This window comes from Oryctolagus cuniculus, chromosome 19, assembly GCF_964237555.1.
Source record: "Oryctolagus cuniculus chromosome 19, mOryCun1.1, whole genome shotgun sequence".
NCBI lineage: Eukaryota > Metazoa > Chordata > Mammalia > Lagomorpha > Leporidae > Oryctolagus > Oryctolagus cuniculus.
In genome coordinates this window covers 36109611-36170558 of record NC_091450.1, presented here as the reverse complement: position 1 = coordinate 36170558, position 60948 = coordinate 36109611, and the positions used below count along the sequence as shown (strand labels likewise).

General features: G+C 65.9%; 1 protein-coding gene across 7 annotated transcripts; it reads left to right on the top strand.

The window, feature by feature from the left end:
- The first annotated feature begins 283 nt into the window (after positions 1–283).
- On the top strand, positions 284–12865 carry PDGFA (platelet derived growth factor subunit A). Of its 7 annotated transcripts, none has more exons than XM_051828068.2 (8): positions 398–523; positions 1799–2057; positions 3030–3126; positions 6307–6417; positions 7610–7797; positions 11243–11369; positions 12139–12248; positions 12389–12865. In XM_051828068.2, exons 2-8 carry the CDS (start codon positions 1866–1868, stop codon positions 12392–12394), a joined length of 831 nt encoding a protein of 276 aa, XP_051684028.1. In that variant the 5' UTR covers positions 398–523; positions 1799–1865; the 3' UTR covers positions 12395–12865. The 7 variants fall into 7 exon arrangements, with proteins under 7 accessions (XP_051684029.1, XP_051684028.1, XP_051684027.1 ...); XM_051828067.2 differs by lacking the exon at positions 398–523 and adding an exon at positions 651–932; XM_051828070.2 differs by lacking the exon at positions 398–523 and adding an exon at positions 665–932 and having other exon boundaries at positions 1799–1928.
- Positions 12866–60948: the final 48083 nt, after the last annotated feature.

Sequence of the window (60948 nt, the reverse complement as noted above, 5' to 3'; positions counted from 1 at the left end):
AGGGTGTCTCCTGGCTCCCCGAGGCCTAGGCCGTCTGCGTTGAGGTCCATGGGGCCCGCGGCATCCCTAGCTCCAGCACCGGGGCGCGCCCGCCCCCTCGCGGGGGACCCTGGCCGGCCTCTGGCAGGCGGGACCCTCCCGCCCCGGCGCGCCCGCCCTCTCGCGGAGCGGGAGCCGTCCAGGCCGCCCCAGCCGCAGCCTTGCGCGCCTCGCCCGCCCGTACCGCACTCGGTGCTGCGCCGTGGCCGGAGGCGGCGCTCTGAGCGCCCGGAGGACCCCGGCGTAGGGAGCTCAGAGCCCAGTGTTCCTCCCTCCCGCGCCCCCCGCCCCTCTGCGTTCCGGGCTCGGGGCGCGGCCCGGCCTCGGGCGAGGGAGCGGGGCGCGGGGGTCCCACGGTGGGATGGGGCCGGCGGGAGCCCCCGGCCCAGACCCGGGCTCCGCCCCACGGCGAAGGCGGGTGGAGGTGCCCGGCTCAGGTGCCGCGGGCTCGGGAGTTCGGGCGGGGGCGCGTGGCGGCCGCCAGGTGAGTGCCCCCGACGCGCCCCCAGGCCCGCCCCAGGCTCCGCCGGAGCCTCCCTCCCCTCCTTTTATGGCGAGGCGAGGCCGGGCCCGGGATCCGCGCGGCCGACAGCGGCCCGAGCGCCGGGCGGGGGCCGGCGGCTCGAAGGCCCTTTTTGGCGCAGCGGCTCTGGCGCCGCCGTCCGCCGCCGCTGGGGCCCGAGACAGGCGAGCCGGCGACGGCGGCGCTCGTGCGGAGGCCTCCTCCCCTCCCCGCGCGGTGCCGCAGGATTGCAGCTGGCACTGGAGGGTGGGCAGCTCCAGGGAGGGGCGCGCGGGAGCCCCGGCGCCTGTGCTCCCGGCTTGGATGGGTTTGGCTGCCCGCGGGAGCGCGGGTGTGCTCACTGCGGCGGCGACCCCCGCGCGCTTCCGAGGTGCGGGTCCCGGGCCCGGAATCCGGGGGAGGCGGGGGGCGGGGGCGGGGGAGGGGCGCGGCGGCGGCGGCGGCGCTGCTATAACCCCCTCCCCGCGGCCGGCCGGCTCCACACGCGCGCCCTGCGGAGCCGAACAACTCCGGCGAGCCGGGCCTGCACGCGCCGCCTGCTCCGGCTCCTCTCCCCGCGGCGGCGGCGCCGGCTCGGCCTGTGCCTGCCTTGAGGCCCGCGCGGGCGGTGGCGGCGGCGGCGGCTGCTGCTGCCAGGCTGCGCGGCCGCGGGCGCTGCCCGGCTCCGGCCGGCGGAGGGCGGAGCGCGGCGCCGGAGCCGAGGGCGCGCCGCGGAGGGGCGCACGCAGGCCGCCGGGCCGCGCCGTGCTGGGCCGCGCTGCGCCCGGCCGGGAGGCGGCGGCGAGAGGAGGCCGGAGGCGAGCGCGGGGCCCGCGGCGGGCGCGCAGGGTCGCGCCGCAGCCCGCAGCCGGGCCCGGCCGGGCGTCCGGACAGGTGATCGCGGCGCGGAGGCGGCTCCAGCCTGGCTCCGGCGTCCCTCCGGGGGCCAAAGCCCGGAAATATGCGGAATTACCGGCCCGGTCGCTCCTAGAGCCGGCGCCGGGGAGCGCGCGCGGCGGCGGCCGGCACCGGGAACGCACCAAGGAAGAGCCCAGCCCCCGCCCTCCGCCCCTTCCGTCCCCACCCCCTACCCGGCGGCCCAGGAGGCTCCCGGCGCGGCGGGCGCGGCGGGCGCGCACTCCCTCTTCCTCCCGCTCCTCGCCGGCGCTGCGCTGGGCGGGCGCGCTCCTCCGGCCCGGCCGCTCGCCGCTCTCCGGCCGCGCTCCTGAGGGATGGTCCTGCGTTTCGCCGCCACAGGAGCCCCGCAGGAGCGCCCGCCCCGCGGCCTCGCCTCCCCGCCTCCCCGCCGGCGCCTCGGGACGCGATGAGGACCTGGGCTTGCCTGCTGCTCCTCGGCTGCGGATACCTCGCCCATGTCCTGGCCGAGGTGGGTGCCGCCCCCGCCCCGTCCCCTGGCCGGAGCTCCCCCGGGGCGCCCCGGCCTCTGCGGAGCGCGCGCGGATGCCTGCTCGGCTGGCGGGGTTCGGTTCTGTTTTCTGCCCTGAGTGTGTGCCTGGTGAGTTTCCAGGACGCTTGCGTCGCGCTGCTCTGGGGGCCCCGGGCGCGGCGGGGTGGCCGAGCCGGGAGAAACTTCGGGGGAGGGGTCTCGGAGCGCAGCGGGCAGTGCGGTAGCGGGGCGTGCGGGGAAGGGGGTGTGTGTGCGCGAAAGCCCGAGCGAGCCTGGGGCGGGGTGGGGGGCGGGGAGGGGACACTGCGGCGGAGCCCCGGCCCGGCCGGGTGGGCAGCGCCCAGCCGCAGCCCCCCTGCTCCAGTTCCTGAGCCCCGCGCGCGCAGAGCCGGCGCAGACCCGCCCGCCAGGGCCTGCTTACAGGTGGCTGCGCGAGGCGAGCTGGGGCCGCGCCAGGCGCCCGCGCCCTCCCGCCGTCGCGTCCCCACCCCCCACCCAAGTCCGCGGGAGCCCTGCCTCGGCGGAGGACTTTTCCGCAGCCCCCCGCCGTGGGAACTCGGGGCTCGGGTAGCCCAGCCCCACCCCGCACCCCCCACCCTCCTGCAGTGACCCCGGACTAGGCTGGAGCGCGGCGTGCAGGCCGAGGGGGGTGGTCTGGGGCCGGCCCGGAGGGCGGCGGGAGACGGATGTTTAACCCTCGCTGTCCCGGGCGGCCTCTCGTGGCCGCCGGGCGGGTGGGGGCGCCTGGGTCGGCGCTAGGGCCGCGGCTGGCGGCCGGGGTGGGGCGCGCGCGCGCGGCGGTGTCGGTGACACGGGAACCTGCCCTCGGCGCTCGGCCGGGGTTCCGGGCGAGAAACCCACGCCTCTGGCGAGATCAAAGTGCCCGCGCCGCCGCGACTCTGGCCGGCGACCCGTGACGCATTTCAACTTGGTCTTTCGGGCCGGCGGGTCCACTCCGGAGCAAGGAGCTCTCCCCGCCTGGGTCTCCTGTGACCTGCACCGGGCACGGGGTCGGGCCCGGCGCTCGCGGGGTCTCCTCGGCCAGGCGCCGGGCGCTGACCGCGTGGCCTCTGCCCGCAGGAACCCGGGATCCCCCGCGACGTGCTGGACAGGCTCGCCCGCAGCCAGATCCACAGCATCCGGGACCTGCAGCGGCTCCTGGAGATTGACTCCGTAGGTAAATCGCGCCCCTTCCCTCGTGCGCCCCGCGCCGCCTCCCGCGCTCGGGCCGGGCCGGGCGCCGCGCAGGAGCGCACCGAAAGGTCAGAATCCAAGCCCCGGCCATAAACGCCCAGGCGGATGAGTCAGGAGTTTCTCTCCAATCGCCACTTTCTCTCCCGGCCGCGGCGCGCCGCTTCTCGCCTGCCCGGGGATTGTTTTGCATTTAAGGAAATCGCTGCGTGTGTTGCCGCCAGTTCGGCCGCGCCGAGGGCGCCGGCGCCCTCGCCAGGTGGCGGCCGGGCACGCGAGGCCGGAGGAGCGGCGGGGCCGACCCCGGCCGGTGCGCCCTCCTGGCGTGCGCCCGCGCGGGAGGAGCGAGCCCCTGGCCCGGCCGGCCCTGCGCCGTGGGTGCGAGCCGCTGCGGGGCTGGGTCCTTACACCTGAGCCCACTAGGACAGGCGCGCCAGGGTGCATCTGCCGCCTGGGGGCGGTTTGGGGGGGGGGTCGCCCGCTCAGGGCCTGGGGCGCAGCTTCTTCGTGAGGTGCGGAGATCCGAAGGCCTCGGTTGACCCTTGGCGGACTTGGAGCAGGCCGTGGTCGGCCCCGGTGGACGCGTGAGGTGGGCGTGGCCGCGCTCGCCCCCAGGGCTGCAGGGTCCCTGGCGAGGCGTGCTGAGGCGGGCTGAGGCGGGCTGAGGCGGGCTGGGGCGGGAGGGGGTGGGCTCTGTTGGCCTGGGGGCTCCGGGGAGACCCCGCTGGGGAAGCTTCTCACTGAGTTTTTGTTTTTGAGGCGTAAGATGAGCTTGTCAAAGGGAGTAGCTAAAGGCAGCCCGAGTGGAAGGGTTTCCAGCGAGGCGCGGAGGGGTGGGGAGCTAAGTGGAATCACATGGCCCAGTCATTTGGAAATTTGTACCTAATTATGTGGTGCCGAAGCTTGAACTGTTTTCTCTCCTGCCAAGACCACGGTTCCTGCAGCTTCTCGACCCAGGAAATCCTCTGGCTGATTCTTATCGGCCGGGGTTGGGTTTCACTGGGGGGCAGGGCCCTGGCCGGCCTGGAGCTGCCTTGGAGGGACGGGTCCCCGGTGGCTGTGGGAGGCCGCCGGGGCCCTGGGGAAATGGGCCATCGGCTTTGTGCTGGGAGCTTTCTTATTCCGTGCGCTGCAGCCGCCTCCCTGCCCCCACCCATTAAGGCTTTTTGCATTGCAAGTCTGTGGGCTTTGGCGCCCCGGCATTCCTGACCTGGAGGCTTCTGAGGGTCCGGGCCCTGCCCCTCCTCCTGGTGTCCTGGCTGTGCCTCTGTCTCCCTCCTGTGCACCTGTCAAACATTTCTGGGGCCCTGCAACTTCGGTGGGCGGAGGGGGCCGCACTCCACAGCCCTCCTCACACACAGCCCACCGCGGGCGTCCCCTAGACCCCCTCCCCACCCATGGACCCTGAGAAGCAGAGGGGACAGGAGTGAGCTCCGGGAGGGGGGGAGGTCAGGTGCCCGCCACCTGTTCCCGCCCCACTAGAGGATTGACAGCCTCTGGGCTCTGGACTCCCTGCGGTCCAGGTGGAGTGGGTCTGGTCGGTCAGGGACAGCTCCCTGGCGTGGGTCCCTCTGGGTCTACTGTGCTGCTCCTGGGGCCTCCAGCTGCCTGGGAAGCAGAAGTGCCACCGGAGCTGCCCCTCCCGGCCGACCCCTACCTCACTGGGCTGGGCCTCTGATCTGCAGGTGGCTCCTCCGGGCAGGCCAGGTGGGAGCCCCTTGGCTGATGGGGTTGCTGAACTCCCTGGCTGGGAGGCGGGTTCCCGTGCCGGGGCCCCCGCTGCGTGTGAGGCCCTGGAGTTTGAGGTTGGTCTGTCCCGGGTGGCGTCCGGAGCTCGGGGTCTGGTGGGGTCTGTGGCTCACTGGTGCCTGGCACACAGACCCTGCCTCTGGGGCCATTCAGGCTCCCAGGGGAACTGTGGGCCGTCCTTCCCTGCAATGGCTGCCTCCGAGGCCTTTGGTGGACTCCGCTGGGATCAGTTTTGGGGGGAGATTGACCCCGAGTGTCGGGAGAGCCTGGTCAGCCCCTGCTTTGGGTCCCTGCTCCGTCCTGATGCGGGCCGAGGGTGGGTGACCCATCCTCTTTGACCTCAGCATTCCTGGGGTGGAGCCCGGAGCCCGGGGCGGGGCTGTCCCCCGCTGGCCTCTCCTGCCTGTCTTGTTGCACCTCTTCTGCATGTGTGGGGAGCGGGCAGCCCGGGAAGGATGTCTGGGCTTCTGGGGGTGGCCGCTGGCCCCGGGGTGCACCAGGTGCTGGCTGGCGTGGCGACGGCAAGATGGCCACCACCAAGGCGTGACTCATGAGTGTCACTTTTTTGTGAAAAAGCTGCTTTTTGTGACAGTTGGTTGATGGGAAATTCTTATGGCATGAATAGTTCTGTTCTGATCTTATTTTGGGTCTCAAAAAAAAAAAAATTAGTGGTATTGGAACATTGAGTCATGGGTAGATGTCGGGTTCTGCTCAGCCCTGGTCTTGGCCGTCCACGCCTCCCGTGAGGGTTGTGGTCTTCGTGTTCAGTGTTGTGTACAGTGTGCGTGCAAGGCTGAGCTTCCGCTGGCGCCGCGGTCTCCCAGGTGGACCTCACGGAGGCTCTGGGTGCTGGGCACCCCGGGGGGCCCGAGGCGGGGAGGCCGGCCACCCTCCTGTCCAGTGCGGGGGTGCAGGGCATGTGTCCTGGGGCTGGGGTTCCCCTCTCCGCTGGGGGTCTGGCCGCCTCCTCTGCGGGGGCATTGCGCTCCGGCCTCAGGCCTGCAGCCGCTTAGCGCTCCCCCGTGCACGGGCGGCCACGTGGCCAGGCTCGTTCTCATGGCCTCTGGCCCTCTGGGCAGACTTATTTCAGGAACGAGGAGGGTTGGCCTCGAGCCCGGGCTGGGCTGGCGTTGCCTCCGCTGCCCATCGGGCTGGGATGCTCAGTCCACACGTGCGCTCTGCAGCCCCCGCGCTGCCCCTCTCCAGGCGCTGGGCCCGTTGATCCCAGCACGGGGACCCCAGGGCTCGCTCAAGGACGGCGCGGAGAGGGTGCCTGTGGGCCCATCCGAGCGTCTTCCACGCCTGGAAAGCTCCTGAGTGCCAGGGGGTTCTCCCAGCAACCCCCGGCCCAGGGGTCCCCGGAAGCAGCTCCCTGGACGCTGCTGGACCGGTCGCCAGTTTCTGCTTCTCCCTGTAGGGGCTGAGGACGCTCCGGAGCCGAGCCTGAGAGCCCCCGGCGTCCACACGGCCAGGCATGTGGCCGAGAAGCCGCCAGCGCCCGTGCCCGTGCGGAGGAAGCGTAGCATCGGTGAGTGTGGGGCGGGGCCGGCGCGCCCGCCGGATTCTGTGGCCTGGGGCGCCCTTGGCTCCTCTGACAACAAAGGCCCTGCTCGCCCCTCCCGCCTGCCCGCCCTCTGCAGGGGGGCCGGAGCCGCCACGAATTCCTGAAGTGCCTGATCTTGTCGGGGCCCGTCACGGGAGGCCTGCCTGGTTCACACCGCGGAGCGGGGCTGTCCCGGGGCTACCAGCTGCCAAACTGGGTGCAGCCGCGTGCAGGGCGGGCGGGGGAGCTGCCGGTGGCTCCCCGCACCCCCACTCTGCGCCTGGGCCTCCCTCTGGATGTCCCCCGGGGCCTCCCCGCTGCTCTCTTGCCAGGAGCCGTGCTGGGGCGGGGGTCCTGGCTGCCTGGGCTTGGGTTCCTCCAGGTCTGGGTCTGGGGGGTGCGTGGGGGAGGGGCCTTGGTTCATGTGGTCAGGTTCCGGCCCTGCTGTGCCCCTGCCCTGGGCTCAGCTGCAGGCCCCTCTGCTCCCTGGCTCCGCCCCTTGGCCACCTGGCCAGATCCCACCCGGAGGGCACTCCTTGGGGACCTGGGTGCTGTGGGGGAGGCCGGCAGGGTTTCTTTGCTTGAAGGACTAGTTTTTGGGGCCTGAGACCCCCGAGGCCCTGGTACTTGCTGGGTCTCCCAGGTGGGCCCCCGGAGGTCCTCTCAACCCGCAGATGGGCAGGGGGCAGTCTGGAGGTCTTCCTGCCTTGCCTGAGGGAGCCTCTGGGGGAGGGGCCGTGGCTGAGCCCCCGGCTGCCCCCAGCAGCTCCCTGGGCAGGCAACAGGGCCTCCGTGGTCAGCGTCATGCTGTACATCACTAGGTGCACGCAGGGAGAGGTCTGTCCCCCCAGCCCCACAAGCCCCGATCACGCCCTGTAGTGGACAGAGCCCCTGCGGGCAGCCCTGCGGTCTCTCCCAGCGGGGCCTGGGGACTCGGGGTGTCCATTCTCTGTCCTGTGCCTCAGCCCTGCTCTGATGGGAGCCTGCTGCCCTCACCAGGCTGTGCACCCCAGGGGCCATGCTGGGCCTGCTTCAAGTCTCTGGGCTCCTCCCCCGCCCAGCCCCCCTCCCAGGCTGGGGGGGCTCGGTGCAGGCTCAGAGGTGGCAGGGGCACTGTGGGCCGCGCCTGGGCGGCGGGCGAGTGAGGCCGCCTCACACACACCCCTGCCTCCTGCAGAGGAAGCCATTCCTGCCATCTGCAAGACCAGGACGGTCATTTACGAGATACCTCGGAGTCAGGTGGACCCCACGTCGGCCAACTTCCTGATCTGGCCGCCGTGCGTGGAGGTCAAGCGCTGCACCGGCTGTTGCAACACCAGCAGCGTCAAGTGCCAGCCCTCGCGGGTGCACCACCGCAACGTCAAGGTGAGGTGGCACGGCGTGGGTGGGGCCGGCTGGGGGTGGAGTCTCAGAACCTAAACGCAGCATGCGAGGGGCCTCAGGATGGGGCAGCCGCTCGGCCTGGGGCGAGGTGTCCAGGCTGACAGCCGCGTGGGCTGGGCGCAGTCTGCCACAGAACTTGGTTCTCACTGTAGAGCCGAGTCCTGGGTGGCCGGCGCCCCCGGTGAGGGCCCCACCCTCGTGTGGAGGGGGCCTCTGAGCTCGCAGCCCCTGGTGAAGCCGCCAGGTGGGCTGCCCACGCGCCGAGCCCCTCCCCCACCCTCCGTGTGGTTCAGGGTGCTGTGGTCAGAGACGGGTGGGACCCCTGGCCTGGGCCGCTGGTCTTCACCGCCAGCCTGAGGCCGCTTGCTCCCAAGCCCTCTGAGGCAGGGGACTGCCCGCGGGGATCCTGGGAGGCACATTCACAGCTGGGAGGGTGGCTGCTCCCTGCGTCCCAGGACCGACCCCTTCTGCTGCCCCAGGCTGGGCTCTGGCTTCCGGCCATGTGGCTGTGCCAGGTGGGCCCTGGCCTCGTCTGTGCGGGGGGGGGGGGGCAGGCTCACCCGTGAGCCAAGGCCACTGGCCTCCTGCTGGGCTTCGAGGTCCAGTTTTCAGGACGAGGTGGTGGGGGTCTGAGGTGTCCCCTAGGGCTGGGGCCCGGCTCCCTGGCACTGGGCGGTGGCCCAGGGCTCCACACCAGGCAAGCACCTTAGCCCTGAGCTGGGACTTATCTTGACCCCCAGGGACTTGGTCCTCTGCGTCCTGAGTCAGCAAGTTCCACGTCTGACCGCCCCAGTCTCCAGGGCTCCCCATGCCGGGCACCTGGCCAGGCCTCTCAGGCTTCGCTCCCCACCCCTAGCACCGATCCCACGGTGACCCCAATCCAGCCTCTCGTGGTGTTCGCTGTGGTCTGTCCCCGTGGGACCCGGAGGTGGGTCCCCGTGGCCACAGCCCCTTGGGGCCAGGCACAGGTGCTCTGCGTGCCCTCAGGTAGGCGCTGCCACCCAGGGGCTGTGCTGATGTCTGAGATGGGGCTGGGCCTGGAGTGCTGGCCAGAGGGGGGTGTCCCCTTGGTGGCCTCCAGCTGCGGAGGCCCTCCCCCAGGTCCCCGCACCTGTTTGCCAGCAGGCGGCGATGCCCCTGCCTGACCCCTGTGGGCTGGGCACGGGAGTCCTCTGGGGAGTGGCACCTCTCCGCTCTGTGTGGGTGGAGCTGGGACCATTGCTCCTCTTAAGAAAGTGGAGGGGGGAGGGGGCTCAGGGCCGCAGGCTTGGGGCCCAGGGTGCCGCTCTCTGGCTGGGGGTGGTGTGTGTCCTGGTGTTCCGGTTTCTATTGCCTTTTGATGAGGCTGGGAGGGGTCACCTGATGGGACCTGGGCTGGCCAGCAGTGGCCCCTGTGCCCTGGGAGGCTGGTGGACGTGGTGTGGTTGGTGGCCGGCCTCCTGTGGCGCCCACAACAGCAGGAAGCCCGGCCTTGTCTGGAGAGTCCAGGTGCTGCGACCTCATCGCAGGCCAGGAAGGTCCCCCTGGGGACCGCCGACCGTCCGTTTGTCCGTCCGGGGCTCTCTGGCTGGGAGGCTGCCCTGAGCTCTGCCCTGCACGTCTGTCCCTCGGGGCCAGCAGGGGCTGGGGGTGGGTGCGCTCGGGCTGACTGGGCGTGCGCCGCTGAGGCCAGAGTCCTGTCCAGAGGGAGGGTGGAGTTTACAGGCCTGACCAGGTGGTGTCCACCCTGGCCCACACCCCACCTTGCCCTACCCTGACAGGGCCTGTTGGGCTGGGGTCTGGACGGCCACACCTCGTGCTCACCTGGGCTCAGCCCCCACCCTGTGAGCAGCTGGGCCGCCCATCACTGCCTGGGCTGCTGTGGGGTCTGGGGGGGGGGGTGTCCCGAGATGAGGCAGGAGCCTGCTGTGGGAAGGCCAGCCCGGGGCTGCTGGTCCTGCTGCACATCTGCCTCTCCTGCAGCTGGGGAGGTGGGGCCTGGGCAGGGGTCTCCGCTCCCCCTGGTGTGTGGGTGGCCGGATGCAGGCAGGGTTAGCGGTGGGGGGCCGCCACTGGCGCAGGCCGCCCGAGGGCTGGGAGGGACGGGGAGGTCGGGGCGCAGCGGGCAGCCTGGGTCTGGGGGTCCCCGGCACCAGCCGCCTGTCTTGGGGACCCGGCCTTCCTGGAGCAGATTCTCAGGACTGCTCTTGGGGGAAAAATGCGGCCGCTTCCTGGCCAGACGGCCGCTGGAATCCCACGAGGCCCGGCAGGTGCAGTCGTAAATCGCTGTTTGTTTACCTTTGATAAACGGGGCTGTCTGGAGAGCAGGTTCCCAGACTGGGCGGCCCGAGGGTGCCCCAGCCAAGGGCACCGCGGGTGGCAGTGCCCAGCGGTCCTGGGAGCCCCCTCCCTCTGCCGCCCCCCTCTATGGGCGGAGGACGGGCCAGGGAGCCCAGGGCGCCCCGCCGAGGGACGGGAGAGGCCGCTGTTAACTGCCTGTGGACACAGAGGTCGGCGCCCCCGGCCCCAGCAGGTTGAGAGGAGGTTGAGAGGAGGGAGCCTAGGTGCTCAGCAGGGGCTGGTCGCCCCCTCCAGTCCCCCTGCCAGGGCTGTGGTCAGCACCCCCAGAAGAGGTGAGGGGGCTTCCTGATGGACGGAGGCTGGGGGTGGCTGGGGCAGGGCCGGCTTGCAGGAGCCCTGGGGGCCCAGGCTTGGCCTGTCCTAGCAGCCTGGTGCTGAGTGCGGCCCTGCCCCCACCCCGCAGGTGTGCGCCCCTTTGCTGGGTGGGGGGGGGCTGGGGCCGGCCTCTGCGAGCAGCAGGTGCCTGTCCAGGCAGCGGCTCCTGGGTCCGGGGGCCGGCCTCTCGCCCGAGTCCTGCGTAGTGAAGCTGCGTGCCGGCCCCCGGCCCCGCGCCCCACACACCCTGGGCCCATCCCCGGGCTCTGTGCTCGCCCGGGCGGCCCACACCGCTCCGCACGCCTGCCGGGCGCGCGGCACCCTTTGCCCTGCGGGTTAACCATTACTGCGGCTGCGGGGGGCCTGCCCAGGCCTGCTCCCCGGCTCTGGGGGCTGACCCTGCCCGAGGGTCGCGGGGAGCCCAGGGCTGCGGGGTCGGCGTCCCCTGCGAGTGACCGGGGAAGGGGCCTGGCCGGGCCTCGGGTTCCTTGGGGGCCTGGGACAGCTGCTCCTCGCCCACCCCCAGGCACGTGTGTGCACGTGGGGCGGGTAGGGCGTCCCATGACGGAGCGTGTGCGTGTGGCTGATGGCGGGTTCTCGGGTCACGGGTTGGCCATGCGCACGCGCGGGCGCTCCAGAAGCTTCCCTGTGGAGTGCGCGTGCGCGGCCGGCTTCGACGTGGGCCGCGGGTGGCCGGGGTCAGGGGGCGGGGCCGCGTGACGCACTTCCGGCGCGCGGGCGCTCATGGCCGTGGCGGCGCTCTCTCGGGCAGGTGGCCAAGGTGGAGTATGTCAGAAAGAAGCCCAAGTTGAAAGAAGTGCAGGTGCGGCTGGAGGAGCACCTGGAGTGCGCGTGCGCGGCCTCGAGCGCGGGCCCGGAGCACCGCGAGGAGGAGGCAGGTAAGCGGCGCGGGCGGGCCGGGCGGCGCGGGCGGGCGGCCGTGCGTGGCGCCCTGAGGCCGCTCTCCTGCCCGCCCTCTCGCCAACAGGAAGGCGTAGGGAGTCAGGTAAAAAACGGAAAAGAAAGAGGTTAAAGCCCACCTAAGGCGGCCGAGCAGGTAGGACGCCCGCGCCCGCGGGGCTCTGGTCGCGCCCGCCAATCGGCCTGGTCGGGCTGTGCTGTCGCTGGGCTGCGGTGTCCCCGCTCCGGTGCCGCCGCTGCTGCTCCTGCTGCTGCTCCTCCTCCTCCTCCTCCTCGCCGATGATCGGGGCGCTGCGGGGTTCGGGCAGCTCTGGGGGTCGTGCGGGGGTCGCCGCGGGCAGGCTGCCCACCCCATTTGACAGATGAACAAACTGAGGCTGGACCGAGCGAGAGGTGACCCGTGGGGGCCGAGCAGGGCCGGCGGCCCCGGGCCCTGGGCTAGGAGGAGACAGGCCGACCCCGCCCAGCGAGGGCTTCCCCACAGGACACCCCCTTCCCCGACCCGGAGGGAGCCGGCCAGTGCAACCCAGGTGTCTGCCTGGGCCGGGGCCCGCGGGGCGCACGGCCTGGGTCTGTCCCCGAGGACAGCGGGAGAAGAGTGTCCACTCGTGGCCCTGTGGGAGGTCTCAGGCTGAGGGCGGAGGCCCCTCGGTACCCGGGCTTCAGGCCGTGGGTGCTGCACCCGCTGGGCTGTGTGGTTGAGGAGGGGGTCCCCACAGAGCTCAGCGAGGCTCTGCCTGGTCACAGGGACCCTCCTGCCCGCGCCTGGTGGCGTCCATCCTCAGGGTTGCCTCAGAGCCCACGATGGCTGCCAGAGCTCCAGAAATCACATGCAAGCCCTGGGCTGGAAGAAGAAGGTAGGGGGCAGGGCGGAAGACCCCCTCCTGGGCCTCAGTTTCCCCCATCTGTGCAATGGGCGTCCGGACGCTGCACCGCGGCCGCCGTGTCGGCGACTTCCCGGCCGCGGCCCTCAGCCCGCCTCTCCCTCTCCCCGCAGATGTGAGGTGAGGGCCCCGGCGCCTCCTGGGACACGGATGTGCGTGGCGTGTTACATTCCTGACCTGCTCTGTACGGTGCTTCCTTGCCAGCGTGCCGTCTTTGTTCTCCTCCGTGGAACACCGCCCGAGGACACTCGGGGGAACAAAGAGACAGTGACCGCGTCCACGCGGGCAGCGGGCAGCCTCCCGGCAGAGCGCGGGGCAGACGGACCGCGGGCGGGGCCCCAGGTGCTTTAGCCGCCGCCGCGGGGCCGGGGAGCCGCGTGTGTCGACACAGACCCCTCCTGAGAGCCTTAAGTGGATTTTTTACACCATCGAGTGGTCGTCAGCCCCCTTTCTACTCGCTCTCCTCTCGTTTCCGTTTGTAACGACGCCGGTGGCACGCGAGGCTGCTGTGGCTGGGACGGCGCCCTCCGTCGGACGCAGACTAACGAGATGTATTAAATAAACGTGCTACACCCGCCTATGCACCATTCCCCGCCCGCGTCCGGCCTGCTGTGTGCCCGCCCGCGCCCCGCCCGCACCGCGAGCCCCGGCCCGGGAGCCAGCGGTGGACGGCGCGGGGGCCTGCCCGGGGGCACAGAGCGCGCCCTCCGTCTCCTGGCCGTGGGCGATCCTGTCCCCACGTGGGCTTGCCGGGCGGCGGCCGCCGTCCGGTGAGGCAGGCAGCAGCCCGGGACCGTGGAGACCCCTAGGATCTGACCCTGTGCCGCTCGGAGCCTCGTCCGTCACAGAAGAGTGGGGCCGGCTGGGTCCCTGGCTCCCGCACCTCGGCGGATGTAGACACTGGAGGGACGCGGCGCCCGGCCCTGCTGTCTGCGCCGGCGGCGCCCGCCGAGGCCGGCTCGCACCAGCCCTGACCGCCCCGCCCCGCCCCGCTCCTTTAGTGAGCCAAGCGCCTGTGCAGGGCTCCGTCCGCGCACCTGTTTGTGCTGTGTGGGTGAGGGGGGCCTGCCAGCCGGGGCGCCCACAGAGCAGGTTGGTCCGCGGCTGGACTGGCCTCAGCTGCTGCCCCCGGGCCTGCGACCCTCCCGCCTCCTCCCACGGCTCTGCGGTCGCCCCTGGGCCTCCCGTCTGCACCCCAGCGCCTGGGTCTGCCGAGTGGGCGTGGGGAGGGGCAGGGTGGCCTCCCAGCCTGTGCCCCACTCCTGGGCCCGGGCGAGCTGACCCCCGCCTGCAGGGCCCGTGGCTGTGCCTCTGCCCACCTGGCCGCCCTCCCCAGTCCTGCCCTTGCTGCTCCTCGGCGAGGGCCCGGGCCTGGAGAGCCGCCGACCCCTGCAGCGCCGGCTTTGGCTGACGTCTGCCCCGGCCTGGATCTGCAGCGTTCACTCTCGGGATGGACATGCGGGGGTCTCTCCCACTTGCAGGGGGAGGGGCTCGTGCCCTGGGGTGCCCTGGCCCTGTGGGGGGGCAGCCTGTGCCTCCCCGGGCCCCGTGCAGTTTCTGTGGTCGCGTCGTGGCGGGGGCTGGCAGGGGGCTGTAGGCAGCGCCCCACTCTTGGGGTGCTTTCCATGGGGCTCCCCGAGGAGTGGCGTGAGGAGCAGGCGCAGCCAGCCCCGGGAGGGCGTGCGTGCTGCGGGCCCGGGAGAAGCGGGGACTCACGGGCCCCGGGCTGGGCTGTGGTGGTTCAGGGAGGAGGGTGCAGCTCGGGTCCACACTGCCTGGGGAGGGCTCGGGGTCGCACTGAGCCCGGTAGGCACTCGGCCCCCTAGCTGTGCGTTCTCATTTGGGCCAAGACATTGAGATGAAAATAAAGAGCACTGATTTAAACAATGAAACTCAGGTGTTGTAGTGGCGGGCAGGGTGGGCGGTGCTGTGCGCTTGGCCCGGCCCCGCCGGCGTGGATGCTGCGTGGGTGTGTGCCTGGCCCAGGGTCCTGTGCCCCCGGCATGAGGTGACACTGCCTGGCTGAGCTCAGGGCCGTGGCAGCCTGTGCACCTGGCAAGGGGCTGTGGCCGTGGTCCCACCTCCCCCTCCCAGTGAGCCGTCCGGGGGTGGTTCTAGGGGGCAGGAGGGCCTCTGAGCTCCGGGAAGTATGGGAGGGAGGCCGGGGGCCGTCTGTCTGCAGGGCCACGTGCTGTCCAGGTGCTGCCCAGCCCACCCGGTGTGCGGGGGTGTGCTGGGCCCCGCTGTTGTCCTCAGGGCCAACTCCCGAGGACGCGCTCGGCGCAGCCACTGGCCCGTCCTCTGACGCAGTGCGCCTGTCCTCACACCCCCTCTCAGGACCCCCAGCCCTGCCGAGGCCTCTGCTCCAGTGTCTGGGGCGCGGCCTGGGCAGGAGCCGGGCGTGGGCAGTGTGTCTGCTGGGCCTAAAGAGCAGTGACGGGCCAGTGCTGGGCACAGGGGCTAAGCCGCTGCTGCGCACTGCCGGGACCCTGGCCCCTCGAGCTGCAGACGGCACTGTGCTGCCTGGGCCTCTGGAGCCTCCAGCCTGGCTGCCCCTGCACCTGCTGGGCACCCCCAGGCCCCAGCGTCCCCCCAGGGCTCCCTGTACCCGTCAGCCCCTCACCGGCCTCTGGGCCCTGGGGGTCTGGCAGAGTCGGAGGCCACCTTGGGTCCCGCCCTGGGTTCCTGCAGCACAGCGTGAAGCCCGGCCCCTGCGGCCCCTCCCGGCGGCCGGCATCCGGCATCTCCTAGCAGGACCTGGTCCCGGGCCTGGGCCCCACCAAGCAGGGCGCTGCCCACAGGGCCGCTGAGGGACGGGGCGTCCCCTGGGCTGGGAGCTGTTGGCCGCGGCCACGAGTGCGAGCTGCAACAGCAGCCGGCAGGAGGGACCCAGCACGGCCTCACCGCCGTCCCGTCCGGCGCCATGCCCAGCCTGCCTGTCGGCACGAGGGTCTGCACCCGGATGCAGACAGAGTGGGATCCCCGTCCAGGGCTGCTGTGGCGGGGGGTCCCCGTGACAGGGCTGCCGTGGGGTGGGGGGTGTCCCTGTGACTGGGCTGCTGTGGGGTGGGGGTGTCCCCATGACAGGGCTGCCGTGGGGTGGGGGTTCCCTGTGACTGGGCTGCCGTGGGGCGGGGGGTGACCCCGTGACTGGGCTGCTGTGGGGTGGGAGTGTCCCCATGACAGGGCTGCCGTGGGGTGGGGGTTCCCTGTGACTGGGCTGCCGTGGGGTGGGGGTTCCCTGTGACTGGGCTGCCGTGGGGTGGGGGTTCCCTGTGACTGGGCTGCCGTGGGGTGGGGGTTCCCTGTGACTGGGCTACCGTGGGGTGGGGGTTCCCTGTGACTGGGCTGCCGTGGGGTGGGGGTGTCCCCGTGACTGGGCTGCCGTGGGGTGGGGGTTCCCTGTGACTGGGTTGCCGTGGGGCGGGGGGTGACCCCGTGACAGGGCTGCCGTGGGGTGGGGGTTCTCTGTGACAGGGCTGCCGTGGGGTGGGGGTTCCCTGTGACGGGTGCTGCAGGGCTGGGAGCCCCGGGCAGTGTCAGCTGCAGGGGTGGAGGTGGCAGGTGGCTGCCTCGCCCAGTGTGTGGCAAGGCTGGGCTGGGAGTGGGCGCTGGGCCCCGACCTTTCCGCCCCCGGTGCTGAGGCTTCCTGGCCTGGCTTAGCCCCTGCAGGAACAGGTGCCCCGCTCAGCTCCAGGGCCCTTGCTGGGTCCCAGGGCAGGGTCTCCGCTCGAGACTCTGGCCGGTCCCTGCGGCTCCCACAGACCTGCCGGCACCCACTGGACAGGTGGCAGAGCTGACCCCTGCCTGACCCAGGGCCCCCTACCGGGCCAGGCCCTGACTCCCAGGACTAGGGGCAGAGTCGCACCCCACCGTCCTCCCAGCCTGCACCCAGGGCAGCAGGGGGCAAAGCACCCACCCGCTGCGCCAGGCCCACTCGCGGCTGGGTGGGGAGCACCGCGGGGGGAGCTGTGGGCTGAGGGCTGGGGCTGCTGGGGTTTCCTCCTCTGGCAGCCGTTAGCCTGGACCAGGACGGCCCAGGGTTCCGTGCGCGGGGTATGACGGAGAAGGCGGACGCCTGTTTGCTTCTGAGCGTGCTGAGTTAGCTGCCGTGTCTTTGTGGGTGAGGCAGGGCTGCCCCCGTTGGCCAGCACGTGGACGGCCGCCTGTCCCAGCGCCGTTTGTCGGAAGGATTCTCGGCCTGCTGGTGTGGGTCCCTGACTGTCACGGGATGCGGGCTGACCTCCGGCTGTGTGTTCGCGGGAGCCGCCGCGTCCTGAGGTCTCCGTCTGGGCTCGGTCCGGGCTGCTGGGGGCGCCGCCAGGTTCTGTGGGAAAGGCACTGGGGTGCTGGTGGGGATTGTGTGGCTCTGGGTACAGGAGGGAAAGCCTGGGTCTCCTGCGTGCCGTTTGTGTTGGCTGTGCACATCTGTGCTTTGTCACCTCTGTTCCTGGTGTCGCGTGCTCGCCGCTGTTCTAAGTGGGATGGTTCTCTCAAGTGCCCCGCTGGTCGTGTTGGTAGACAGGATTGACGTACTGCCCGCTGACTCGCGTGTGTACAGCCTCCTGTAACGAGGTGCCTTCCACAAGTAGGGGTGTTTCTACTTCCTTTCCAGTCCACCTGTGCCTTCCCCTGCCGGATCTGGCCCGGAAGTGGAGCGGACGTCATGGTGTGGTCTGGAGTCAGTCGCCCACCCTCCCTGACGAGGGACGGTGGCTGTGGGCTTGAGGTGGGCACAGGTCATCGGGTGGACAGGGTTCCCTTCTGTCCCTGCTCTGTTGTGTGCGACCTTCAGGTTCACCCTGTGTATTTGAAAGGTAGACTTACAGAGAGGAGGAGACAGACTGAGAGGCCTTCCATCTGCTGGTTCACTCCCCAGATGGCCTCAGCGGCCAGGCCGAAGCCAGGAGCCAGGAGCTTCCTCCGGGTCTCCCACGTGGCTGCCAGGGCCAAGCTCTTGGACTTGTGCTGCTTTCCCAGGCCGTCAGCAGGGAGCTGGATAGGAAAGGGAGCAGCTGAGACTGAAACCCTGCCCACGTGCAATGCCGGCGATGCAGGTGGCGGCTTTACCTGTGGCACAAGTGCACGCCAGCCCCTCAGGTTTGTTTAATCTTTAGGGCTGTTACATGGACGCACAGACAGACACGAGAGGCGCACTTCTGTTGGACAGCAAGTCAGGGACTGCTCCGCCTGCATCCCTCCCGTCTGACCCGGGCACCACTGGGCCCTCCTTGTATGTGGTCTACGGCCCCCTCGTGGGGAGAACACCTGGCCACGTGGTTAAATGGTCTTCCCTGGCTCGCAGGCTGTGGCTGGGGACACCAGCCCAGGGCGGTGCTGAGAGGTCCCTCCCTCCCTGCCTGGCCCAGCTGTTAGTGAAAGGCGCCATCTCAAGCCCCAGTGCCGTCTTGGCCTCTCCTGGACCCAGCCTGGCTTACTAGCAGTCAGGTGACCAAATGGCCCAGCCATCAGCGCCACCCCAACCCTACTGTGACGGGACTCGCTGTCCCCAGCCCCTCACCCCTGCCAGTTAACGAGGCCTGCTTTCCGACCCAGGCCCTTTGTCTTTGCCGTCTCCCTCCGGCCTGTGGGTCTCCCCCACCCGACAGTAAACCTTTCCTTTCCCTCCAGTGTTTGGTGTGTTCTGTGGTGGCCTTACACCGGCGGCGTGCCCAGGGTGGCAGGTAGGGGCTGTACAAGCTCCTGCAAACCGAACACAGGACCAGAGCCAGCACTGGGCAGCTGCGCGGGTCTGGAGGTGGGGGGAGAGCCTGTGTCCCCCAGCCAGGGGCCCTGTGGCCACAGCTGCCCAGTGCACCTCCAGAGCCTCTGTGGGGAGAGATCTCTACAGGTCTCCAGGGCACCCAGGCGGCCCTCCCAGCTGGGGACGCGGGGCCTGTCCAGGGGCCGAGGCTGAGGTCTCCTCCCTTGGCTCCAGATTCCAAAGGGACCCCCAGCAGCCCGCCCTCCTTCCGTCTCCTCTGCTTCCCCCCTCCTTCACTTTTTGGGGTGCATGGGGGCCTGGGGCTGGATGCCGTGAAAGCCACTGCTGCCAGGTTGGAGCCCCAGGGGGCTGGGAGAAGACACCAAGGGTGCAGTTGTCCCAGGACCCAGGGCCTCTGTGAGGGGCGGTGCTGGGCCCTGCTGGCTGGGCACTGCTTACCTAATCCCGGGAGTGGATGGCGGTGGGGGTTGGCAAACAGGCCTGGGTGGTGTCCAGGGCCCCCGCGGCCCTGCATACCTTCCTCTTGGGGCCCTGTCCCTGCCTCCCCCACCTCCTTAAACGCTGACATGAGCCTGGGGCTGATGGGAAGTGAGCCTCTACCGCCAGTACCCCTTGCCTGCCCCAGGCCCGAAGGGAGAAACCTGAGCCCTCGTGGCCCTGGGGAGGTAGCTCAGGAATGCGCCAGAATCCCAGGGCCCGGGTCGGGGCGCAGCAGTGCCACAGCCTCTGCCGTCTCCAGGGACCCCAGACCTCACCCCGGCTGTGGTGCTCAGGTCTCAGTCCCCACCCCCGGGCAGGTGGAGCACTGGTCAGCGGCCTGGCTAGTTCCAAACTCACAAGGGCCCGAAAGCACCCTCACGAGCTGTCCTCTCCAAACCTGCCCGCATTTCCCCCTGAAAAATCTGTCCTGGAAAACGGTGGGATCTCCTGACCCCAGAACACTCTTCACTTATGACAGAAAATTCATCTCCATGGCAACGCCCTAGGAAGCTGCAGCTCCAGACGGAGACGTCCCAGGCAGTGAAGACAACAAACGGGTTTTCCTTGGCCCAGAGCAGCTGGGCTCACATTGGCCTCCCCCTGCCGTCTGGGGAGGGGACGCCAAGAAGGACGGGGCTGTGGGCCTGGGAGCAAGGCTCGGCTTGGCCACACTTCATCACTGCACCCCTCTCCCGCCCGCCTGCCGGAGCACATGCCCGTGCCTTGTCCTCTCTGCTGAGAAATGGGCATGGGGCGTGCGGAGGCCTCGCTCACAGCCCGAAGGTCGCAGAGGCCAGGCCCCTCCTCACATGGCTCCACCCGAACTCCACAGTGAGGGGGCAGTGCTGGTCGGGGCCAGCAGACTCGGATGCAGGGGCGGTCAGGGTAGTTAGCTGGGGCCCTTGCATGGACCTCTGTGGGACATCAGAGTGGGGCTGCTCCCACAAGCCTTGTACCTCTGCTTGCATCCATCATGTAAACATCCATCATCCATCCATTATCCATCCACACACCATCACCTGTCATCCATCCATCCGTATAACCATCACCCGTCATTCATCCATCCACCCACCCATCCATCATCCATCCGTCATCCGTCCTCTGTCCTCATCCATCATTCATCACCCATCTATCATCCACTCATTTATCCATCCGTTATCCTTCATCCACTCATCCATCATCCATCCATACAACCGTCACCCATCATCCACCCATCATCCGTCATCCACCCATCTTCCATCCATACAGCTACCATCCATCTGTCATCCATCCATCATCCATCCATAAACCGTCACCCATCATCCACCCATCATCCATCATCCATCCATCATTCATCCATTATGCATCCATACTACACCATCACCCGTCATCCATCCATCTGTATAACTATCACCCATCAGCCATCCACCCACCCATCCATCATCCATTCATCATCCGTCCATCCGTCATCCGTCCTCATCCATCCATCCATCATCCACTCATTTATCCATCCATTATCTATCATCCATCCATCCATGTAAACATCCATCATCCGTCCATCATTCATCCATTATTCATCACCCGTCATCCATCCATCCGTATACCCATCACCCGTCATCCATCCATCATCCGTGTTCTGTCATCCATCATCCATCCATCATCCACTCATTTATCCATCCTTTATCCATCATCCATCCATCCATCCACGTAAACACCCATCATCCATCCATACAACCGTCACCTGTCATCCACCCATCAGCTGTCATCCACCCATCTTCCATCCATCCTCATCCATCCATACAACTGTCATCTATCATCCATCATCCATCCTCATTCCTCAATCCACCCGTTGTCAATCATCCATCCACCATCTGTCATCCATTATCCATCCATCGTCTGTCATCTGTCCATCCTCATCCATCCATTATTCACTCACTTATCCAGCCATCATCCATCCACCATGTCATCTATCATCCATCATGTCATCCATCCATCTTCATCCATCCATCATCTACTCATTTACCCATCTATCATCTACCCATCCATCTACCTACCTGCCTACCACCTTTCTGCCCATCATCCATTCATCATCATCATCCCTCTACCTACCCATCCACCATCCTTCTACCCATCCATCCGTCATCCATCCTCCATCCTCCATCCATCTACCTACTCATCTACGGCTTTTCTACCCATCCATCCATTCATCACCTACCCGTCCACCATAGGCCATCCATCATCCACCCATCTAGCCACCTACCTGCCTGTCCATCTGTATTCTTTCCATCTATCCAGCCACCTATCCATCTATCCATCTGTTTACTCACTCCTGTCCGCAGTCTGCCTGCCCACCAAATATACGTTTCTTGAGTATTGCTAGTGTGTGTCGCTGTGCTGGATTCCGTTGAGCCCCTGGCCCTGTGGAGCTGACTGCTGGGGGAAAGTGGCTTTTTTAATAAAAGATTTATTTATTATTATTTATTTGAAAGGCAGAGTTACAGAGAGGGAGAGACAGAAAAGTCTTCCATCTGCTGGTTCACTCCCAGTTGGCTGCAATGCCCAGATCTGAGCCAGGTGGAAGCCGGGAGCCAGGAGCTTTTTCTGGGTCTCCCATGCGGGTGCAGGGGCCCGAGCACTTGGGCCATCCTCCTGCTCTCCCAGGCCCCAGCAGAGAGCTGGCCTGGAAGTGGAGCAGCCGGGACTTGCGCTGGCAGCCATCTGGGATGACGACACTGTAGATGGTGGCTCTACCCACTATGCCACAGCGCTGGCCCTGAAACTGACGTTTGTTATGTGCTGACTTGAATGAGCACAGGGCTGTGAGTGGAAGTGCTGGCACTGCCTGGGTCCAGCGCTGCCTGGGCTGCCTCCGCCTTACCTCTGCAATGCCATTTTACAGAAGGGGAAGTCAAGGTCCTTGCTGGGGACTCTGGCCCCAGATCTTGGAAGCAGAGGAGTCAGAGCTTGGATCCAGGCTGCCCTGCTGGGGCAGCGAAGCCCATGGAGATGCCCCCAGGTAGCGCTGACCTCCACTGCAGGGGGGGCAGGGGACAGGCAGAAGGGCCTGTGTGTGGCACCCTCTGCACGCAGGAAGCCACAGCTGTGGACAGCGCTGACCCAGGGGGCGGGAGTCCTAGCCCTGCCCCTGTGAATCTTGCTAGGAGCTGCTGTGAGGGGTTGTGTGGGCCCCGGCCCCACTGTGGGGCTGTGCTGCATCCACGGTGCCCAGGCCACGCTCTCCCCAAGGACCCGCGCCTCAGCCTCTTCGCCAAGGCCTCCAGGGCCCCGCCCCCATCCCCAATACTCTGGGGGTCACCTGTGGGCTTTGCTGGGGACGGCTCCCGCCAAGCCCAGGGTTTCAGTTCCAGATCCCGTGCCCCACTGACAAGGTGGTTTCTTTAAGAAAATCAATTTCTTTGTTACAATAGAAACACAGTTGGCTTTGGGCAAAGTAGCATAAGGAGGACAAGTCCGGCTCCCCACAGTGCTCCATCCCAGCAGGCACCACTGCTCCCCACGGTGCCCCGTCCCAGTAGGCACCACGGCTCCCCACGGTGCCCCGTCCCAGCAGGCACCACTGCTCCCCACGGTGTCCCGTCCCAGCAGGCACCACGGCTCCCCACGGCGCCCCGTCCCAGCGGGCACCACGGCTCCCCACAGCGCCCCGTCCCAGCGGGCACCACTGCTCCCCACAGCGCCCCGTCCCAGCGGGCACCACTGCTCCCCACGGTATCCCGCCCCAGCAGGCACCACGGCTCCCCACGGCGCCCCGTCCCAGCGGCCACCACGGCTCCCCGTCCCAGCAGGCACCACTGCTCCCCACGGCGCCCCGTCCCAGCAGGCACCACGGCTCCCCACGGCTCCCCGTCCCAGCAGGCACCACTGCTCCCCACGGCGCCCCGTCCCAGCAGGCACCACGGCTCCCCACGGCGCCCCGTCCCAGCGGGCACCACGGCTCCCCACGGCTCCCCGTCCCAGCAGGCACCACTGCTCCCCACGGTGCCCCGTCCCAGCAGGCACCACAGCTCCCCGTCCCAGCAGGCACCACGGCTCCCCACGGCGCCCCGTCCCAGCAGGCACCACGGCTCCCCACGGCGCCCCGTCCCAGCGGGCACCACACCTCCCCACGGCGCCCCGTCCCAGCGGGCACCACGGCTCCCCACGGCGCCCCGTCCCAGCGGGCACCACGGCTCCCCACGGCGCCCCGTCCCAGCGGGCACCACGGCTCCCCACGGCTCCCCGTCCCAGCGGGCACCACGGCTCCCCACGGCGCCCCGTCCCAGCGGGCACCACGGCTCCCCACGGCGCCCCGTCCCAGCGGGCACCACTGCTCCCCACGGCGCCCCGTCCCAGCGGGCACCACGGCTCCCCACGGCGCCCCGTCCCAGCGGGCACCACGGCTCCCCACGGCGCCCCGTCCCAGCGGGCACCACGGCTCCCCACGGCGCCCCGTCCCAGCGGGCACCACGGCTCCCCACGGTGCCCCGTCCCAGCGGGCACCACGGCTCCCCACGGTGCCCCGTCCCAGCGGGCACCACGGCTCCCCACGGTGTCCCGTCCCAGCAGCCACCACGGCTCCCCACGGTGCCCTGTCTCAGCAGGCACCACTGCTCGCCTCGTGTTCCTCATCTCTGATTCATCATTGCTGCTGGCCTCGGGTCCAGCGCCTGCCTCAGTGATGGCAGACAAAATCCCATCTCCACCATGGTGGTGTGGGTGTGGGGTGGACATGTGATGACCTGGGTGGATGCTTCTCCATGAAGGACATGTGCCCTGGGGCTGGGAGGCTCAGCTCCTCCACTGAGCACCAGTGGGCCTGAGGCCACAGCATCTCAGACAGCCAGTGTGCCCACAGTCAGCACAGCAGGTGCACAGCCCAGGGCACCCACAGCAGGCCCACAGCCCAGGTCACCCACAGCAGGCCCACAGCCCAGGTCAGCACAGCAGGTGCACAGCCCAGGGCACCCATAGCAGGCGCACAGTGCAGGTCGCCCACCGCAGATGCACAGGCCATGGTCAGCACAGCAGATGCACAGCCCAGGTCAGCACAGCAGGTGCACAGCCCAGGTCACCCACAGCAGGCGCACAGCCCAGGTCAGCACAGCAGGTGTATAGCCCAGGTCACCCACAGTAGGTGCACAGCCCAGGTAACCCACAGCAGGTGCACAGCCCAGGACACCCACAGCAGGTGCACAGCCCAGGTCACCCAGAGCAGGTGCACAGCCCAGGACACCCACAGCAGGTGCACAGGCCATGGTCAGCACAGCAGGTGCACAGCCCAGGTCACCCACAGCAGGTGCATAGCCCAGGTCACCCACAGTAGGTGCACAGCCCAGGACACCCACAGCAGGTGCACAGGCCATGGTCAGCACAGCAGGTGCACAGCCCAGGTCACCCAGAGCAGGTGCACAGCCCAGGTCACCCACAGCAGGTGCACAGCCCAGGTCACCCACAGCAGGTGCACAGCCCAGGACACCCAGAGCAGGTGCACAGCCCAGGACACCCACAGCAGGTGCACAGCCCCAGGTCAGCACAGCAGGTGCACAGCCCAGGTCACCCACAGCAGGTGCACAGCCCAGGTAACCCACAGCTGGTGCACAGCCCCAGGTCAGCACAGCAGGTGCACAGCCCAGGTCACCCAGAGCAGGTGCATAGCCCAGGTCAGCCACAGCAGGTGCACAGGCCATGGTCAGCACAGCAGGTGCACAGCCCAGGTCAGAACAGCAGGTGCACAGCCCCAGGTCACCCAGAGCAGGCACAGGGCCCAGGTAACCCATAGCAGTTGCACAGCCCCAGGTCACCCACAGCAGGTGCACAGGCCATGGTCAGCACAGCAGGTGCACAGCCCAGGTCACCCAGAGCAGGCACAGGGCCCAGGTCAGCCACAGCAGGTGCACAGCCCCAGGTCACCCAGAGCAGGCCCACAGCCCAGGTCAGCACAGCAGGTACACAGCCCAGGTCACCCACAGCAGGTGCATAGCCCAGGTCAGCCACAGCAGGTGGACAGGCCATGGTCAGCACAGCAGGTGCACAGCCCCAGGTCAGCCACAGCAGGTGCACAGCCCAGGTCAGCCACAGCAGGTGCACAGCGCAGGTCACCCACCGCAGGTGCACAGGCCATGGTCAGCACAGCAGGTGCACAGCCCAGGGCACCCACAGCACATGCATAGGCCGTGGTCAGCACAGCAGGTGTACAGCCCAGGGCACCAACAGCAGGTGCACAGGCCAGGGCACCCACAGCACATGCATAGGCCGTGGTCAGCACCTTAGATGCACAGCCCAGGGCTCCCACAGCACATGCATAGGCCGTGGTCAGCACAGCAGGTGCACAGCCCAGGTCAGCACAGCAGAGCACTGCTGCAGGCTGCGGCCCTGGGGAGTCCATGCTTGACCCTGAACGAGCGTCTCCCTGTCTCCACTGATGCAGGGGTGGGCGGGAGACCTCTCTGTGGGACTGTGTCCGCGGCTTCTGTAATGTCTTCCTGGCTTTTCAGAGGGGCATATGGCCCTGTAAAGGCTGCCGGATGAATATGTGATGCCTGGAGCTGTGGCAGTTATCTTGTGAGAATGAGGGGATGGCTCTGAGGTTGAGGCCAACCAGAGCGAGCAGGTAGGAGGAGGGGTCCTGGACCCCGTGTTGTGCACTGAGCGTCTTGTCACTTGGCGTAACCGTCTGGTTTATAGCTTCTGTACTTGCATCACAGAACTGTGGGACTAGCTCCTGACTGTGTGCATGTGCTTGGGTTAGAAATCCCCCTCTTTAACCCCAAAGTGTGACCAGGGGCTCCTCCCACTGCGGTGGGGGGGGCTGCTGGGACAGTGGCTCGTTCCTGCTGCCCACGGAGCAGACACATGCACAGCCCAGGTCACAGCCCGGGCCCCCGGCTCTCCCGCGCTATTCCCGTGAGCCGCGGGCGTCCTGGGTGTCGCCGGCCACTTTCCCACAGAACCGAGTCTGAGTCAGCAGAGCTATTCTGGATGCGAGCGGTCACTGGAGCCCGGTCTCCAGTGCTGGACACGCTGCGCTGCTCCCTGGAAACTGGAGCCTGCCTGGCCCGGAGCCGCCGAGACAGCCCTCGCCCCGCCCTCGCCCCGCCCTCGCCTCCCAGCTCTGTGAGGAAGCCCTGGCACCATGTCTTCCGGAAGCTTCCTGGGCATCCGTTGCCCCCTCCTTGGGGCTCCCAGACCAGGCCCCCCTGGAGCCCCTGGGGTGGACGGGAGGTCCCCAGAGGCCAGTGCTCCCTGAGCCGCTGGCCACTGTCGGACAGGTGGCCGTGTGCAGTGGATCCCAGGATTCCTCACGTGGCAGCCCCACGGGCTCCGTGCACACAGCACACACGAATGCAGCCTGAGGCCAGCCTCATCACACTCGCTCAGCACACCTGGCCCAGCCAGGTGCATGCAGAAGTAGGGGGGCGGCGAGGCAGCAGCCAGGTAGGGCCCCAGGCGGACACTGTTCCCATCACCTCCTGCTGGGCTGAGCCCCCCCCCACTGAGACTCCGAGGTCAGTCCTATGGTGACCCCTGTGTTGACACCTTGGCTCATTCATCAAAGCTCTTGTGTGTGCTGCAGGTGCCAGGCCCTGTGGGGGTGTTACCATGCATGTGGAGCCCGGGGGTGGGCTGGTGTGGACACAGAACCCAGTCCTGTCCAGCAGAGCCAGGGGGTGGGGCTCGCTCCACGTATCACCACCCATCCATCCATCATCATCATCTATCCCTGTGTAGAGAGATCTCCCATCTGCTGGTTCACTCCCCAGACACCCTAACCCACTGGGACTGGCCCGGAGCCCAAGGAGCCAGCACTCCGTGGGGTCTCCCATGTGGGTGCGGGGCCCAAGCACTTGGACCATCACCTGCTGCCTCCCAGGGGCATCAGTAGGGAGCTGGGTGGGCAGCGGGAGGCTGGTGCCTCAATCTGATTCTAGAACCTGGTGGAAGCGGACTGGCTGGGCACGTACTCTTGGTTTGGGCAGCGTTCCACAGAGCTTGAGGCACTGATCCCCGCTCAGTGCCCCCTCCTTACCGCACTTCGTGCCTGTCCTGTACCCACATGGCTTGGTGTTGCCCCCGTCTCTGCTTGTGCCGTGGTGCCAGGCCGGGTGCGAACCAGAGCCTTCCCAGATGCAGGCAGTGGGAACCCAGAATTCTGCAGGGCGAGTGGGTGACAACGCCGGGGACCCCGGGCAGCTCTGTATGCCCAGGCCCTGGGCCTTCACCTGGGCAGTCAGGGGAACTGCAGGGGGCAGCGGGCCAGCCACCCCCCACCCAGCAGGGACAGGGCCCAGGCTGGCCCAGCTGGGGGCCGCCTGCCCATGGCAACCCTGGGTGTGTGCTGGGAGCCCCTCGGTTCATTGTCTGGGCCAGGCGGGGCACAGGTGAGCAGAGCTGAGGCCGTGGACATGGGAATGTGAAGGTGTGACTTGACCTGAGTGTTTTAGTGTCATCTCGGTTCTGGGGACTGGGTTACCACTTGCAGCTTGGACGCCCCAGGGGGCCCAGCTGCCGCAGCCACCCGGTTGCCCAGCCCTGGCTTCCTTGGTGCAGCTGCGTGCACCTGGCTCCGTGGGAAGCCAGAAGATGAGGGTTTCTCAGGCTCTGCGGGGAAGTGGAGGGGAGGGTAGAGGAGGAGTGGGCATGGGCGAAGCCCCCTCTGGCACATGGACCCCGCGGAAGGAATCCTCGCGTATGCTGTGCGGGAATGCTCAAGCTGTGAGATCAGAGCCAGGCCGTGGGGGGGGCCTGGCGTGTTCACCAGCGGCTGGGCCAGGACACGGCCCAGCCTGGCAAATCTGCCTGCCTGCTGTCCGGCTTGTGCGGGTCCACAGCCCTGGGCTGGCTGCTGTGAGTGTCACACACATGCACACACATGATGCGGGGCCCAGAGTGAGGCCACCGAGTGGCTCCACGGGTGGCCAGGGCTCCAGTCCCCGCCAGTGTTCCTGATAGCCCGAGGTGTGTACAAAGCTGGACCCATAGAGCCGAAGAGTGGTACTCGCATCCATGCGGTGGACACAAGGCCTTGGCCCCCAGCCCCTCCCTCTGGGCTCTTGGTGCAAAGCCCCAGTGTGGGGCCCCGGGAGACCCCGCCCCAAGAACAGCTCAGGGCCTGTGTGTGGCCAAGGGTCCCGACAGATGGCCGGGATTGTGAGCTGGGCACAGCAGCCAGGCAGGGCTAGAGGCTCTCGGATCAGGCCCGGGCCCTCCCGTGCTAGGAGGCTGTGGGACACAGGGGTCCCCTTTGTCCTGGGGCTCTCCGAGGGGGACGCAGCAGCCTGTGCAGGGCCAGGGCCAGGTACCACGGCCCTGCCGGGGCTGCCCCTCATGGTGGACGTCTTCCATGCGTGGTGCCCCGTGGGTCACATGCACAGGGGTCGCACACATACTCCTGTGGGGGCTGGGGCCTGGCGCCCCACACTGAGGCCTCTTGCCCAGGTGCCCGGTTGAGCCAGGACTGGTTCCAAACTCAGAGCTGCAGAGACAAGAAGTGTCCTCTGTCCCCCGCCCCCTCCAGGGTCAGCGCAGGGCCAGGCAGTGGGCAGAGGCCGGAGGTGGCCCCAGAAGGAAATGGTTGAAATTTGCAGCCAGGGCAGGAAATGGACAAATCGTTGCGGAGGAGTCGGAATGCCAGCTGGAATGCTGCCCCCCGCTCCCCCCACAGAGATCCGAGCCGAGTCAGGAAGTGCTGGTGTCTTGGCCGGGGCAGCCGGCCCCTCTGGGTGGTGTCCACCCAGTGCCACCTCGAGGTAGGGGTGGGGCTGCACGCAGTGGAAGAGCTGGGAGCTGCGTGCTCCCCCCGGCACCCCCTCCTCTCCTCCTCCTCCCACCCTCTTCAGATCTGGCCCCATGCTCAGCCTCAGGGCCCAGCTCCTGGCGCAGCTCCCAAATGGACACCCTCGCTCCTCGTGCCTGCGCCCCTGCCCGGTTTTACAGCCCAGGCCCCTTGTACTGGGGCCGTGGGGCCAGAGCTGTGCTGCCCCCTCGGTGTGCCCAGCACACAAGCACTCAGGGACACGCTCATGAGCTCTCTAGCTCAGTTTTCCCTTCTGTGAAATGGGCGTAAAGACACAGCCGTCACCCTGACCCAGCCCGCTTGGGCTTGCCTGGCTCCTGTGGGCCTGCAGGTGTCCAGGCCAGGGTTGGCCCACACAGGAGCCCTTGGCCCCAGCCCTGAGAGGGGCCGGCTGTGAGGGTCACCCCAACAGTAAGGATGCCCATTGGGGCCCTCAGGGCCACCAAAGTCCCCCCGCCATGTGTCCTTGTCCCAAGGCTGTGGTGATGGGGACTCCCCATCCTGGAGCTGAGACACAGAGGAGCTGGGGTGGCTGGGGGCCTCAGGGTCACAGCGGGGGTCTGGGCCTGGGCTCCCAGGCTCCAGGAGCTGCTGCACGGTCAGCTGTGAGCTGAGGACGTGCTGATTTTCAGCATGAGCTGATCGCCAGGCGCAGGGGGACGGCCTGTGACGTGCGGTGGCACAGGCATCTGTGGGGACGGGGCTGTGGCCGTGCTCCACGTCCCCACTGTCCACCAGGACTGTGGCTTGCTGGGTCAAGGCTGGTCCCTGGCACTGTATGCTGTGGCTTGGAGTGAGCTAGGCCGCATGGAGACTGGTTTCTGGGGGACCAGAGACTGGGGGACTGAGCCGGGGGGTGGAGGCACTCTCATCTTTGAGCCTCAGTTGCTACATCTGTGAAACGGGCCCTCGAAGTCCAGCTGGAGGAACGTGCACCTGTGTAGCAGCAGAGCTGGGCTCCAGGCGGTGTCCCCAGCTGGCTGTGTGCTGGGTCTCCGACCCTTAGCTGGGGAAGACATGGGCATGAGGGGCGGGGTGGGGGATCCTTGCTCTGCACACAACAGGTGCCTGAACGCGGCTGCGTACCTACTCACCTGTTCTGCACCTGCTCCGTAGCTGCTCCCCTGCTGCACACCTGCACACCTACTCACCTATACCTGCTCCTCACCTGCACGCGTGCTCCACACCTCACACCTGCTCCTCATCTCTGCACCTGCTCCTCACCTGCACACCTCCTCACCTGCTGAACTCCAAACCTGTGCACCTGCTCACCTGCACACCTGCTCCACTTGGGTGAGGGGGAGGGGGCCTGTCCCCCACCACCAGGGTCTGCAGGCCTGCATGCCTGCCCCTCCCACCTGCACACGCCTTCACTGATTCCCCAAGCAGGTTTGTCTCAACTGGTGACAGTCTTCTGGAAGCTTCTTCAAGTTGCCCCCACATCAGAGGCCTGGAGCCCGGTGACCTCCCCCTCTGGCTGGGCGTGGGTGGTTCCGGGCGTTCCTGGGGTGGTGGCAGCTCTGTGGGGCTATTTTGGGGCTGCCACCAGTCTCACCTGCCAGTGACTGGGACCTTCTCCGGCACTGCTGAGGGCGACCTCATGCCCAAATGACAGGGGTGCTGCCGGGGGGCCGAGCTCTCCCTCCAGAGACCCTGACATGCTCGAGAGAGCCAGGAGCTCTGAGCAGCTGCCTGCTGTGCCCAGAGGGGTGGGCTCAGAGGTGGAGGGAGGGGTAGGGGCAGGCCCCACCCCACCCAGCCTGGAGGAACTTCAGGAGGCTGCCACTGCCTGGGGGCAGGGGATTCAGCAGGGTCCAGGAGGCCTCTGGGCAGGGAATCCCATTCAGCCTGGGGGAGTAGCAGGGCTGCAGCCCGGGCCCAGAGCAGATGGAAGCTTTCAGCCCAAACCAGACAGAGACAGAGTGACAATGACAGAGACTGACAGTGACGGATATGGAGAGAGAGACAGAGACAGAGAGACAGATATGGGAATGGAGAGAGACAGCGACAGAGAGACAGAGATGGATATGGAGACAGAGACAGAGAGACAGTGACAGACTGACGGATATGGAGAGAGACAGTGACAGAGTGACAGTGACAGAGAGACAGTGACAGAGATGGATATGGACAGAGACAGAGACAGGGATGGATATGGAGAGAGACAGAGACAGAGACAGGGATGGATATGGAGAGAGACAGTGACAGAGTGACAGCGATGGGAATGGAGAGAGTGACAGAGTGACAGTGACAGAGACAGTGACAGAGATATGGAGAGAGACAGTGACAGAGTGACAGCGATGGGAATGGAGAGATACAGAGTGACAGTGACAGACTGACAGAGATGGATATGGAGAGAGAGACAGTGAGAGACAGTGACAGAGACACTGACAGAGATGGATATGGAGAGAGACAGAGACAGACAGTGGCAGAGAGACAGTGACAGACACAGAGATGGATATGGAGAGAGACAGTGACAGAGACACTGACAGAGATGGATATGGAGAGAGAGTGACAGCGATGGATATGGAGAGAGACAGAGACAGACAGTGACAGAGTGACAGATGGATATGGAGAGAGTGACAGAGTGACAGTGACAGAGAGATGGATATGGAGAGAGACAGAGGTGGAGGCAGAGACAGAGACACAGGCTGTAAACTAGGTGGCTGGAGAGGCAGTGGCCGGTGCGGGAGCCCAGCCACCATGGTGCGAGCGCCGCACCCCAGGCCCCAGGACGACGGCCACCACTGTCTGCTGGAGTGGGCCCCACACAGGCACCCAAGCCTGACCTGGAGGCCAGAGGCGGTCAGGCTGGCGTGCTCTGCCGGCTGGGGGCCCCTGTTTATCACTCGGCGGAGGCAGTCATGGCCTGGGCCCAGGCCACGTGGCTGGTGCTGGCTGCTCTGGGAGCCCTGAGGTGGAGAAGCAGTGCCGCAGGCCCGGGCCACAGCAGAGAAGGAGGCGCAGTTGTCCTTTTAGTGCAAAGCCGGTGACCTCCTGTGTGTCTCACACGAAGAACGTGTCACTTGTTATTTATTTATTTACTTGAAAGGCAGAGTGACAGAGACAGAGACACAGGTCTTCCATGTCCTGGTTCACCCCCAGAGGGCTGCAATGGCCAGGGCTGGGCCAGGCCCAAGCCAGGAGGCAGACGCTTCATCCAGGTCTCCATGTGGGTGCAGGGTCCAAGCACTTGGGCCGTCTACTGCTTTCCCAGGCCATAGCAGGGAGCTGGGTGGGAAGTGGGGCCCATACGGGATGCTGGCGAGCAGGCCGTGGTTTAGCCGTTGTGCCGCAGCGCCGGCTGCGTATCTGTTTTGGTGCTGCACTTCCATGGGAAATACTTGTCGCAGAGTTCAGAGCCGAGATTAGGTGGGTGCTTGGACTCCACTGAGAAGCTTGCTAATGGATTAGAGCACGGGGCAGAGCGTCCACGTTTCTGCCTGCTGCAGGATTCGTCCCCGTCTCCGCAGCAGTGACCTTGTCCTCCCTTGTGGGCAGCCAGCTGTGTCTCAGAGCTCCTGCAGTCTCTGCCCAGGGTGCAATCTGAAAACATTTCTCCGTTTTTATCTATTTAATTTGCCCTGTGTGCAAGGAGGAAGCGTTCATGGGAATGACAGAAAGACACCCCCTTGCTGTCCTGCAGCCTCTCCGTTCTGCCTGTGTTTATTTAGAACATTTCCTGTTCTGAAGTAGCTGTAGACACGTGGGGAGGTGCCCGTGCCCTCCGGGGGGTGTCATGCTGGCCTCTGGTGTAGACACGTGGGGAGGTGCCCGTGCCCTCCGGGGGGTGTCATGCTGGCCTCTGGTGTAGACACGTGAGGAGGTGCCCGTGCCCTCCGGGGGGTGTCATGCTGGCCTCTGGTGTAGACACGTGGGGAAGTGCCCGTGCCCTCCGGGGGGTGTCATGCTGGCCTCTGGTGTAGACACGTGGGGAGGTGCCCGTGCCCTCCGGGGGGTGTCATGCTGGCCTCTGGTGTAGACACGTGGGGAGGTGCCCGTGCCCTCCGGGGGGTGTCATGCTGGCCTCTGGTGTAGACACGTGGGGAGGTGCCTGTGCCCTCCGGGGGGTGTCATGCTGGCCTCTGGTGTGGCGCAGGTGCTGGCCTCTGGTGTGCTACTGGCCTCTGGTTTGGTGGCCTCTGGTGTGGTGTGGCGTGTGCACACGGCTGGCGTGAATAATCTGGTAACCTTGGATTAGGTGTACACCATGAGACCATCGTCAAAGTCCAGTTGACACAGGTGGCTGCTGCCCCCCCCCGAGACCTCCAGGGCCCCCTCCCCTGTTGGAATGCAGGGCCCAGGGAGGTCCCTCAGGACCCTGGGAGCCCTGGCCAGGGATGCACACCACAGCATTCAGGGGGCCTGGGAAGAGGCTGAGAGGTATGGCCCAGCTCTGAGCCCAACAGCCAGGCTAAGCTGGGGTGGAACAGCCTCTGGGACCTGGGAAAGCCTGCCAGGTGTGCTCACTGCCGAGTGTGAACACTGCCAAGTGTGCTCACTGCAGGGTGTGAACACTGCCAGGTGTGTTCACTGCCGGGTGTGAACACTGCCAAGTATGCTCACTGCCGGGTGTGAACACTGCCAGGTGTGCTCACTGCAGGGTGTGAACACTGCCAAGTGTGCTCACAGCTGTGTGTGAACGCTGCTGGCTGTGCTCACTGCTGGCTGTGCCCACTGCCAGGTGTGCTCACTGCCGCGTGTGAACACTGCCAAGTATGCTCACTGCCAGGTGTGGATGCTGCTGGGTAAGCTCACTGCTGGCTGTGCCCACTGCCAGGTGTGCTCACTGCCGCGTGTGAACACTGCCAGGTGTGCTCACTGCCAGGTGTGGATGCTGCTGGGTAAGCTCACTGCTGGGTAAGCTCACTGCCGGGTGTGCTCACAGCTGGGTGTGAATACTGCCAGGTGTGCTTACTGCCAGGTGTGAATATTGCCGGGTGTGAATATTGCCGGGTGTGCTCACTGCTGGGTGTGCTCACTGCCGGATGTGAACACTGCACACCAGCACTGACGGGTGTGCTCACTGCTGGGTGTGAACACTGCACACCAGCACTGACAGGTGTGCTCACTGCCAGGTGTGAATGCTGCCAGGTGTGCTCGCTGCCGGGTGTGCCTGCTGCTGGGTAAGCTCACTGCTGGGTAAGCTCACTGCCGGGTGTGCTCACAGCTGGGTGTGAATACTGCCAGGTGTGCTCACTGCCAGGTGTGAATATTGCCGGGTGTGAATATTGCTGGGTGTGCTCACTGCTGGGTGTGCTCACTGCCGGGTGTGAACACTGCACACCAGCACTGATGGGTGTGCCCATTGCCAGGTGTGCTCACTGCTGGGTGTGAACACTGCACACCAGCACTGATGGGTGTGCTCACTGCTGGGTGTGAACACTGCACACCAGCACTGACGGGTGTGCTCACTGCTGGGTGTGAACACTGCACACCAGCACTGACGGGTGTGCTCACTGCCAGGTGTGAATGCTGCCAGGTGTGCTCACTGCCAGGTGTGAACACTGCACACCAGCGCTGATGGGTGTGCCCACTGCCGGGCATGCTCACTGCTGGGCATGCTCGCTGCTGGGTGTGCCCACTGCCAAGTGTGCTTGCTGCCGGGTGTGAACACTGCACACCAGCACTGCCTTTCCAGAAAGGAAAAGGCAGAGGACTGGAAGGGCCCCAGTGCCCTCTCAGTCCATACGGCTCCTGAAAGTCGGCAGCGAGAACTGGGCACCTTGGTCCTGCAGAGCTGGGCTCCCAGGAAGGAAGCCAGGGAGGGGGGGTTCCCACTCTGGTTTGGCCCTGTGAGCGTTGGGGAAGGTCAGCGCGTGGCGGGATCCGGGTGGGGACTGAGACGGGCAGCACGGCGGGCTTTCAGCTGAGCTTCGGCTGGCAGTGCAAGCCAAGGTCTGTCTCGGGGGTGAGGAGCACCGGGTGCCTGTGCCGTGTCACAGGGCTTGAGCAGGTGAGGCCGGTGGGGGCGGGAAGCCCCAGCCCCAATGCGGCTGTCGAGGAGGCAGGCAGCGGGCTCAGGACAGGCCTCAGCTGCCTCCCATGAATGGGATGAGGAGCAGCAGAGGCCCAGCCGGTGCCTTGTGTTAACCACGGGGCACAGCCAGCACGGCAGGTGCCTAGGAGGCCCAAGTGGAATTCCCTCTTGTACCTTTGGGCGAGGCCGGGTCCCTGGAAGAGAGCAGAGAAGGGAGGAGGTGTCGGGACCACCTTGCGGGGACAGACTTTGCCTGTTGATAGATTGGTGCTGGCTGCCAAATGGAGGAGAGAGCCGAGGAGGGAGTTGACTCTCCTGTATACAAGACAGAGCGTGGGGCTCTGGCCGAGGATGCCCTCTACAGCTGTTAGGGTGGTGGATTGACTGCCCACGTGCCCAGAGACCTCGGGCCATGCTGGTGACCCTTGTCCACCCCTCTGCTCGTGCAACCATGCATCAGTCCCCCATCTATCCACCCATCAGCCCATCAACAAATCCATCTATATGTCCACCTGCCCATCTACCCACCCATCAACATATCCATCCACCTGTCCGTCCATGCATGCATGCATCCATCCATCCATCAACAATTCCATTTATACATCATCCATCCATCCATCCGTCCACCCGTTCATCAACATACCATCCTATCCATCCATCCATCCACCATCCACCTGTCCATCCATCCCACCAGCCCATCAACCAATCCATCTATATGTCCACCTGTCCATCTACCCACCCATCAACATATCCATCCACCTGTTTGTCCATGAAGCATGCATCCATCCATCCATCAACAATTCCATTTATACATCATTCATCCATCCATCCGTCCACCCGTTCATCAACATATCCATCCTATCCATCCATCCACCATCCACCTGTCCATCCGTCCACCCATCCAGCCATCCACCAGCCCATCAACAAATCCATCTATATGTCCACCTGTTCATCTACCCACCCATCAACATATCCATCCACCTGCCCGTCCATGCATGCATGCATGTATCCTCCATCAACAAATCCATTTATACATCATTCATCCATCCATCCATCCACCCGTTCATCAGCATGTCCATCCATCCACCATCCACCTGTCCATCCACCCGTCCATCCACCCATCAACCCATCAACCAATCCATCTATATGTCCACCTGTCCATCTACCCACGCATCAACATATCCATCCACCTGTCCGTCCATGCATGCATGCATCCATCCATCCATCAACAATTCCATTTATACATCATCCATCCATCCATCCACCATCCACCTGTCCATCCATCCACCCATCCAGCCATCCACCAGCCCATCAACATATCCATCCACCTGTCCGTCCATGCATGCATGCATCCATCCTCCATCAACAATTCCATTTATACATCATCCATCCATCCATCCACCATCCACCTGTCCATCCATCCACCATCCACCTGTCCATCCATCCAGCCGCCCACCAGCAAATCCATCTATGCATCCATCTGCCCATCCATCAACGTATTCCTCCGCCTATCCGTCAACAAATCTATCCATCCATCACCCATCCAGTTACCAGCAAATCCATCCATGCATCCACCACCCACCCCTCAACATGGCCGTCTATCTGTCCATCAACCCATCAGCAAATCCACCTATACACCCATCTGTGCATCCACCCATTCACCAACATACCCATCCATCACCATCCTCCTGTCCATCCATCCACCAACAAATCCATCAACATACCCGTCCATCTGTCCATCAGCCCATCAACAGATCCATCTACCCACCCATCCATCAACATATCATTCATCCACACATCAGCCGTCCACGCATCCACCATCTGTCCCTCTACCGTTCCTACGCCTGCCCCCGACATGTTGCTCCTCTGTTGGATGTGGCAGTAGGTGAGGGGCTGGCTGTAGTGGGGACAGGCACAGCCCCACCCTGAGGAAGCTGATGCCCCATGGCCTTCAGGGGGGGGAGGTGGGGTGGAAGCTCCAGGGGTTCTTCGGTGTCTCTGCCGCCGGAGCACCCTTTGAGACGTGGCTGCATGGCTGGGGCCCACGAGGGACCCAGGGAGCGTGCTGATGCGTCAGCGAGCCGCCTCTGCCTGCTCTCGGGCCTTTGCTCAGCTAGGAATTTTGGAAGCCCCCCCCGCCCCCTGCTGGTCCTTGGCCAGGCTGGTCTCAGAGGCCTGGGCAGTGGCAGCTGGGGCACCGGGCGTGAGTCCACAGAGCTGAAGCCGTCTGTAGGCACAGTCCAGGGGCTACGTTTGGGGGAGCCACGTCTGCTCCTCACGCGACCCTGCATCATGCACCCCATTTTGATTGGGGAGGAGCCGTCTCCCCAGGTGCCTGCCTCAGCCGGGACCCGCCCAAGGGTGCTGACCCGGCCCCCAGCCGGTGCCCGCGTCCCAACTTCATTCAAAAGCTGCCGTGTGTCCTGTCGGCCACTGGCCTCGCCGGGGCCAGTCTCAGTTTCTTTCTGGCCCCCGCAGGGATTACTTAACGGATAAAAAATAACGAAGCGGGGGCTCAAGTGTCAGCCACGGGGCAGCTGGTGCCGGCAGCCAGGGCCCCCACAGCCCCTCCTCCTGGGGCTGACAGCTGGGGCAGGGGCCGGGGAGACCTCACCCGAGCCAGTCAGCAACTGGGGGCCGAGCCAGCGGCCATCTCTTTCTTTTTAATAGTTGAGAGGCAGAGAGGGAGGCAGAGAGAGAGAGAGAGAGAGAGAGAGCGCAAGTGTGAGCCCTGGGGAGCTAGGAACACGATCCAGGTCTGCCCCACGGGTGGCCAGAGCCTGACCACTTGGGCCATCAGGGCCGCCTCCCAGGGCCTGCCTGGGGAAGAAGCTGGAGCCCAGGTCCTCCAATGTGGACGTGGCATCCTGACCACAGGGCCCTGGACGCAGCTGCAGTGCAGTGGCGGGGGTGGGGGCTCGTGGCCACTCCTGGAGTTCTCTCTCCTCCCTTGTCCTCACCTCGGCCACGCACGATGGCTGCCTCATAGTGCAGTGCAGAGCGTCACACGGTTGGGTGCCCTGGTGCCGTTGTGTCTGGGAGCTGCCCCCAAGGTGCACGGGCGGCCCCTGGCCAGCTGCCTCCTGCTGCTCTCCCTGAGCACCACAGCTGGGACAGAGGGGCCCCCGCATGGGCGGAGTTGTGACTGGGCAGGGCCTTTGACGGGTCACCAGGGTCTCTGCTGTCAGGGGCCTGGTGTCCTTTGAGAGGTGGCTCCAGGGTCTCCGCGGGCGCTGAGGAACCGAGTGCCGGGACCACCCCCACAGCTCCCCCCTCTGCTCGTGGACCCCAGCCTCCAGTGCCGTGGGGCGCGTCCGATCGCCCGGCCCTCCAGGTCACGCCAGATCCTGCAGGGGCATGCTGAGGGGCAGGGGCCAGGTGTGGAGGGGCCCTGGCATGGAGGGACCATGGCCTGCACGGCCCCAGGGGCTCCTCCGTGAGTCCCAGGCCCCGTGGGGTGAGAGGGCACCCAGCACCGAGGTTCACATGCCTCTCTTCAGGTTACCTTGTCAGTCAGCTCTCAGAACACTGTCAGCAACCACTGGGTTGGCCTTTGACCAAACGGGGGTGTGTGGCTGGCTGAGAGGGTGCGTGAGGCCCACAGGCCTGGTTTCCAGCCCCTTCTGGCCAACAGCAGCCCACCTTCCTGCTCTGGGGCGGGACTGTCTCAGAGCCCCAGGCAGTCAAAGGCAGCCAAGGCTCAGCGTCTGCCTGCCCACCTGTCACGCTGGGCCCCACAGCCACACTCCAGGAAGCGGGAGCCCTGGCCAGCGCCTCATGGGCACAGGCAGAGAGAGCTGGGCTCTGCCCCCAGCAGGTGCACCAGGCTCCCTGCAGCCACTTCAGGCCAGGCCTCCCTCCCCAGCAGCTGGGCGGACAGGAAGGAACCCCTTCCTCCACCAGCCGCGGCCTGGCCGGGTGACCCCAGACGAGGCTGGGCCTGCAGCCAGACCTGGCCGGGAGTGTGCGTTTGGCAAGGGCCTTCCAGCCTGACCGCAGCTGGCCCCCCGCGGAACCCCCTCTGTTCTTCCCTTGTGTGTGGCGGAAGCAGCCTCTGGCACGGAGCTGTCGACAGTGATGGATGGGCTGGGCCGGGTGCCGGCGATGGGGGAGAGCCTGCCTTGCTGGGCCTGGGGGCAGCAGGGGAGTGTTCAGGGGCAGCCTGGGCAGGGGCCGTCTCTGCTGACCCCGGCGTCTCTGCGGTTATTTATGTGAGTGCCTGGTATGCCTGGGCCCCCACCCCAGTCCTTGGAGAAGTGAGAGGGCGTGGTGGGCAGAGCTGCCTGGTGGTCACAGACCCTGAGCCGCGGGTGAGAGCTGACGTGTGCCTGTGTGCATCGACCACTGGAAAGCAGAAGGTGAGCTAACCCGGTAGCCCAGACACCACAGTACATGCGTGGTGTGAGCCCTGGGCACGCTCCAGCTCCCCTCCCCCGGTGCCCCACGCCGGCATAAACCCTGACCCGGATCTGAGGGTCGTCCAGCCGTGCAGTCCTCGGCCCCTCCCTCCCTCCGCACTGTGCTCGCCACGGCCAGGTCCCTGCCCTGGACAGCGTGGCTCTCGGCCTTCGTCCCTGCACCTCCAGGCCTGATGCAGTCTCTGAGGGGTGCAGTGCGGGGGCCCAGTTGGGAACGGGGAGAAGTGAGGCCCTGGGGCCTTGGGAGGGGGCGGGGCTCACCCCAGCACCCAAGGCCTGGGGGCTGCCGGGCCAGGTGGATCTGGTGCCTTGCCCTGTCACGGTCTGAGCAGGCCAGTGCCCCGGGGGCTCCACTGTCCACCCTTGAGCCCGGCTCTCGTGGGCAGCAGGTGAGGGCGGCCCTGCCCTGGAGGCACAGAGCACATGTGGGCAGAAGTTGCCCCCACACAGGGAGGGCAGGTAGTGGGGGCCCAGCGGCACTGGCGGCCCTGGACGGGACCAGCAGTGGCTGCAGCCTGGACCTCGTCCTGGGTGCTGTGGGCTGGTACGCCGCCCTCCCAGCAGCCCCTCCGGGAGCCCCCACGTCTGCCCTGGAAGGAGTTCTACGAGCACCTCCCGGCCGGGGCGTCCGCTCTGTCCATGTTGCAGGAGGAAAGCCGAGCCCCTTCCTGTTCTAGAGTTACTGGAACCCACCCACCGCTTTCCCCAAGGCCTCGGAAGTCACAGGGACGCAGCCTCAGGGAGGGGCCAAGGCGGCCACATACGCGCTGGGGCCCCCGAGTGTTTTCTCAGCACTGCTGGACGCTCTTGTCCGAGGCACCCGTCTCGAGTCAGGACAGGGCTGTGGCCTCGGCTGACCCTGAGGCCGTGTGGTCCAGGAACGTGCTGCCTGCAGGGAGGGGCACGGTTGGGCCTCGCTGCGTCCAGGGCCTTGGCCGTGGAGAGAGCACAGCAAGGAGTCAGGGAGCTGAGGACCGCCCGGCGGGACGGCCGTCGGATCTGTCAGGGTTTGTGCCCGGCGTGGTCACCGCGGGCCCCTGCGTGATGCTGCGGGGAGGACGCTCAGAGCCCCGGCCGCTCCGGCATTATCTGCTGGGCGCTCACCTGGCTTCAGCTTTTGAGGTGGAAACCGGTCTTCTGCTGACTGACTAGGAGTGGAGACACCAGGGGACAGGCGCAGGTTGCACACAGCTAGGGCTCCTGCCCCTCCACAGCGACGCCCACGCTGCTCCTCTGGCCGTGTTCGGGGGCCGCGGGGGCGCGGTGGCTCTGTCCTAGGAACCTGACGTCATCACAGTCACAGCAGAGCCGTTGGAGGCAGGGTCCCCGTCCCAGGAAGGCCCCCCATGCCTCCTGGTGGGAGTGGCCGGTTTTCACTTGGAAAACCAGCTCCTGGTGCACCTGGCATCCTGCTGTGGGTGGAGGTGGGCTGCGGACGGGACAGGGACTCTAGAGGAAGGGACACAGGTGCTGGGGACCTGAGCACCATGGGCTCCATGAGCTCCGGATGCCTCCATGCCCCTCCCCCCACTGGCAGGGCAGGGCTGTGGTCCCCTTGGGGTGGTCTGGGAACCCCTGGCCCCTGCCTGTCCCCTCTCCCACACTGCAGTAGGAGCACCAGCCGGATGCAGAGTGGACTCCTCTGCTTCGTGCCTGTGCTGCCCGGGCAGTCTTGGGGCATCCGGGTCTCTTGCAGCCCTGCACGGGGCCCAGCTGCTCCTACCTGTACCGGCCTGTGCCGGCGGCTGCTGTCATTTGGAAAATATGTGACCCGGCAGCTTAGGATGCGCCCTGGTGGGGGCCGCCCCCCTTTGCTTCCCCCAGAAGTGGGGCCAGCGCCTCTCATCGTCAGGAGCAGCTCCCCGCTGGGGGCCCCCAGGCAATGCCTGGCCTGCCTCTGCTGTTGCCTGTTGGCCCAGGAGGCGGGGCTCACCCACAGGTGTCTGTCACTCAAACCCCAAGGGCCACAGGTGCAAGAAGGAGCCCTTGGGGGGCCCTGAGGCCCAGCTGGGGGCTCCACACCAGATGAGCACAGCAAGGGTTGAGCGGTCTGGGAAATGGGGTGCAGCCCCTCCTTGGCTCCTTGCCTGTCCCGGGAGAACACTGAGACCCCCCACCCCCAGGAGTGGGTCCCCCGGAAGGGCCACGTGGCTAAGAATTCCCCAGCCCCGTCCCACGCCAGCCTGTGGGAGCACCGTCCTTGCAGCTGCCCTGCAGGCTTCCGGCTCCTGAGTGTAGGACACAGAGACAGGAGAGGAGGGGCGAGCTCAGTGTCCGCCCAGCAGGCTCCTGGGTGTGGCCACTGGGCGTGCTGCTGGCCACCTGCACCCTGAGAGGCTGCCCTGGCCAGGCCTGCTCTCAGCCCTGGGCCCTGCTCCCCCACGCCCCACGCAGCCCCAGCTTCCTGGCCCCACATCTGGGTGGTTCCACAGTGGCCAACTTGGCCTGGCCCCTGGCTCCCGGCTGTTGTGCCTCCGTCCATCTCCCAGCCCTGGCCTGCCAGCGCCTAACACTCAGTTTGAAAGCCCCAAGCCTTCGCCACCCCCCCCCCCCCGCCCCGCCCCGCTGTTCCTAGGGCTGAGCCATTGGTCAGTTCAGACTCTCAGAGTCCTTGGCCCAAGCCTTTGTTCTCCAGGGACCACGGGCTCAGTGCTGCCTGGTGTGAGTGGTGGATGGCGGCCTCCCGGGAAGGCCACAAAGAGCCAAATATGGGGCTGGGGGCGTGGGGGGCAGTGAGGGGAGGGCCCAGGCTGTGTGGATGCCGGGTGCCGACTTCTGCTCCCCCACGGGGACTTGGAGGGGGAAGCACAAGCCGAGCTGACTGCTGTGTCCAAGCAGAGCTGTCCCGAGTGACCTGCTGCGGAGGTCGGGGGAGTGACTGGATGGGGCCCACCGTTCTCGGTGACTTCAAGTGACCATCGGGAAGGTGGGTGGCAGCACGGCCCCAGGGCGAGCTTTGAATATTTGCTACTTCCGTTTATTTTTCGTTGTTAAAGTTTTGTTTCTTTGTTAGAGCGTGCTGTCACTTGCTGGTTCAGTACCAAATACCGGCTGTGGCCCAGGCTGGCGCCCAGACTGAGTTCCTGGGTCCCCATGGGGTGGCAGGGGCCCCATCCCCGGAGCACCGCGGCTGCCGCAGGGGCGCGTTAGCAGGAAGCTGGAGGCGGGAGTGGAGCTGGGAGCTCAGCCAGGTGCTCCGACATGGGAGGTGGATGCCTTGGCTGCCAGGCTGTAATCGAATGAATGAATGAATGAATATGAGAGGCGGGCGGACACCAGAGCTTTTTTGTTTAATGCCCCTTGCTTGTTTGTGAGTGTATCCGTCTGACTTGTGACGAGTGGCCTCTGACCCCAGACCCCTACTTCGGTGGGGGGGGGGGGCAGCCCCCGCACGCCGTGGGCCACTTCTGGGTCAGCTTGGGGCTGCAGTGGAGCACGAGGCCCAGGCCGGGCTGTGGGCACTGCTGTGGGCCTGAGCTTTGGCAGGCTTTGCTTTCGCCAGCATCCACAGCTGTCCTCAGGGGCTTGGCACCCTGGTCCAGTGATGCCTGCCCAAGGGCCCCAAGCCTGCGCTGTCTCCCTCTCCCTCTTCCTGCAGGTGTGGTCCGAGCTGGGTCACTTGAAGGGACACCCGGCACGAGCCTGTGCGTCCACTCATAAGGGTGGGAATAGGGCGGCCTCAGCGGTCAGGAAGCTCTACAGGGGCCGAGAACTCCAGCTCCGCATGTGGACGCCCAGGCCAAGGCTGGCGTTTGCCGAGCAGGCAGCGCAGGGTGCCTGGACCTGCAGCATTGGGCGCCGACAGTGCAAGGGCTCCCGGGACCCTCAGGGCCCAGGCCAGAGGAGAGAAGGGGGTTCTGTGAGAACCCCTCCACGGTCCAGGCCTGGACTGGGGGTGTGCAGACCCAGATGGTGTGGGCTCCCGTGGGTTCTGCCCCCAAGGCTGCTGGGAGTCTGCAGGCAGCTGCAACCCCTCTGTGACCCAGACAAGACTCTGACTCAGGGCTGGCGCTGTGGCTCACTAGGCTAATCCTCTGCCTGCGGTGCCAGCACCCCGGGTTCTAGTCCTGGTCGGGATGCCGGATACTGTCCCGGTTGCCCCTCTTCCAGGCCAGCTCTCTGCTGTGGCCCGGGAGTGCAGTGGAGGATGGCCCAAGTGCTTGGGCCCTGCACCCGCATTGGAGACCAGGAGAAGCACCAGGCTCCTGGCTTCGGATCAGTGTGGTGCGCCGGCTGCATCGCGCTGGCCACAGTGGCCATTGAGGGGTGAACCAATGGAAAAAGGAAGACCTTTCTCTCACTGTCCACTCTGCCTGTCAAAAAAAAAAAGACTCTGGCTCAGAGAGCTCCAGCTTAGGCTGTCCGGCACGGGCACGGGGCACCAGGGCAGGGCAGTGGTCCCCCTCTCCACCTGCTCACGGTTCCCCACCCTGGTCTCCCGTGGCCGCCTAGGCTACCATACTGCGACTGGGCTGAGCTGCAACAGCCGTGCACCCTACCTAGGAAATGCCTGCCTGCATTGTCAGCACCAACGGCTGCCGCGGGGTCAGGCCTGGGCCCCTGCTGCTGACCGTGGATGCCCAAGTATGGGAGGGGATAGCCGCCTGGGAAGCTGGGCCTCATCCTGCCCTCGTGTCCGTGAGTGAAGCCACAGGCCTGGGTGTCTTGCCACAGTCACAAGCAACTAGTGACAAAACCAGCCACCCTGCCCACTTCACAGAGCTGGGAACTCTGGCCTGTAGGGACAGCAGGTCCATAGCCACCGACCAGCAGCTCCTGACCCCAAGTCCAGGGAGCCTTTCCCTGGCGAGGGGGCCTTGCAGTGTCACAGGCTCAGGAGACGTCCCCGTGACGTGAAAGTTCTGCGCACCAGCTGCCCTCCAGGCCCAGCCACGTGGTGAGCTATGGGGTCTGCACCCAGCACAGCTGTGCTCACACATGCACACACACGCTCCCACCCACGGGCACACATATACACACACATGCTCCCGCCCACGGGCACACACATGCACACACACTCCCGCCCACGGGCACACACATGCACACACACGCTCCCGCCCACGGGCACACACATGCACACAATGCTCCCGCCCACGGGCACACACATGCACACAATGCTCCCGCCCGCAGGCACATATGGTCGCTGTGCACACACACTGGGGTCTCCCAGGTAGAGTGGGTTGTGGACTGCTCCGTTCTGCAAGTTGCTCAGTTCTCTTCTACATCTCTTATCTTCCTGTGACACACATGTCTGCATTGCCCCAGTGTCACCTGTGTCTGCTGTAGGTGTGCACCTGTTTCCTGTAGGTGTCACCTGTGTCTGCTGTCAGTGTCACCCGTGTCTGCTGTAGGTGTTGCCCGTGTCTGCCGTAGGTGTCACCCGTGTCTGCTGTAGGTGTTGCCTGTGTCTGCTGTAGGTGTGCACCTGTTTCTTGTAGGTGTCACCCGTGTCTGCTGTAGGTGTCACCCGTGTCTGCTGTAGGTGTCGCCTGTGTCTGCTGTAGGTGTGCACCTGTTTCCTGTAGGTGTCACCCGTGTCTGCTGTAAGTGTCACCCATGTCTGCCATAGGTGTTGCCTGTGTCTGCAGTAGGTGTCACCCGTGTCTGCCGTAGGTGTCACCCGTGTCTGCCATAGGTGTCACCTGTGTCTGCTGTCGGTGTCACCCGTGTCTGCCGTAGGTGTCGCCTGTGTCTGCCGTAGGTGTCGCCTGTGTCTGCTGTCGGTGTCGCCCGTGTCTGCCGTTGGTGTCACCTGTGTCGCCTGTGTCTGCCGTAGGTGTTATCCATGTCTGCTGTAGGTGTCATCTGTGTCTGCCGTCGGTGTCGCCTGTGTCTGCTGTTGGTGTCACCTGAGGTATCCCAGTGTTTGCCAGGCCCCCCGGCAGGGCCTCAGTGGTGGCTTCCTTCGTTTTGCAGCTGGACGTTGATGGGTGGACCTTGATGTGCTTGTGTGCCTCCTGCTGTGCCCCCTGGAGCCGAGAGCCACGTCCTGCGTCCAGGCCAAGGCTGTCCCTCGAGAAGCCCCGGCCGCTCTGGTGCGCACTGCCGGCTGGCTTCCTGGCCTGGGACCTGCCCTTGCCCTTGCCCTCGCGGGAGGCCGACTTCCGCTTCTGACAAACGCCCGCCCCACCCCCGCGCGCCCTCCCAGCTGAATGGGCCCTTGTTGGCTGAGGGCTGGGCACACATTGAAAGGGGTTTGTGAACCGGGTCCAGGGCAGAGGGGACTGTGCCAGGGACACTGAGTCATGGGCAGGGGGGGGGCCAGGGCCCGATGCACTCTCGACCCTGGGCTGTGGTTGCTGCTGGGCAGGGCCTCAGTTTCCCCTCCCATGGGGGCAGCACTGCTCATTTGCCCCGTGGACACCACTGGCTATGGAGGCCCCCAGGGCCCACCCCCACTGTCGCTCATTGGGGGTTATTTTCCTGCTCCCTCGGAACCTGTGATCAGGGCGGGGCAGGGGTCCTGACATGGACCCCCAGCAGCCGCTCCCATCCCCAGGACAAGGGTGCCTGCACCCTCGGCCAGGGTCCACTGGTCCAAGAGCTGCATCCAGATCTGTGGTTTGCAGGCGTGAGTGGAGGGACTGTGCCCACCTGCTGATGCGCATCTTGCTTTGGTCATTTGGGTTGGCCACCCCCTGACAGGCCCCCTCCCCAACCCCAGCTGCCTGCTCTGGGCTGGCGTCAGGGCCACGCCTGAGGCCCCGCTCTGTGTGGCAGGTGCACCCCCGGCCATCAGCAGCCATGAATGTGGTCATCGCCTCCCACCCCAAAGACCCCCAGAGCCCACAGAGCTCTCCCTCTGGTCCTCCCCATGGTGCCCATGCCAGCCCAGGTCAGGCTTGCTGGACACAGCTAGCCAGCATTCTCTGGGCAGACAATGGTGAAAGCAAGGGGCACCCGGCCCCGCCTCTTACATCCCTTGCGGGGGTGGGAGGACCCCAGCATCCGCCATGGCAGCTGTCAGCCGGAGTACGATTTCTAAACTAAAATGAAGCAAAGGAGCTGTTGAGTGCACGCCCCGCGTGCACAGGAGCCACGTGTGGCCATGGCTGCCCTTGGACAGCACTGATGCAGATGTGCCTGCCGTGCCCGTGCCCCGTCCCTAGCCCAGTCCTCTAGGACTGCCTGGCCTCCTCGCCACCCTCGAGGTGACCCCTGGCCTCTGCCCGCCCAGCCACCGTGTCCACTCTGCAGGCCGTGACTGCTCAGCAAGGATCAGGTGGGCCAGGAGGGTGCTGCAGACATGCAGGGATGCGGTGGGAGGAGCTGGGCCCGGCAGTGCTCCTGGGGACGGACCCTGGGAGGGACAGAGTGTGGCAGGATGGCCCCACGTTGGGGCCTGCCTGGGGCTGCTCACGGGGCCAGCGCTGCACTGTGGGTGCAGGCAGTGGGGCCTGGAGAGGGCCCCTGGGCAGGGGACGCCCCCACCTCCTCCTTTCCATGTGGCCTGCCTGGAAGCCTTGTCCACAGCAACACTAAGGTGGGGACAGATGCAGGGGCTCACGTGGGGTCTGCGGGGGGCTCAGGAGGATGTGAGTGTGACAGGTGGGGGCCCCGCCTGCTCAGAGATGGCTGCTCACTCGCGCTGGGCTGGGAGGTCCGGCCCTGCTCCTCACTGGGCATCACTGGGCAGCTGCTCGGGCCCGGCTCTTCAGAGCCTCCTCGGAGAGGACACCCTCACCCACCAGAGTGAGAGCCCCTGGGAGGGGTCTCTGGGGGTCTTGCCGCCCCTTCTCTGTCCGTGGGAAGTGCTCAGGAAGGAGCTGGGCCTGGGAGTGCTGAGGCTGCAGACAGACAGGGAGGCTGTGGACAGACAGGGTGGCTGTGGACAGATTGGGGGGCTGTGGGCACGGAGGCTGCGGATGGACATGTTGGCTGTGGACGGGGAGGCTGTGGACAGACGGGGAGGCTGTAGACGGGGAGGCTGTGGACGGGGAGGCTGTGGACAGACAGGGAGGCTGTGGACAGACAGGGAGGCTGTGCACAGACGGGGAGACTGTGGACAGACGGGGAGGCTGTGGACAGACAGGGAGGCTGTGCACAGACGGGGAGACTGTGGACAGACAGGGAGGCTGTGGACAGACGGGGAGGCTGTGCACAGACGGGGAGACTGTGGACAGACGGGGAGGCTGTGACAGACGGGGAGGCTGTGGACAGACGGGGAGGCTGTGGACAGACGGGGAGGCTGTGACAGACGGGGAGGCTGTGGACAGACGGGGAGGCTGTGCACAGACGGGGAGACTGTGGACAGACGGGGAGGCTGTGACAGACGGGGAGGCTGTGGACAGACGGGGAGGCTGTGACAGACGGGGAGGCTGTGGACAGACGGGGAGGCTGTGACCAGACGGGGAGGCTGTGGACAGACGGGGAGGCTGTGGGCGGGGAGGCTGTGGACAGACGGGGAGGCTGTGGACAGATGGGGAGGCTGTGACCGGACGGGGAGGCTGTGACCAGACGGGGAGGCTGTGACCAGACGGGGAGGCTGTGCAGAGGCAGTGCTCACCTGGGCCGGCCATCCGCGGTTCATCCAGGGACAGCGGTGGGGAGGGTCCTCCCCGGACCGAGATGCTGAGGAGCAAGCAGTGTGCCCGTGGCTCCCTGGCCATGCGCCGGGCACGGTGCCCTCCTGCTCACCCCTGGCTGCCCCCCAGGCCTGGACACGAGCTCTGGAGAGGGCAGGGTTCCAGCGGGAGGACAGAGCTGAGTGGGACTCGGCCTCCTGTGGACTTGCGGGGAGGAGAGGCGCCAGCAGAGGCCGTTCCTGCCGCGCACGCAGAGGGCACTTCTGTCCCGGGGTCAGGGACCACGGCCAGGGCTGACAGCCAGCTCAGTCCAAGGTCACGCCCAGGGGAAGGACGGGAAACAGTGTTTGCTTGTTCCGGAGACGGGGATGCAAAGCCCAGCCCGACTCCCAGGAACGTCGCTGCCAGCGGCAGACCCCTGTGTCAGGGCGAGCAGCAGGGAGGGAAAGGATAGGGAGGAGGGCGCTGCCTGCCCTTCCGAGACTCCTTCATGGCTCGTCTCAGGGCCCCGGGCCCTCAGCCTGCTGACCACAAGAGCGGGCCCTCACGCCTGCTGACCACAAGAGTGGGCCCTCAGCCTGCTGACCACAGAGTGCAGGCCCTCACACCTGCTGACCACAGCATCTGAGCTCTCACACCTGCTGACCACAGCATCTGAGCTCTCACACCTGCTGACCAGAGCACCCGGGCCCTCACACCTGCTGGCCACAGCACCCGGGCCCTCACGCCTGCTGACCAGAGCACCCGGGCCCTCACACCTGCTGACCACAAGAGCGAGCCCTCACACCTGCTGGCCACAGCACCCGGGCCCTCACGCCTGCTGACCGGAGCACCCGGGCCCTCACACCTGCTGGCCACAGCACCCGGGCCCTCACGCCTGCTGACCAGAGCACCCGGGCCCTCACACCTGCTGACCAGAGCACCCGGGCCCTCACACCTGCTGACCAGAGCACCCGGGCCCTCACGCCTGCTGACCACAGCATCTGAGCTCTCACACCTGCTGACCAGAGCACCCGGGCCCTCACACCTGCTGACCAGAGCACCCGGGCCCTCACGCCTGCTGACCACAGCATCTGAGCTCTCACACCTGCTGACCACAGCACCCGGGCCCTCACGCCTGCTGACCAGAGCACCCGGGTCCTCACACCTGCTGACCAGAGCACCGGGCCTTCACACCTGCTGACCACAGCACCCGGGCCCTCACACCTGCTGACCAGAGCACCTGGGCCCTCACACCCGCTGACCACAGCACCTAGGCCTTCACACCTGCTGGCCACAAAGTGCAGGCCCTCATACCTGCTGGCCACAGTGCCCGGGCATTCACACCTGCTGATGAGAGCACCCGGCCCTCACGCCTGCTGACCACAGTACCCAGGCCTTCACACCTGCTGGCCACAAAGTGCAGGCCCTCATACCTGCTGGCCACAGTGCCCGGGCATTCACACCTGCTGACCACAGAATCTGGGCCCTCACACCTGCTAATGAGAGCTCCTAGGCCCTCACACCTGCTGTGTCCAGGCAAAGGGATTCATGGCCAGGGTCTGCAAAGTTCTCAGGCTCTCACAGTATGGGCCAGCGGCCCTGAGACCTCCGGTGCTGGTGGACAGACTGGACAGGGAATGGGGGGCTGGGCCTGGCACACCTGGTCCTCTCAGGACTCCCACTGCCTCCCTGACCATGGCCAGGTCCTCGCCTCCAGCCACATGGTTGGGCTGGGGCTCAGTTTCCCCACAGGAGGCTGCCACTCCTCCCACAGCAGCCGGCCCCTCAGGGAGAAGTTCAGGGGTCCCCCAGCCCCTTATGGGAAATCCTTCAAAGCCCACATCTCCCTTTCCTGCTTTCTCTGTAAAATGACTGCTTCCTACCATCCACGATCCTAGGAGCCTGTTTGTTGTTAGTGCTATTGGTTGTCTATCATCTGTCCCTCTGCCGTCTCTGTTCATAACTGTTTATCACCTATCCATTCACATTTGTCTATCTCTACCATCCATGTCTACCTATCTGTCTATACCTGTTTATATCTATCTATCCATCCATCTATCCATCCATCTATGTCTGACATCTCTCTACCATCTGTCTATCCTTATTTAAATCTATCCATCCACCCATCTGTCCATCCATCCATCCACTCACCCACCCATCCACCTGTCCATCCACCCGTCCACTTGTCCATCCACCATCCATCCACTCACCCACCATCTACCCATCCATCCACCATCCACCCATCCATCTACTTACCCACCAGTCCACCTGTGCATTCCACCATCCACCTGTCCATCCACCCGTCCACTTGTCCATCCACCATCCATCCACTCACCCGCCATCTACCCATCCATCCACCATCCACCCATCCATCCATCCACTCACTCACCCATCCACCCATCCATCTACTTACCCACCTGTCCACCTGTGCATTCCACCATCCACCTGTCCATCCACCATCCATCCACTCACCCACCCATCCACCTGTCCATCCACTCACCCACCCATCCACCCATCCATCCACTCACCCACCCATCCACCTGTGCATTCCACCATCCACCTGTCCATCCACCATCCATCCACTCACCCATCCACCTGTCCATCCACTCACCCACCCATCCATCCACTCACCCACCCATCCACCCATCCATCCACTCACCCACCCATCCGCCTGTCCATCCACTCAACCACCCATCCGCCTGTCCATCCATCCGACATCTCTCTACCATTTATGTCTATCTATTTATACCTATTTATATCTATCCATCTATCTGTCCATCCACCCACCCACCCACTGAATCATCCATGTCTGACATCTCTACCATCTATGTCTATCTGTACTTATTTATATCTGTCCATCTGTCTGTCCATCTATCCATCCATTCATCCATCCATGTCTGACATCTCTCTACCATCAATGTCTGCCTATCTATCTGTACTTAGTTATATCCATCTGTCATCTATCCATCTATCTATACCTGTCCATCCATCCATCCATCCATCTATCCATCCATGTCTACCTTCTACCTATATCTATTTATATCTATATTTACACCTGTTTATATCCATCCATCCATGTCTGACATCTCTCTACCATCTATGTCTGCCTATCTATACCTATTTATATCTATCATTTGTCTGTACCTGTTTATCTATCCATCCATCCATCTATGTCTGCCATCTCTACCATCTATGTGTCTATCTATTTATACCTATTTATATCTATCCATCTATCTGTCCATCCGCCCATCTGCCCGTCCATCCATCCATCCATCCATCCATCCATGTCTGACATCTCTCTACCATCTGTCTTTCCCACTTGGTCTGTGAGCTCTAGGGGGCAGGGACTTTTCCTTCCTCCCTCCCTCCCTCCCTCCCTTCCTTCCTTCCTATCAAGTGGGTGAGTGGGTGGATGGGTAGGGTGATTGAGTGGACGGGTTGGTGGATGGCTGAGTGGCTGCGTGGATTGATGGATGGGTAGGTGGGTGAGTGGATAGATGGGTGGGTGGGTTGCTAGCTGGGTGGATGGACAAATGATAGATGGCTGGTTGGGTGGTAGATGAATAGAAAGGTGGATGGACAGGTGGATGGGTGGATGAGTAGATGGGTCGATGGTGGATGGACAGGTGGATGGGTGGGAGAGTGGATGGACAGGTGGATGGGTGGGAGAGTGGATGGACAGGTGGATGGCTGGATGGTGGATGGACAGGTGGATGGCTGGATGGTGGATGGACAGGTGGATGGGTACGAGAGTGGATGGACAGGTGGATGGGTACGAGAGTGGATGGACAGGTGGATGGCTGGATGGTGGATGGACAGATGGATGGCTGGATGGTGGATGGACAGGTGGACGGGTGGGTGAGTGGATGGTGGATGGATGGTGGATGGACAGGTGGATGGTGGAATGCACAGGTGGATGGATGGGTAACTAGATGGATGGGTGGATGGTGGATGGACAGCTGGATGGGTGGATGGTGGATGGACAGGTGGACGGGTGGGTGAGTGGATGGACGGGTGTGTGAGTGGATGGATGGTGGATGGACAGATGGACAGGAGGGTGAGTGGATGGACAAGTAGATGGGTGGATGGATAGGGAGATGGGTGGGTGAGTGGATGGATGGGTGGATGGTGGATGGACAGGTGGATGGGTGGATGGTGGATGGACGGGTGTGTGAGTGGATGGATGGTGGATGGACAGATGGACAGGAGGGTGAGTGGATGGACAAGTGGACGGGATGGACAGGGAGATGGGTGGGTGAGTGGATGGATGGGTGGATGGGTGGGTAAGTAGATGGATGGATGGATGGTAGGTGGACGGGTGGGTGAGTGGATGGATGGGTGGATGGACAGGTGGATGGCTGGATGGTAGGTGGACGGGTGGGTGAGTGGACGGATGGGTGCGTGAGTGGATGGTAGATGGACAGGTGGATGGTGGATGCACAGGTGGACGGGTGGGTGAGTGGATGGTGGATGGATGCGTAGACGGGTGGGTGAGTGGATGGATGGTGGATGGACGGGGGATGGGTGGGTGAGTGTGGGCTTGGGGGTCTAGGCCCTGGCCTGCAGAGGTGCTGGGTGAGCCCTGGGCTCCTTGTGTCAGGCTGTTCTCTCTGACCCGTGTCTTCTGCGGCCCTGAGCCACACAGTGAGAGTCCCCTCCCTTGGCGCCATCCCAGGGTGTGGGGCGGTTTCTCCCTGTGGCTTTGGCTCCGATGGTGCTCTGAGCACCTTCTCGCTCGCACAGCCTGGCGTGTGGCTTGGTGGTTGCTTCTCCTGTATCGCGTGATGGCTGGAACGTTCTCCCTGCCTGCAGCTGTGTCTCCCGCTGTGCAGTGCCGTCTGTCTGTTTTGGTTTTGTGCCTGAGGTTTGGTATGAGACGCTGTTTGTCTGATTCCAGCCCTGGTGGCTGAGGGGCCTGGCTGCTTCTCCCTCCTGCGAGGAGCTCATTAACAATAAGACGCTTAATTAGTTGGCACAGTCCGTGTTTCCAAAACACCTTCTTCTTGTGTTTGATCTTTGGCAACCTTGACACTCCACGCAGGGCCTCTCTCTCGTCTCACAGAAGCTTCCGGGCCTCTGGCAGTGGGCGCCCGGGGCCCGCAGGGGAAGCACATGGGTGGTCCACACGCCCCGCCCAGGGGTGCCGGGGTGAGGGGAGGGGCTGGTGGCCGCTGCAGAGTGTCTCGCTTGCAACACAGCCGCTGGCTGTGGGCCTCTTGCCTGTGCCGCTGGATGCAGACACGCAAGTCCTGGCCCTGCCTTGGCGAAGGGGCCCCGCCAAGGAGAGGGGGGCACCCAGCCACTCCTGTGTCCACGGCCGCCCCTCCGCCCAGGAGCCTCGCCCAGGTACATGCCGTGGCTGCAGCCATGCTGGTCCAGGAGAAGCTGTGAGCCCGGACGCAGGGCCCCAGCCTGAGCCTGCTAGCAGCTCCGGCCCTGCGGGACGGACCTAGCTCTGGTTCTAGCTCCAAGTTTGCATTTTACTTGAGGAGGGGGAGAGAGAGCGAGCTCCCCCGAGCTGGTTCGCTCCTTGGATGCCCGTAGCAGCCAGGGTCGGGCCAGGAGCCATGAACTCCATCCATATAGATGGAGGGACCTGCGTGCCCTCGCCCTCGCCGCTTGCTGCTTCCCAGGGTGTGCAGGGAGCTGGAGCTGGAACCAGGCACACCGATACAGGGCGTGCGTGTCCCGAGTGGTGACGAGACCGCGGTGAACATGACTTCAGACCCTCACCAGGGTAAACGTGCTTGTCATCCCGTGCTCCGAGGACGCTGTGCAGTGCCCGCGTGCGCGGGGCACCTGGTCCTGTGCTGGGACCAGCGAACGCGGAAGACCCAGCACTTCCTGCACCCTTGGGCTGTGCCCCGCGGGCGCCTGGACCCGCCCGAAGTCACTGTGACCTCCACCAACCGCAGGCAGCTGAGCCCACCCCAGCGGGGGCCCGGAACGGGGCTTCCCCGGGCTGTACCCCTGGAGGTCCCCGCGGAGGCCCAGCCATGCAGCTCTGAGCCAGACTTGCCCCTGGCTGGGGTCTGTGTGGAGCTCAGGGCAGGGGAGGGGCTTCCTCTGCCCAGCCCCCGCACGCCCACACCAGTGGGAGCTGCCCCTGGGCAGAACGCAACTCTGGGGGCCCCAGGTGCCGCAGCGGGGTCGGGGAGCAGTGCAGCTGTGGGAGGGAGGCCCCGGGCATGCAGGTGGTGTGGCAAAGCCCCACCCTGGTCGCCGCTGCTCAGCCTCCGGGGAGGTGGGGGGCGTGGGCCCCCGACGCAAGGGAGCAGCTGTGCCGGGCTGGGGGTCAGTCCGTGGTGCCGGCAGGGTTTGGGAGCTTGGACCATTCCGGGCATTCCCTTCGGAATGGGGCCTAGGGGACCCGCTCTGTCCCCTGGCCTCATCCAGCCCAGGAGGGCTCCCCTCACCCCTCTCTCCCTGGCTGCTCCCTGAGCTGACTCGGGAGCCTCCCTGTCCAGCCACAGGCTGCCCACCCAGGCCTCGGGCTCCCTCCTTCAGGAGGGCTCCAGCAGTGGCCAGGGGTTCCCCTGTGAGGTCCCCACCCCCAGCCCCAGTTCAGCCCCTGCCCTGGCCCCGATGCCAGAGCAGCAGCCTGGGGGCCCCACGCCCTCTCCGGGCCAGCCTGGATGCAGTGACCGCGGCCTGGCCACAGGATTCTATCTTTAACTCCTGGGCAGCCAGTTCCTCTCTATTTTGAGAGGAAAAATTCCAATCTGAAGTCTGGTGTGAAAGGTCCTCTCCCAGTCAGGCACCCCCGCCCGCCTCCCCCAGGCTGCTGGCCTTGGATCTGAGACGCCCGCTCCCCAGGGCCAGCCTGCACGGCCCCACCCCCACCCGCCTCCCCCAGGCTGCTGGCCTTGGGTCTGAGACGCCCGCTCCCCAGGGCCAGCCACCACGGCCCCACCCTCCCCGGCTCCAGCTTCCCGCCACCAGCTGCTGCTGCTTTTGAAGATGTATTTATTTGGGAGGCAGAGCTAGAGAGAGAGGGAGAGACAGATCTGCCATCCACTGGTTTACTTCCCAGGTGACCACAGTGGCCAGGGCTGGGCCAGGCCAAAGCCAGGAGCCAGGAGCTCCATCCGGGTCTCCCACACAGGTGCAGGGGCCACCTTCTACTGCTTTCCCAGGCCATCAGCAGGGAGCTGCATCGGAAGTGGAGCAGCCGGGGCTCGAACCAGTGTTCATTTGGGAAGGCGGCAGCACTGGCAGTGGCTCCACCTTGGATCCTTGTGGTAGAGGCGCAGAGCCTGGCTCACCTGGCGTGGACCCGTGGCTGCCTCTCCTGAGGCAGTCACGCCCTGGGTATTGGCTGTGATCTCCGGGCTGCCGAGCCCCCCTGCGGTGTTTCCCTTGGGGCGCAGCCGCTGGTGGGTGGTGCTGGCTGTGTGGTGTCAGTGGCACTGGACTGGACATCGTGCTGCGGATTCGGCGGCGGGCAGCACCGGCGCCTCCTGAGGGGTCGGGGGCTTCCCCAGGCAGAGTGGGGACTGCGTCTGCCCCGGGGGAGGAGTGTGTGCAGGTGTGCTGCCTCACGTCCTCACCTGTGGGGCCTTGGCCCTCTCTGGGTGGCCGCCACAGGTTCAGGAACCACCGGTCTTCAGGTCATGGCGAGCTTGGGCCCCTGGCCGGCCGGTGAGTCAGCATCTGGTCCCAGATTCTGCTCGGGGCAGGTGTGGTGTGGGAGGAACCAAGGTGGCTGTCGGGAGGTGTAGACAAAGAGGATGGTCATTCTGGGTGGAGGGGTGGTTGGGCCCCGTGCACAGCCCAGCTGTGCCCCACAGTCACAGCCGTGGGGCGGGTGGGGGTCCTCATTCAGCTCCTGTGGTGTGTGACCTGGGGGCTCCGTCGTGCAGCACCCCTCCTGGGGGTGCCCCTCACTGGGAAGTGCAGGTTGCAGCACCTCTCCTGGGCGTGTCCCTCACTGGGAAGTGTGGGGTGCAGCGCCCCCTCCTGGGCGTGTCTCTCACTGGGAAGTGTGGGGTGCAGTGCCTCCTCCTGGGGTGCCCCTCACTGGGAAGTGTGGGGTGCAGCGCCCCCTCCTGGGGGTGCCCCTCACTGGGAAGTGCAGGTTGCAGCACCTCTCCTGGGCGTGTCCCTCACTGGGAAGTGTGGGGTGCAGCGCCCCCTCCTGGGTGTGTCTCTCACTGGGAAACGTGGGATGCAGTGCCCCCTCCTGGGGGTGCCCCTCACTGGGAAGCATTGGGTGCAGCGCCCCCTCCTGGGGGTGCCCCTCACTGGGAAGTGTGGGGTGCAGCGCCCCCTCCTGGGGGTGCCCCTCACTGGGAAACGTGGGATGCAGTGCCCCCTCCTGGGGGTGCCCCTCACTGGGAAGTGTGGGGTGCAGCATCTCTCCTGGATGTGCCCCTCACTGGGAAGCGTGGGGTGCAGTGCCCCTCCTGGGGGTGCCCCTCCTGGGAAGCGTGGGGTGCAGCGCCCCTCCTGGGGGCGCCCCCCCTGGGAAGCATGGGAAGGATCGGCTACTGCCAGGGGACGCAGCGCTCAGCCCAGGGCTTGCTCCGAGGGGCCTTGCCTGGGGCCTGTGGGGTCTGCTCCGGCCAGATCCTGAGCCCGTCCATGGCACAGCAGGATAGGCCCTTGTGCCCAGAGGCCACTGAGTGCTCTGTGGTCAGCTCTCTGCTGGGTGGACCCTGGGCCTGTAAGGGAGGGGGCCATCAGCCTTGCTGGGGGCTGTGCCTCAGTTTCCTGGTCCCAGGCCAGCAGGGCAGCCTCGTGCCCTCAGACCTGTTGCCTGAGGTCTGGAAGTGACCTCGGCCATTGAGACCCAAGCCTGCCCAGCGCTTCACTGTGGCCAGTGCTGTCCCCATGGGCTGTGCGGAAGGAGCGGGGCCAGTGGAGGCGCCCTCAGGGCTTGCCCAGCTGAGCCCAGCACATGGCCGCGGTCAGAGCCTCCGACCTCGTCTCCGGGGTGCGCCCCAGCTCCTGGGATGTGCACGATGTGGCCAAGGATGGACACTGGGGGCCAGGGGCTTCCTGGGAACTGCGGTCCTCTCCATGAGGCCATGGGGCTCCCCTGGCTGCACTCCTGAGGGGATGGTATGGTCATTGTGGCCGTTCGTGGCCTCCTGGGTCTCAGGCAGGGTGAGGCCCGGGCTCATGTTCCTGGTGGAAGACGCCTGGAGCAGGCAAGTCTCTGCCCACGGTCACGCAGTCCCTGGCTCCTGGACCATGTCAGCTGCCAGCTCCCAGGGTGGGCACTTGGGGACCCCTCCCACTCCAGGCTGGGGAGGGGGCCAAGCATGTGCAGGGCTCAGGCTGATGGGAGTCCCCTGTCCAGCCCAGCAGTGGCGGAGCTCGGCCCCTCACCCCAGGGACCCCCGAGTACCCAGCGTGGGCTGCTGTCCTCCCCCTGCCCCAAGGCCTGCTCCTGGGAGAGGTCATCGCCCACAGCCCCCTGCCCTGTCCTGGATGTGCGGGGGTGCGGGGGCTGCCGTCTGTCTTCTGGCCCTGACGTGGAACCCCTCTCCGGCTTGCCCCGCCCAGGACCAGCCCCAGGGACTGCTCACCTGCTCATGTGTCACAGTGGGCCGTAGGTGGGAGGGACCATGCTGGGAACAAGGGCCCTCCTGGGGCAGGCTGGGAGTTTGCCAGGCAGAGGCCAGGCCTCCTGACACCATCAGAGGAAGCCCCTGGGTGGTGGGTGGCTACTGCTGGTCCCTTGGGTCCTGAAGCTGCCCCTCTGTCTCCCCACAGCTGCGTTCCGGCACTGGCCAAGGGCAGGCCATAGGGACGCTGGGGACAGACAGCCCCTGGGAAGGTGGGCAGACCCTGGCTCTGTGCCTCGGGCCGGGCGGAGACGCTGCAGCTGCTGAGCAGCCAGGAGGTCCGCGGTGGGCCGGTAGGGGCAGCCATCCTTGGCGGGCAGGGCTCTTCACCTGGGCCGCCTGCCCATGGCGACTGTGGGGCTGCCCGCTGGCCGCTGGTTTTCTTGCCGTGCCGAACTGCAATGTGTGCTTCGGGTTCCTCTCAGCAGCGCTGTTCTGGGCCACGGGCTGCCCTGGAGGAGGACCAGGGCGGGCACGGGGAGGCAGCAGGAGGTGAAGCAGCTGGCACCTTGCGGTTGTATGGAACGCGCTGTTCGACTCCGGTAGCCGTGGTCCAGGGTGCGTTGTGATGCTGAGTGGGGTTACGTGGCGCCCAACCGACCCTAGGCCCAGGGGACAGAGGAGCAGCTGGGGTGGGCGGCGGCAGCCTCGGTAGTCCTGCTTCCTCCCTGAGCGTGTCCTGCTCCCCGCAGCCCTGGGCTCCAGGTCCTGCCCGTGTGCCCTGCCAGTCACTGGCCAGGAAGGCCGCCGGCCCAGGGGCCACCTGCAGGCTGGCGGCAGGACTGCTGGCTGGTGCGGCCAGCGCCCCTGACCGTGAGGGAGCTGGGCCTGGGCACCTCGGGGAGCTCGCCGGGCAGTGGGTGGTCCCCACCACATGGAGACACCAGGAGGGAAGCCACGCGGGGCAGCGGCCGGGGCTGCAGCAGGCACAGGAGGGCCGAGGGAGAGGTCCGAGGACAGCCCTACGGCCTCACCCTGGCTGGGCCCCAGTGGGCTCTCTGACAGTCGATCAGCTTCAGGCGGCTTTGCTGGGCCAGCCGGGGCCACTCACGGGTTCCTGGCCAGGCCTGGAGGATGCACCTGAGAGCTGCCCACCCCCCCACCGTGGACCCTTCCCCTGCCTGCCTGGCTGTGCCCAGCCTCCTCCGTGCAGGCCAGCAGCGGGGTGGCCCCTGCTGTGTGCTCAGGGCACAGGGGACAAGGGCTGCCTCCAGCAAGGGGAGTGCCCTGACTCGTGGCAGCCCAGGCTGTGCTCAGAGCTCAGTCCCCTGCCGGAAAGCTCACGGCGCCCGTTCTCACCGGGACACGGTGAACGCACAGCAGGTGCAGAGGACCCACTGCTGGCCTGCACGGAAGCCCCCAGCCCCCTCCACGTGCCCTGAAGTTGCGCTGCACCATGTGACCTGCCCACCCGTCCATCCATCCCTCTATCCGCCCGCCCATGTACCCACCGACCAACCTTGTCAGTCCACCCATCCTCCCGCCTATCCATCCACTCACTCACCCAGCCACTCTTCTGCCCGTCCATCTGTCCATCCGTGCACTCAGCCTCCCGGAGGCCCTGTGTACACTGATTCTGACAAGTGCACTGGCCCATTGCTCAGACAGGGAAGTTGAGGCGCAGGAGAGACAGGGCCTTCCCTGCCTCCCGGCTCTCACTGCCCCGTCTCCTGCCATGGGAGGTCCTTCCCTGGGTCCCACCAGGTGAGGAGGTTGCTGCCACCTGCCCCCACAGGCCCCGCCCTGCAGCAACAAGGCGCGCGCGGTGGTGGTGGTGGGGGGCGCCAGGCCAGGGCCTCCTGGGAGGGGAGCTGCTGGCAGCCGGCAAGTCGCGGCTCGCGTGGCGGATGCCTGGCTCACAGCCCTGCTGCCGCCCCGACACGCTGCCGCCTGTCTGCAGCCGCCTGCTGGTCCCCGGGCCCCGCCCGCCCGCCCTCCCGCCAGGTGCACAGAAACCAGAACTTTCTCCTGTGATGCCAGGTGGTCTCCCTAGGCCCCCTGCCCCCGCTGGGGCCATGAAATCCCCTCGGGGTCCACCCCAGCCTCCGCGTCCTGCCTGGAAGCCCCTGTCTCCCCCTGCGTTCCGGCCAGGCTCCCGGATTCCCACGCCCCAGCCGCGGCCCGCCCTCCTCCTCTCCTGTGAACGCCACTTCCTCTGGGAAGACACTGGTGGCCTCGTGGAAGGCGGGACAGCAGGGAGAGGCACGGAGGAGCAGGGAGCGGGGTGGGCGTGAGGGGGAGCTGGGCCCAGGCCCCCTCCCCAGAAGTGCTGCCCCTCGAAGCCCGCGGCCTCTTCGGCGCTGTCCAGGGCAGCACAGGCCTCTGCTCTGCAGCCCAGGCTCCCCCGGGGTCTGCAGCCCGGGAGCCGCCCCCCCCCCACTGCCCTCCTCCCCCTCCCCCCTCCAATGTGGGTTTTCCCACGGCCCGAGGAAGCCATTTCCAGGGCACGGGCACTGGGACCGCCGGTGAACTTGGAGTGAACTTGAGCGTGGAAACTCAAGACATTCCATATCTTTGCAGGGAAAGGCCGTTTTCCGCCCCAAATCCTCATCTTCCCAGGAGGCGCTGCTGCGGGGAGAGGGGCGGTGGGCCCTGCCCTGGGCCTTCCTCCTGCCCCCACCTGAATCTCAGCTCTGGGCCATGAGGCTTGTGGTGCAGCAGGTGGGGACCGGCGCCTTTCACCCCCACACAACTGGGCCTTGGCACCCTGGGCCCCAGGAGCCGGCTGGCAGGCAGAGGGCTGTTCCCAGGGGCAGCTGGGACTGGGCAGTGGGAGTGGGGCTGCCCCCAGCCCTGCAGCAGAGGCCGGGGCAGTGTGGCAGCTCGCATCTCCCTATCTGCCCTGGGGTCTGCAGAGCCGCCCGCCCTCGGCTTCCTGCAGCGCACGCGTGTCCCCTGACCTCCCCCTTTGTCGTCTCACTCGCCCCACGTTCCAGCCTCCCCGGCTCCGACACAGGCCAGCACGTGTCCCTCACTCTCGTTCCCCACCCGCCCTCGCTCATCCACGCATCCCCTCACTCACTCCGTCAGCTCCCGCATGTGGCGTCATGGACTAAGGGGCCAGAGCCTGAGAACTTCAGACAGCGCCGGCCAGCCGGAGCTGTGTCTCTCTCTCCCTCTGCATTCTCTCTCCCTCTCCTTTTGTTTAGGATTCTTTGCTTACATATTTGAAAAGCTGGGTCTCAGGGGGTGGGGTGGAGAGGGAGAGGGAGGTCTTCCATCTGCTGGTTCACTCCCCAAATGGCTTCAATTGCTGGGGCTGGGCCAGGCTGCAGCCAGGAGCCAGGAGCTTCCTCTGTGTCTCCCACGAGGGTGCAGGGGCCCAGCCCTTGGGCCGTCTCCCGCTGCTTTCCCAGGCCATCAGCAGGGAGCTGGGTTGGAAGCGGGGGTGGGGGGTGGGGCAGGTGCTCCCACAAGGGCTGCAGATATGGTGGGCGGTGGTGTAGCCGCTGTCAGACCTGTCACAGGCATCGTCAGAGCCCGTGATGTCACACCGTGCCTGTCCAGTCCGGAGCTTCCCTGTGTCCGGGGGGCATCCCTCCGTGACACCGTGCCTGTCCAGTCCGGAGCTTCCCTGTGTCCGGGGGGCATCCCTCCGTGAGAGCCCCGGCCTCCCTCTCAGGAGCCCTCCGTGTGGCTGTGCCTAGCTCTTGGCCCTCCTAGCAGGCCCCAGGTGCGGGCCCAGGCTGGGGAGGCCCCAAGGTCCAGCCAGCTGGGTCTTCCAGGAAAGAGCCACAGGGGTCCTGCCTGGGATGGGTGGCCCATCCCCGACCTGCTGGGAGGGCCACACAAGGCCCATGCCCACCCTGGATGGCATCTGCCGCCCCGGCACCCCTAGATCATCTCAGAATTGGGCTGGGGGCTTGGGGTGCACGCAGGGACACCCCACAGCCTCCCACGGCTCCCCATGCCCTGCGCCCTGGCTGCTGGACCAGCGCCACCGTGCAGCTTTCCTTAAAGAGACAGCGTCTGTGGGGATCACTAAAGGGGTGTGGACCCCCTGGTGGCCGTGCCTCCGTTCCCCTGAGCCCGCCTCCCTCACCTGTTCAAGCGCCCACCTGGCTGGGCTGATGGCCACAAAGTGCCCGCCAGGCGTGGCTGCAGCTGGTGTGGGCCTGCCTCTGAAGCCAGCCCAGGGACGGGCCTCGGGCAGCACGGACACTGCGGGCCGCCCATGGCGATGTACTGGGGCATGGCTTTCTTGTGTCCACTGCGGGCTGCC

What these genes read in the sequence shown, in the direction of transcription:
- PDGFA (XM_051828068.2), top strand. Translation starts at nt 1,866, where the DNA reads ATGAGGACCTGGGCTTGCCTGCTGCTCCTCGGCTGCGGATACCTCGCC. An exon ending in CTGCCCTGAGTGTGTGCCTG is followed by an intron (nt 2,058 to 3,029) that starts GTGAGTTTCCAG and finishes CTCTGCCCGCAG; the next exon opens with GAACCCGGGATCCCCCGCGA. An exon ending in CCTGGAGATTGACTCCGTAG is followed by an intron (nt 3,127 to 6,306) that starts GTAAATCGCGCC and finishes TTCTCCCTGTAG; the next exon opens with GGGCTGAGGACGCTCCGGAG.